The sequence below is a fragment of the Thunnus albacares genome, chromosome 2 (genome assembly GCF_914725855.1).
Source record: "Thunnus albacares chromosome 2, fThuAlb1.1, whole genome shotgun sequence".
In the NCBI taxonomy this organism is placed as follows: domain Eukaryota; kingdom Metazoa; phylum Chordata; class Actinopteri; order Scombriformes; family Scombridae; genus Thunnus; species Thunnus albacares.
In genome coordinates this window covers 157,135-218,082 of record NC_058107.1, presented here as the reverse complement: position 1 = coordinate 218,082, position 60,948 = coordinate 157,135, and the positions used below count along the sequence as shown (strand labels likewise).

At 39.4% G+C, this 60,948-nt stretch overlaps 1 protein-coding gene across 1 annotated transcript; it reads left to right on the top strand.

Annotated features, from left to right (window-relative positions):
* The first annotated feature begins 6,140 nt into the window (after positions 1 to 6,140).
* Positions 6,141 to 48,878, top strand: tacr1a (tachykinin receptor 1a). The gene is made up of 5 exons (XM_044361769.1): positions 6,141 to 6,944; positions 20,485 to 20,679; positions 33,369 to 33,519; positions 36,831 to 37,027; positions 40,918 to 48,878. Exons 1-5 carry the CDS (start codon positions 6,541 to 6,543, stop codon positions 41,261 to 41,263), a joined length of 1,293 nt encoding a protein of 430 aa, XP_044217704.1. The 5' UTR covers positions 6,141 to 6,540; the 3' UTR covers positions 41,264 to 48,878.
* The last annotated feature ends 12,070 nt before the right edge of the window (positions 48,879 to 60,948 follow it).

The following is a 60,948-nucleotide window of genomic DNA, read 5'->3' as shown; positions in this document are numbered from 1 at the left end:
TTAATGATGGTTTTGGTGTGAGCTTGTTACGACTCTGTGAACTATACACATACAGCTTCCTGATGACCAGTGCTTTTAAAACTACTTCCCATTTCTGACCTAAGCACTCCGTACATTACCTCATGATTCAGTGATGTTAGGCAAGGTGAGAGTGAGGTTCATATAAATACAAAGTGTACAATTTACAGCCTGATGTTTCTCAGTGATGAAATGCACAGTTGAGTGACTGACACCCATTTTAAAGCTCATTTTGACTTATAACCACAAAGATGTTTCTGTCATACGTTGCCTTTTTGCTGCTCCTGCAGTATTCTGCCCCTTTTACTGTGAAACAATATCACCTCTCTGATGTTATTGTATTCACTCATACGCACTCATACAATGCCCCTTTCCATCACAACAGTTGGTGGTTAGAAGGAGCCCACAGTGGAACAGAGGAAGAAGATAACTAAACAAACTGTTGTGTTGTGTTCAGGTCATGAAGGAATGCTGATACTAAATGAACAGTGCATATGACTGTCTGGTGTATTCTCATAGTCTGGTCTAGAAGAATAGTTTCAATATCTGATGACAGAAGGAACAACACGGCTTTCAATTCCAGCAACCGTGGTGCTTCCTGATTGGGCTGGATTATATCATCAGGAGAGGTGAAGTAAACAACTTTTCATCATAATCAGCCTCGTTTGCATCTCCTGAGACCAACTTGTTTTTCTGCTGATTGGATCTAGCAAACCAATTAAGAATGACTGGCAGATTTTAATGATAACTTAACACCAACAAAGCGCTTGATATACCTGCTTTTTATCAATATTATTGTATTTTCAGTGTGTGTGTATGTAAGAAAATGCTTTGTGTTGATTGAACCCATGTTGAACCACTGAATATTATTATATATGTTGGTTAGCACAGCGTCTGCAAAAGTCCATTTCATGTCATTATAAATGGAGGAGTTATACTTCAAACCACATTTTAGATTATTTGTCAGTGTTAATTTTAACCTCTTAATTGTAATGTTATTTGTGACTGCGATGTGCGTTAAAACATTTTTGAACCATTTTTAATTTCACACCAGTTTTGATATCTCAGTTTAACTGATTGAAACCAAATTACACTGAGCAGTAATAACTACGACTCTGAGAATCAATTCAACATCCTATTTCCTGCACTGACAAACTGCATAAGTCCAAGACTGACACAGTTTAATTGAAACCAGTCACACTGACCTTGTTGAAAATATGTATGTGTTTGCAGTTCATACATACAGCAGATGAAAACGTATCGTAAGAGTTATATTGATTCAGAGAGGACATCGTGTATGGCTTAATTAAAGATGAGAGGGGTCAACAAATACATCGCCTGATTCAAGTGTGACATCAGCAGATGGTCAGAAAAGAAAAAAATAAGTATGTGGGCCTTAAACTTATTTTAAAAGAAATATTATAAGCAGTGAGTGATCATTTTATTATATTTATATCTCTAAGATGTCTAAAATGAACAGAATGTCTCCTATAGTGGTTCCAGTTAGTCCCCAATGAATGAAGCCACTTTTCTTTAAAAACATTAGGAATAGCTGTTTTCTATGTTGTCAGTCATTCTGTAAGAAAAGTTTATTTTAACTAGTTGCTGTCTCATTTAGGGACAAAAGGGGTAAAACTGTTCATCCCGTAACATCTTGCAATAACAGGAAGAGTTTGCCATTTTGGGAAATGCACTTATTCGTTTTCTTGCCATGAGTTAGATGAGAAAATCGATACCACTCTCATAACTGTCCATACAATATGTTGCTGGAGCCAGCAGCCAGTTAGCATAGCTCGGCACAAAGACTGAAATGCTGGGAAACTGCTAACCTGGTTCTGGTTCCAGAAGCAATGAAATCCGTCTACCAGCACCTCTAAAGCTCATTAATAAACATGATGATATCTTGTTGTTCAATCCATTCACCATTGTGTAAAAACACTAATTTGTGGGGTTACAGATCATTATTTGTGGGACTATTCCTTTAAATCTGGGAAGGTTGTTGCACCCCCAGTTTGGTCCAGTTTGTCATGTCTCTCAGTAAAAGAGCCTTGGCCCTTTAAAAGGTCTGAACTCCTTTAATAAGTTTGACCTCTTTACTTATTAGCTGGGGAGCAACAATTGTATCATGAACAGCAAATTTACTGGACAGGAAGTCTCGCTCAGCACTGGCTCTGTAAAAATCAGGGCTTACTGGAAATGTTTAGGCAGAATACTTTGGATTGAACAACAGCTCAAACAACAATTTGCCACCAAAAGTCCACAATCATACTAACGGCTTTGTTAACATACTGATGATTAGCAGGCACAACATTTACCACATTCACCAACTGAAGTTTTGCATGTTAGCATGCTAATATTTGCTAATTAGCACTAAACAAATTATACAGTTGACGCTGGTGGAATTGTCTTTAGTTCAGCAGATATTTGGTCATTACCCAAATTACTGGACACATTTGACCTGATGATGGCGCTAGATGGAAAGTTGAGGGATCATCAAAGTTATTACAATTCATCCTGATGAGGACAAGAATGGTATTCTAGACCTTTCACTTAGAATCACAAATGCTACTACTGTACTGTATAGAAAGTCAGGTGATCACCAAACTGATTAGGATTGCTAATCATCTTGCAGTGTAGATGTAGAGGATGAGATGGAAAGTCAGGGTGGCTCCAGAGTTTTTAGGATTCTTCTTCTGGGCATCATGAATATCTGCAACAAATTTCATGGCAATCCATTGACCAGTTGTCACGACATTCCACTCTGAACCACAAATGTCAACCTGGTGGAGGTGTTAGGAGCCAGGGGATCACTACAGTCAGTAGAATTAATCTTCTGGGGACCAAGAATGTCTGTATAAAAATTTATTGGCAATCTATCCAATAGTTTTTGAGATATTTCAGTTTGGACCAAAGTGGTGAAGCAACTGACAGGCCGACATCACCATCCATAGAGTCATGGTGGCTAAAAACAGATGAAGAGATGTGCTGAGAAGGTTTATATTCTATTTTATACAATTACAAGTAATCAACAAAGTCTCATGGTACAGGGATAGCATAGAAGTCGAGGTTATTGTGACCTGGTCATGCCATGATTTAGAACTAGAGCTGTGAAGTACATCTGTGATGCAGCTGGAAATGGAGCGAAATGAGGAGGAATATGTGACCTGTGTGTGCTAGAAGCTGGAGTCATTTACTCTCTTTGGCTTTTCCTTACAAGCCGTTCAGTCTCCACCATGGTGCTCTTGACAGTTGTGATGGAGAGGACAGTCCAGAGTGGATCGAAGCTTCTCCCAAGAGAAAAGCAGTGTCCTTGTGCAGGAGGAGCAGAGCTGCCATGGCTGAACAGTGGACACCATTTATAATTGAATTATCGTTGGGGGAGATAAGGTTTTATGGTTACTACATTGCTGAAGTCAAAGGGGAACTGTTGACCTGGGAAGGACAGTGACATAAGGGGAAAAGCAGACATTTGAGGAACATTACAGGAGGATGGGATGCATCCACCAGCAAGTTCTTCACATCTACAACACAATCCCCAACATGGTGCACCGGGCAACACATATTTCTATTTTTGATTCGATTTTGTTCATTTTCCTGCTTGAATCAGCAAAAAGGGTTTTAAATCCTGTGTGCAAAATCAAAAGGAGACAAAAAGACAAAAATTATAAAGCAATCTGGCCAAAATTTGTCAAGACATCTGTCTCTGGACCAAAGTGTTGGACAGACGGGGGGGGGGGGGGGGGGCTAAACTGATGTTTAATCACAGCATTCACATGTAAGATTTCTATCTCTTTTCTCAAGTGAGCCCTCGTGAAGATGGCGAAACACAAAAGGGTCTCACAAGAGGTACATGAGGTTCTGGGAACACTTGGCATTAACTTAAGAACAAGCCTGAATGAAAGCAATAGCCTGCAGTGCAATAAATATGAGAGCTGTGAAGTAAGAGGAAGAATACTGGAGTGTCAAAAATGTGAATTGCATGATTTTCTGCGCTTTGAGAATTTGATGCAGTAAATTATGGCCTCAGTGCTTAAAAAAGAAACATCGCTCTGTTCTTTGCCCATTTTATTCCAGTAGAGGACTATAGAGTGTGTCTGTGATGCTCTGTGTGGGATTACAGTGAGGCTGTAGTGCTTCCAGTAGTCAACTTCTACTTTTTAGCATTTTTTAGCTGACATTAACTATATAAGTGATTTATATATTCATTCATTGAGGATATTGTTCTGGTGAGCCTGAGCTTTCCTGTCAGCTTAGAACTGGCATATAAAACTCTGCTTTAAATGAAGTGTGGAGGCTGGAAGGCACAAGGTGTTCAAGGAAACTGATTCAGAGAGTTTGATACAGAAATACAGTCAACGTCAGTGATTAACTATAAAAATCTGCATTGTGATTAAACAAAAACCTGTAAACTGCAGGCTCTCTGTAGAATTCTGAATTGACAGAAGTTATATGATGTATGACACTAAACTAATTTGTTTTTATGCTTCACAGACCAATGGATAAAAATAATTGAAATTCTTGTCTTCACATCCTGCACCAACAATAAAAGATTGTGTAGCCGACTCAGATAGAACGAGGATGGAAGCAAATCAGTATCTGTGGATCAAATTCTGAAAAATGATTTAGGCTACTAGCATAACATTTTTACATTTCTGATTTTCTAAAATAGAATCTGCTGTGGTGATTATGGCGTACCACATGATCAGAAGTCGATTTGGATGCACGTAGAAATATTCACACACATAGTGTGTATTTGTCATAATTAGTCAGCTTTAAAGGTGCATTTTACCTTTGACCAGAGCCAGACTAGCTGTTTCCAGTCTTTCTGCTGGATCTTCTCATCTAACTCTCCGCCAGAAAGCAAATAAGTATATTTTCCAAAATGTCAAACTAACCCAAGTGCAGCTCTGTAATTTATGATGTAATAACACGATGTTTGAGAAATGCAATGCTTTGGACCACAAATCAAGCTGCCTTTTACGCCTCTAATGAACTTATCTTACACTTTTAAAAATATGACTGTGGGTTAAAAAGATTTACTGAACCTGTGAGGTTTACAACATCAAAACTTGTGGCTAAATGAGCTCCTCTGCTCCATAATCACACAGTAAAGAGGGTTTGAGTCGAGCTTTATTCAGCTATTCACTCTCAAGACTTGCAGTGCTGTCAAGCGTTCAGTGGCAAACCTGGAAGTGGCCTTTTTAATGAACTCATTCATCCCCTCACATTGCTCTTTTGAGTAGTCCCCTGCAAAAAAATGCCCCCTGAAGCAAAGCTCTGGTGAAATATATAAAGTTACTGTATACAATAAAAGACTTCAGCTTCCAGAGGATCATATCCTGGACTGGCCTCTCTTATAAAGGACTGTAGTGGTTTTCTAGTCCTGTTTACTGTGAACATGGAGACAAAGTGTCATTAAATGTTTTCAGGTATATTATATCAGAGTCAGGACATTTTTAAGAAATTTTTAAGCATGTTATTAATTTTTTTTCTCATGAATCAAGTTATGACAATGTTATTAAGAGTATTTCAATAACACGTGGCACTGGAGACTTGATCTCTACATACACGTCCAGATACCACAAGAGGGGGGCAGTGAGTGGGAGGGCAGGGGCATTCAGACAGGGTGGCACCTCACCACATTACACACCACATTCAGGAGAGAAAATTATATCAATGATTGTATTGTATTTATTGGGACAATGTCAGTTTTAAACATAAATGTTAACATTTGATGCTATCTCTCTCTACTACCACTACACAACAACAAATATTATTACAGCTTCATATTATTATTATTATTATTATTATTATTATTATTATTATTATTATTATTATTATTATTATTATTATTGTGCCGGTCTGAAATGATTCATTCATTCTCTTGCGTCTGTGCTGTTTGTTATTGGCTACAAAGGAATTATAAGCATATTAAATCAGATGAGAGGTATTTAGGCATGATAATCCCGTTGGCTTCTCTGTGCGCTCTGAGTCAAATGGAATGAATAACGTACCTGAGCTCATCCATAATCATAATTACAGCCTGCCGATTGGACGGGTGCGCAGCGGCACGCTCCATAAACTGGTGTGCAGCGGCTCGGTTTGAGCAGAGGAGCAGAGCGGGAGGAGAGCTCAGAGCCGCTGAGGGAGAGAGGACGCAGCAGACCTCTCTGATTTATATGACCAGCTAGTGCAACACAGACTCTGGTGCTGCAATGCGCGTAAAAGGCGCGTTTGCGTTTTTACGCGCCGTGAAAAGTTTTTAAGCGGTAGATAGATTGTTACTGAAATATCCACGTAAAATATCTACATCTCCTGAATTCACTTTTTCCAAGACAGAGGGGTCTTCAAGTGGACATTTCACCGACTACAGTTATTCCCGCTGCAAAGTGAGGCTGCGGCAGTGACGCTTTCACAAACTTTCCATTGTCCACTTTGCATTTGGAACTTTCAAACTGTTGTAAATTGAATTAGTTTTTAATTGCAGTGGGTTTAGTGTGACTTTCATTCCTAGACGGCAGAATGGATCCTTTATTCGATACCACCGATGGGCCAAACTGGACCACCAGCTACAACAACACCAATAACGGTACGGTGTACTGGAACCAGTTTGTGCAGCCAGTCTGGAGAATAGTGCTCTGGGCCATTGCATACAGTTGTATAGTGATCGTGTCCGTGGTAGGTAATGTTACAGTGATCTGGATTATTATGGCGCATAAACGCATGAGGACCGTCACCAACTATTTCCTGCTGAACCTGGCGTTCGCCGAAGCCTCCATGTCCGCCTTCAACACGGTGATCAACTTCACCTACGCTGTGCACAACGAGTGGTACTTCGGACTGGTCTACTGCCGCTTCCACAACTTCTTTCCCATCGCGGCTGTGTTTGCCAGCATCTACTCAATGACTGCCATCGCTCTGGACAGGTAAGCTGCGGCTCTAACGCTCTCATGAGAGACCATCCTGTCCTGAACACCTCACATATTTGGATCATGTAGTCTAATCCATTACATTTGCCTTTCAATTAATGTGAAGGAATTTTAAGACATTTTAATTTAAAATCAGTGCAAACAGCATAAAGTGATGATTGATCACTGCTCTTAACATTTTGCCAAAATATGCAAAAGCAAAAGCTTTGAAATAATATGAAAATGTTATAGTGCTACTAAAGAAGTCAGTTAATTGGTTACTTTAAAAAAAAACTCACAGCTGAATTCCTCACTGGCTTCTCATGAGGTCTTATTGTAAATGTTTTGTTGATTTTGGTGCATTGATAAACTGCAGCTGATGGATTTCAGGCTGCAATGTTATTTTACTCGCCTGGTTAAAGATACTTGTGGCTTAAAAAGTTGTCCTAAACTCTTTAAGACATCTTAATGTTGTTCGTTAGGGTTTCATAATTTCCATAACTTAACCATAAAAGTTCAAAAATGCCCTCCCGTACATATGGTAGTGTGGAGCTCCCTCTTATTTTCATATGAATACTGTCATAGTTAATTATTCAATGGCTTCTGGATCACGTCTGAGTAAAACATAAAGCTTTCACTAAAAGCAGCCAGTGATTGTATAACACTGCAGGCTGTGTGAGGTTTTATCTTCCTGTGGCAGACTTTACACTTCTGCCTGTGAATGATTTATATATTCTTTAATATCTTTGGTTTCTCATCCTCTTAATGAACATTCATGTGTGTAGGAAGCCACTTCATTAGTTGGGCGGCTCCTTATGACAACGAGGCTGAATGGAAATTAGATGCATAAAAAGCTGCGCTCTGCTGCATGTGCATGTGCATGTGCATGTGTGGTCTGCATATTGTGCATCTGTCTGTGAATGTGTGTCTTGTTACATTTTTCTATCTCTCTACTGTGTTTGCTTCAGACAGCCTCCTCCTACTGTATCTACACATGAAGCTTTTTCTGTTCTGCCCGAAGCTTCTCATGTCTGCTTTTATATCTAATGTACATGGCAGGTGATGATGACCTGTAATTCCTCTGCAAGTCCTCCTTTCAGCGAGAAAACCATGAACTAGACCTTTTTCAAAATACAATTAAATCTTTACATCTCAGGAAAGTGAGAATGAAAAGACAGATTAAGATAGAAACAGGCCACACACACACACACACACACCATACACTCCCAGTCTGCTCATTGCTGGTTTCCCATTCAGGTAATAATTCACAGATGTAGAAATGTGGTTATATTCCTGTGACCTCCCTCCATGCAACAAAGAGATGTTATTAAAATGCTGTAGAGAAGCAGTAAATTCACACAGACAGCATCATATCTTTATGGCTGTGCTAGGAAATGTATTTCAGCATTTCTGAAAGTGTCGTGGATGATGGTGGTGGAGGTGAGAAGGAGAGTCGCCCACTGTGACCCATCACATGCAGCCATCTCCCACTGCTGTTTAGGCTCCACTTTATATTTTACTCCTTTTATTTTGATTCAGTAGTTCCTGCATGAGCTGAAGAATTTCTATTAGTTATTAGATATGAAATAATTTTTATCAAATAGAGCAAATCTGCAGGATCTCATCGGGGGGGAGGGGGGGGGGGGGGGGTCGGAACGCAGTGTTGCAGCTGATAAGACATTTTTTCATCTCCATCATTGTTTCAGTCACTCCTGTGGTGTTCTCGTACTGCACAACCCCGTAGATCACCAGTACAGCTGAACGCTGATGCCAGTGTGCTGGCTGAAGCTGATTGTGTGGAAGTAATTGAGAAAAGCCTACTTTTAGATATTTTAGATATAGAAAGCTCTACTGCATAGACTGGATGGAGCTGAGATATTTCTGGATATTGCAAATAGTCACACTATGGCACCAATAATTAAGATGATCATAACATTCAGTATTAGTGGTTAACACTTATCTCAGGAGCTGGTTGCACCGCTGCTGTTCGTAAATTCAGACTTAGCTTAATTATAAGTGTTTACGAAGTGGAGATTTACACATTACCGAACTGAAAGCTGGTTTCAACAAACAAACTAGTTCTTATATAGTCATTTCCTAATATTTACACCCGCTAACTGCCTGGTGGAACTGTTGCGTAGCTAACTGAACCAATGGACACAACTAACGTTAGCTTACTAATATATAGCCCGTTTCAATGGAGAGGAAATATGGTTGAGCTCACAAAATAACACAAAGTACTTCAAATTTCAACATTTTATACCAATAACGTTAGCTTAAATGACTTAACAGGCTAATTAACGTCTGTTAGGTTTGCATAATTGGATATTTCTCACTTGTTCTAGACTACATGAACACTACTAACTTACATACATTTAAAGGACTCGGGATTGGAAGTTCAGTTAATGTTTTGCTTTGCTCCTTTAAACTGTTATTTTTGATACTACACTGACTTCCTGTGTACATAGTTGATTACTTTTGATTAGATGGAGCTACAGATGTTTCCTGGCAAGTGATTTACACATTAATTAAGTCTTTAGTAGCAAAGACATTTATGATTCAGATTTAACTAGCCATTAGTCACTAAGAACTTCAGAAAGTCACACAAACTGGGATTTATGAGTAGCTGGTGCAACTTAGTGTTTGTATGGGTTTCCTCCAGGTGAACCACTCTCCCATGGTCCACAGACATGCAACTCGGATGACATGGAAACTTTAAATTGCATGAATATATTTGCATATATACAGAATGTAGTGGCCCTGCAATAGAGTGGTGCCTTTTCTCCAGGGATAGGCTCCAGCTCAGTCACACCTGAACGGGACCGAGGGAGTATAGAGAACGGATTGATGGATATTGTTTAATAGTTCCAATTTATCAATGTGCTCAGTGCAGAAACAGTGTGGAGGGTGTGACTGAAATTCATTATTTCATTATTGTCTCATTTAGCAAGGGTAATTTCGCCTCCATTTAGTTCCGGTCTTCTCGGCTGCCACTGATAGATACTGCTGGGTTTTTGTATGAATCACTGATGATCACTCATGTTCAGTCTTTAGCAATGCTTGAACTGATCAATTCATGGTTTGCTCTGAGAAGACAGTTTGAAATTACAGACATTGATCGTTCAGAATGAGGTGGTGGGGAGGCTTAAGTGTGCGTCTTCAAGTGGCCATTTGTGTAAAGTAATTCTTAATTAGGCATATTGGACATGATTGGTTACACATATATGTAAATTAGCATATGTCACATACAGTATATGCAGGAAAGGAAATGAGCATAACATTATCTGAAATACAGCACTAATGTTGGGTCCAGCTAATAGTTCCCCCCCCCTCCCCCCCCATATCTACCATAACCTTTAAATGCACTGCAATTTTCTATGCTGTCATTATGGAGGACCGGGAGCTAGAGTTGAATTTCCTGCTGTTGAATCGGTACTGCAGTTTGATAACTGAACACCTTATAAGGTTTTCATTAGTTTATCTCTAGTGTGATAAAGCAGCAACAATCCTGGAAAAGACACAAGCAAGACTGTGATTTTTTGTGGCCATCAAGGAGACCTAGACTCTCCTCAAATGAAAAGGGTAAAAATTTAAAAAACATCTTCTTTGAAGATATTTTGTGAAGCTTATATGTCAGCAGCATTTGTGGCACATGGTATTTAATTTTGAAGGTTCTTTGATGGAGCTCAACTCTGTGAAGAACTGCAGTTTTGACACAACATTAAACAAAAGGATATTACAAAGTTTACAACTACGGACACTTGCCTGAGTTTACATCAGCATGTTACTGGCATAATCATAGTTACAGAAACCAGCACCACACTACAGCACTAACCCTGCTCTGGAGAAACCTGCTCAACATGACAGCCTAACTAAACTTTCATTCATACCGACAGCTAAAGCTGCACTAATTAATATTTTTATATTAACAATGATTCAAAACAATTGAATGTTGGAATTTGAAAAGGTATCACTCAAAGTGACAAACCCACAGAGAATTATCACCCGACTCCCCACTGTGCATTACCTTCCCAGCACAAAATAGCAGACAGACAATGTTAGCGACTAGCTAGTGAATATAGTGGAGCGTTTAGCCAGTAGCATGTATATTTAACAAGTTTCTCAAGACTTGGAGCTAAAAGAAGAGTGAATATTGGATCTACATTCGTCTGGTGTCCAGAGACGCGAATGCTAATGTAAATAGGTAACTGTTTGCTAACACGTTATTAACTTTATTAGTTGGTAATATGTCAATATGGTGGTTACAGTTTATTGTGCTTCCCCCAAGTGGGCAAAAAAACCCCAATTAATGCACGTTGACATTAACAGGCTTTCAGGTTTACAGGATTTCATTGATACCAACTGATAACACAATCTTAGCAAAATAGACATAACAGAAAAATCAGTCCTATCATACTGAAATAGCTGCTAACAGCAGCTCTACTCCAATGGAGCCGCTGACCTGCATTTTAGGGCCCATGTTGCATGTTGTTAGGTGGTGTATTTTCTATTTCACATGAAAACCTGCCAGTTGCTTTGAAGCTCACACTGGTCTGCACATTGCTTTGTATGTGAACTCAAAGTAAGAAATATGCCAATTATACACATCAAATCAACATATTTGCAGCTACAAAGCAGCACTGAATACATTTCAATGATCTAAACCCCCTCAATGAGTGTTTGGTTTGTCCATTCTGGGCTACTGTAGAAACATGGCGGTGCAACATGGCGGCTCCGTGGAAGAGGATCTGCTCCCTATGTAGATATAAAGGCTCATTCTAAGGTAACAAAAACACAACGATTCTTATTTTCAGGTGATTATACACTAATTAAAACATACTTATGAATATTATAATCCATTTCTGCCAAGTCTGTTCTGCACCTTTAACAGTGATATGATACAACCAAGACACAAATTTAGTTACTACTTTCTAACTAAGCATCATTTATGAGGGGTTTATAAGTTGAAACTACTGACTAATTAATAAATTACTAAATTATATCATTATATAAACATTTGTAAATACTAATTATAGATCAGTTATAAGCCACTCATAGGAACAACTTATGGTGTGAAAAATCCCTCTCTCAATTTCCAACAAGCCACCATGTCTGCAGTTACAGTTGTTAATAAGTAATTCATAAAGGGCAATACATTATAAATGCTGCAGGTGATGTTAAATTGATTAATGAAGGGTCACAGGTTTCTTCTGTCTAATAAACTAACAGCAAAAGTTAGTTTTACTAATAATCTATCAGGTCTGCAGTTGCAAATGAAATGGATTTTGGTCCGGGTGCCCTGCATCTCTTTACTAGAAGGTCAAATATAGGGTCCACTTGATGAATTAAAGAGCTAAACAGACAAAATAAGTGTCATGCTGGAAAATAAACACTAGCCACAACCGTACCCATAAGGTGTTCTTATTAAGGTTTATAACCACAATCAATGACAGTGTTGGCATGGAGAGTGACAGAAGTGTAACGATTCTCAAAGAAGGCTTGGCTCAGTCACTAAAAGGCACATTAGCTGGGCTAGGAGGTTTATGTGTAGCAATGTCATCATAAAAATAATGCAGAAACCTGCTGCCATGACCCGGCCACACCTCCTCTCCGGCTTTCTCACCTCCGTCCTTCAATTTCCATTTCTTCTCCACTTCTGCCCCCCCCCTCCTCCATCTGCCATCCCCAGAGGGATCATCATCATCAGAAGTTATTCTGGCCCGTGCCACCCTTCTCTTTCTGGCTCTCTGTCTTGTGATTCATGCTCTGTGCATGAAAAGCGTGATGAAAGTGTTTTCTCACCACAAAAGAGTTATGTTTCATGACTAGAAACAATCGGGTGACATAGATTCTATTTTTTGAAAGGCAAGATGGAGATCAAAATATCAAAAAGAATATTAATATTATATATAACCATTAACAAATCTCAGTATTATTTATCAAATTTTTTTCTCTTCTTTGGAAAAAATCCATCATTGTAATTGTGGTTAAAATGCTTCAACAGCGACACTTACTTTTACTACTTACTGCTTATACTTATACTTATCTACATACGCTTCTCTGTTTACTTCTTTACTTGTTTAAACTGACGAGTGTTTTTGCTCTGTGCCATTAAATTGTATGTACATGACGCAGGAGTTTTCTACCCGGGAGTTATTGTAAACAAACATTGTGATTGGTTCTGTTGGACTGAATCAACTGGCGAATGAGAGAAACATCAGACAAATAAAGGAAATCAGGCAGCATCTTTTAGGTCAAATGTCTACTAAGTGTTTGATGAGGCTCTGATGGGGCTATTATCAGTAGTTATTGGTGGAGTTGTAGCCCCGTCTAGCTCTACTCTAGATCACCTGTCACTCATAGAGCTACACTGTGTTTTTTTGTTTGCAGTCCAAGCATTCATTTGCTGCCAGGATTATTTACTCTAATACAGCAAAATCTCTGCTGTTAATTTAACTCTCCAAATGTAAAAAGACGCATCAGTGCATTTATAAATCCACATCCATCAGAGTCAATGTCTCACATTTAGATCATTTTAAACAGCTGCCTCAGAGCAATGTCACCCCTGAGTGAATAAACAACACTGCGATCAACACTTGTCATCTGCTATCACTGTAAAGTCAACAGTGATTAGAGCTGGGCTTCATGTGCCTTTCTTCAGGGCAGTTGGCCAACTGGTGGCTGTTCATAGTATTGATGTGATTTCTGTGGAACTCCCTGCAGCTCAGATCAACGGTGTGAAGGGAAATACAACTGACTCCTTGTCCAAGGAAGGACTGGAGGAGCAAAGAAGAGCCCTTGTTGGCAGTTAAAGGATAAGTTCAGGTTTTTTTCAAATCTGTCTTAATACAATACTGATATGCAAATATGTATATGTAAATATCTTGGCCACTGTAAAAATTCCTGCTCTCCACACTGACCCTGAAGCTTGGCAGGAACATTCTGAGGAAACAAGAAGAGGGAATTTCTTTTTAGACAGACTTCAGTAGATACTGACTGAGACTGCTGACGTATCATATCAGTGTCTTCCCAACTGTGGAACGCATTTCTGCACAGAACGAGGGCTGTGGATTTCTACATGCCTCCATTTCTTTTTAAGACTTGCAATTTTTATTTTGCGACATCAGTCATATAACAGAAATATGATACATTTTATTTCAACACCCCATTCACACCTCACCCCACACAGAAACAAGAGCTGGTCAACCTGCATATAAAGTTGCTTGCATATAAATAAAGCTATTGTAAAAAAGAGTCAATAAAACTCTGAAACATAATAAAAATAAATAATAAAAACATATATATACAAAAGCATATTTCTCATATAGAAATCAAAAACAGTGTGCTTCCACCTCATCTTTACACTTATGCTTTTATAAAGGAAATATATATAAATATATATAAATATAATATAAATATTTTTCTGTCCTGTCCTGCATCCTATATGACATTTTTTCTTATGCAGCTACTTTTACTAACTCAGTCATCCAGTCCTCTCCAGGTGTCTTCCAGTTCATCCATCCAGTCATAATCACTGTTGGCCGACATTTTTTACAGTGTGGTTGTGTTGTGTGTAGGGTGAGTATGGAGCACAGCAACCAAGATCTATTTCTTTGTACAAGATGGTACATCAGTATCAGTTGTATTAAGACAGACTTGAAACTATCCGTTAATGACCGTTATAATGGACAGAACGTGATATTATGTATGTATGTATAAGAATGTTCCCTCCAGTATTGAAAGATAAACATATGATCACAAGAAAAGATAGTATTGATGTGATGTAATTTTTGTTTGATGATGATGATGATGATGATGATGATGATGATGATGATGATGATGATAATGATGTTCCTTCACCACCACATACCAACTGTACCACTAGATTAGGCTGACCTCAAAAAGCAAGCTTCTCCTCTACATCAGTGGACACACACTGACTACCAAGAGCATTTTTATGCACACACACACACACACACACACACACACACACACACACACACACACACATACAATCAGGGAGGTGATGCTCTGGTGTGCGGGTGGATATTGGTTTTGTAGAGGATACTGGGAGTGTCTGCTGGTTACTGATGAGACGGAGGTGACTGAAGGAGTCGTATGTTTGCATGTGGACAATGAAAACAACACTGAGAATCCTTCAAATTACCCACCAGCCAACACACACTAATGCAAGCACACACACACACTCACACATACCTCAGGCTCTACCACCTTCACCCACACCATTTCCTCCCAACTGTTGATGGGAGTTTTACGTAACCCTCTGCAAAACAACAACAATCCCCCCAGAGGCCAATAAACCAGAGGAAACAAACTCATGATCGAATTACCACAGCCTACTTTCAAACGCAGTTTGCAAAAAAAAAAAACCCACTGGCAGGCTCGGAGGCAGGCAATTTCATCTGTCACTTTAGCTGCTCCCTTCTTAATCACTTGCGTCTCTTCAGGAAAGCAGCGCAGCAGCCTCATGGTGTTTATATCGAACCGTTGCATTGCCATGGCAGTTTAGGTGCTATTTGTGGATAATTGGAGGTGTATGTCACCCATGCAGTCTAGCACTGGCTGCCCATGCTGCCTGCCACCTTGTGAGAAGGTATCCTATTGAGAGGAATCAGATATTGCCCACAGACAGATATTAAGATATGAAGCGCAAAGTCTCAACGGTGTGCTTTCCAAGATGTGAAATGAAAGGCAGAGGAACAGGGGGAGCCGAGCTCTCTCTCCCGACAGATCCATAAAAATGAAATAGCTCTCAGCTTTAGCGGTGGTTGCTGGGACATTAGAATGCAGAGACCGACTTTGTTAGGTGAATAAAAGGAGTGTTCATATTAGGTTAAGCTGGAAGAGTTAGAGTGTAGATTATACTCTATTTGCAGGTAGAAGACTTAATCAAGCATAACAGATGCACTCAAACTGAACCACGGTGAAAATGGATGAAACAGGATTTGAATGAGCAGATCAGACGTTGGTTACAAAGCTCTTGCAAGTAATTCTTCATATTTTTTTACAGTTAAAATGTTTCAGATTGACTTCACTGTTGCTCTGAAGGATTTGTTGCTTTTTTCACAACTTTTCATGATTCCATATGTTTTCCATAAATTCAGGTTTCTACTCCTACTGGGCAGAACACCATATAATGTAATATAATAATGACATATTAAATATAATGTAGTGTGTGAAGTCAGATAGAAAACACTCAGTAGGATTCATGTTAAATGACTCACTATCAATCAGTGATATAACCCTGTCTCCTGTAGATTCACTTCTTATGACACTAAAACAATGTTCAGTGTTAATGCAGGAATAAGTGTGAGATATATTACAGCACATTGACATCACAGTGCAGAACAGTATTTACCAGCAACCTCACTGCCTTTAGTTTGTGTCTGTCCTTTTCATTTTGGATCTTGATTCATTAAGATCCAGTGTTTATTAATCTTTTATTGAACAATTTAGTTCTCTTGGTTCTTTTGAATTGTTAAAGACTAATGTGGCAAACATCTAGGTGACATTAGCAGCATTTTATCTGTCATCGCTTTTGATGGTTAAAATGACAAACATCACTGGTGTCAGTCACGTACCGTTAACTTCATGACAGTTAAAAGCTAAAATGAAAATGTCTGTTAAAGCTGCTCTCTGTAAGTCAGTGTCTGTACTTGTCACAGTTAATGAGTGAAAAGAAACACCAATCTACAACCATGAGTGGACTTTGTATGTGTTTGTATGTGTTTGTATGTGTTTGTATGTGTTTGTATGTATTTGTATGTGTTTGTATGTGTTTGTATGTGTTTGTAGTTCATTAAGACCAACAAAGTGGTGATTCTTCTCCACAGATATGATCTAGCTGATTGCATCACATCCATTTTAGCAGAATCTCCTTCCTAAACTTATTAAAGCTTATCAACTTTAATAGTTCTGTAACAGGAACTCCAGTATTTAGAGCATGTGGCTCATGAAAAATAAGTTTCATATCTTCTGCTGCTCATCTCATTTTCAGGTTGTAGCTACAAGTTGTAAAAATTAATTAGGCTGCTATTAAAATCTGTAGTGTGTCTGTGTTGACTGTGGATCTGAATCATTGAGTTTTAGGTCTTTATAACTTTAGTTACATGTTAATATCAAAAGCTAATTAGATTAAATTAGGAATTCAAAAGGATTCAAATTTGATAAGCAGATTTGCATTCAGATTAAAATGCTATTAAATCCCAGTTTTCCATCAGAACACATGTTGCTGAATGCAAAGTAGCTGCATGTGAACACATTTTTGTAGGCAATAAAGTTCTGACAAGATATTGTATGTGAAAGCCTGTCTAGTCTGTCATCACCAGTCCTCAGTCATGACAGGTTAAATGCACATTTTAGCAACCAAACTTATACTCTGGCCTGGTGTCCAGGATGTGTTAAATGTGTACATAGTGCTTGTATGCCAGCGGGGATGATGATGATGATGATGATGATGATGATGATGATGATTCGGGCTGTGGAGCGAGCAGGCCGCTGTCCTCTGCAGGTGTGTGTTTGATTCTGACATCGACAGCCTGACTATGACTCACCTACATGAAGAAAAGCCACATGGCTGCCAGCGCTGTTTGAAGCGGAGCCAAAATAAAGCCGAGGCTGTGATCTCCCATTTTCTACAGACCGCTGGGAGCATTTAATTTCAAAGGCGTCCTCTTGTTTCTGATATAATTAGAGTGAGAGTGTGCATTTAGCATATTCATTTTGCTTATTAGTGGGATTAAGCCTTTAATTAGACCTCTTTGGCACAAGACGGCGTTCTAGAGAGCCAAAAAAATAATAACACTAATGTCAGTATAGACATTAATAGAAAGAGTATGTGATCCCAGACTTTATACAGTTTAGACTAATAATATTTTACTTCAGGGTCTTTTTTTTTAAATAACCAGTTTATAAATGGAAAATGTGTCCCTGAGTTTACTGAAATGATTTACAGCTTCTACAGCTTCCAGCTTATTGAGTTGTTTAGAAGAGAAAACAATGTTCAAGAGATTTAAGTTAAAGTAAATCAATACAAACAAATCTCTGATGATCTCAAGTCAAAAATCAATGCTGGGGATAAAAATGACTGAGATAAGATATCAATGATTTTACATGTTGTATTCACACTGAGGGGAAATGAACTCTCCTGATGAGGCTCTGTGTTCATGATGTACGAGGTCATTTTAAGTGCTCACGCACTCCATCGTCTCTCTGATTAGGGAGCATGATTATGATTATGTGAAATCATTACTCAGACGCTCATGGGAGTCATCTGACCAGAGTTCCCACAGTGTTCTTCATCGCAGACTCTTCTTCATATTGCACCACTGCTGTTGGTTTCTCTCCACTGTTTCATGATCCTGTTCCTGTTAAAAACCAGTACGGCAAATCAAAGCTTGCTGTGTTGTTTGACCTCTAAACTTTAAAGAGGTGTGTGTGTATGAATATTGTTTTCCTGCAGGTTTTGTTTCGATGTGTAGTTTGAGTTACTCTTCAAAAGTCTATTTTAAGTTTATGACTCTTATACACACGACCATTTTTTACACTTTGTTTACATCAAGGACATAAATAACTCGATCGCACACTGAACAATGAATCCTCCATCTGTGCAGCTCTATCCTCTGCTGCATGGTTACATTTAAATATGCTGACATGAAAAATCACATTTGTTGAGTTGGAGATTATTGACAATGTGCTGCAGTTTGGGCTTGTTTCTATAATATCTAGCTTTAATAGATTTCTAAGCAATGTAAGTGTTGTAATTTAATTACTGTTTTTATAGTATTGGAGTCATACTTTTAAATCAGATCACTACATCCTTGTACATTTGACACAGTTGAATGTAACACAATGCACATTTAATCTAAAGGTGAGTAAACTATGATCACTAACTAGTGACCACCATAAAAAAAACCTGTTAATTGATTAATATTTGGACAGTCAAACATTTAGTTGTGTTGGCTCTGTGCTGTAGGACTACATGCTGACTCACAGCTTTAATGTGTTTAATATGAGCACGCTTGTACCCACAGACATGAGCAGACACCCAGAAAATACATTTTATACTACTGATTTGTTTTTCCAATTACGTTTTGAGGAAAACATAATCGCACCCTTGATTGTGTTCACTGGCAAAGTGATGTTTTTGTACTTCACAGGAGTTGTATGGAGGCGGTCAAGGTGGATTTACAAAGCTGTACAAAGCGCCGGCCATTGATACTGGAGACCAGGGTTCACACCTCTGACCTCCTCTTCTCACCTCTCTAGCATGTGGTTAGGTTGCTTAAGGTTAGGAAAGGATCATAGTACATATATTGTGTTTTATGCTTCAAGTCACTGTTGACTTCAGTATTTTCCCACCGTAACCAACTGCTGTAGGTGCTTAAACATAAACATAGAAAATGTATTTATGCTTTAGTTTCTATGAGTGTCTTGAGAGCAGATATTGCAACCTGGCAGAATATGTTCATTAATAACATTTTCTCATTATGTTGATAAAAAACTGCCTTAAGCTTCACTTCTTGCTTGTTTTAGTGGTACGTCCGTCCACTCAGGTGACACACATGCTCAGTTGAACTGAGGTTGGCTCACTAACTTGGCTAGTCAATAACATTTCACTGTTTAGCCTTAAAAACTCTTCAATAGCTTTGTGTGTATGTCTATACTATTCACCCAATATGGATTAGACCACCTTCAAACACCCTTAAAGCTGAAAGTCAGCACCTTGTCCTTATAGTTACTGTTTAAAATCAAATGTTCTGGAGTACAGAGTCAAAATACTAGATGCTATAGTTCTATTTGTAAGGAATAGTTCAACATTTTGGGGAATATGCTTGTTTACTCTCTTGCTACGAGTTAAATGAGAAGATTGATTCCACTCTTGTGCTTCAACAGTAAAGATGAAGCTACTGCTAGCAACCGGTAAGCTTGGCGGTAATTATCATTTTTACATTTCAGTTTTTGTGCGGATTGAACAACAAGATATAACATGTTAATTAATGAGCTTTAAAGGTGCTGGTAGGCTTTGAACAGAGTCATGCTAGCTGTTTCCCTAGCTGTTGTAAGCTAAGCTAATCTTCTGGTTGCTCTACCTGGCTCTAGCTCCATATTTAGCACTCTCAGACTTGCAAGTGGTGTGTTTTCAAAAATGTCATACATTGTCACTTATCACTGTACTAGCCTAATACTTTCTTACTTTCTTCATTGTACTGAAATGTACAGCTGTTTAACATCCGCTACTGTTAGCTTTGCCCCCTTAATGGGATCATGTTGGTGCTTTCCAACCAGTGATGTGTTAATCAATCATACAATAAACAAGCGATCAAACAAACTCCTTCATATCAGAAGTGATGGTGACTCATCTATGTCTTGCAATAAAATGCCCAAATCAACTCAATTTTTCATCACATCCAAACATTTCACCCAAATGTGTCCAGTCAATGTAACAACATAACAACATCTAAGTTATGGTTTGATTACTCTCCAGGTTCTGCTCATCATCACTGCATCATCGTCTTTCCTTCTTTCCCCTCTGCAGGTACATGGCCATCATCCACCCTCTGCAGCAGCGCATGTCATCCACAGAGACCAAGGTGGTGGTGGCAGTGATCTGGGTCCTGGCCCTGCTCCTGGCCTTCCCTCAGTACTACTACTCCAACACGGACCAACTCCCCGGCCGGGTGGTGTGCTACATCGACTGGCCCGAATACTCCGTGTGTGACTTCAAAAAGATGTGAGTCTCTCTGTGGAACAGCTATTGAAATAGTCAACAAGCACTGTTAATTACTTTTGAATTGGCAGCAAATGTGGGAGTATGCTGTTTGTATTCAGTGTAAATGAGAGCGCGACGCGGAAAAGCACGGAAGCTTTTTGTGCTTTGTAGTGAATAAATTGAAAGCACATCATAGGGGACGTGTGTTCTTTCTCTACTGAAAATATCAGCGGTTAGACAGGAGAAAAGAACGATTAGATTTGATTGAGGCTTTACTCCACCATCCATTTTCCATTTGTAATTCTACTACAAGTACTAAGATGAAGGAAAAATGTATATGCTTTTCAAGAGTGCTTTACTGAGCAAAAATAACAAGACATAAAACCAGAACAACAACAAACAACTATGAATAATGCATAAATTTTAAAAAGCAATTTCAAAGAATAAAAAGACAGTCTGAGCAGGTTCAACCACAGCACCATACTTTCCAAATGGTTTTAGTTTTCAGCTTTTTCCCAGAAATGTGTCAATCTTAGGTTTCAGTATCATTTTCAGCATTCTAGTAAAAAATATGTTGCTAATATTTGATAAACCTTGATCCATTCAGTTCCACTTGATTGCTTGTTTATTTAGTTGTTTACAAATCAATGCTCCCCGGGTCAATACAATGATTCACACTTAGTTCAGCTTTTCATACTCATGTTAGCTCACTAGCCTGTGTCCATGGCTTTTACTCTCACCTTTAGCAAGCTGCAAAACAAAAGCCTCAAGTCTGGCAGCACTCAGGCAAACATTTTCTCCTTGTAACGTCAAAGCAGGATATGATTTATATGAAAAGCCTGATGCGAACAAGCACCTGTATCCCCACCTGTCATACTTAAGCTGTTTATCAAACCAGAATATTGAGGACGTGCTATGTATTTTGGAGGAATGACCCAGTGTTTATGAGTATTATTCATTATAACTTCTTTAAAAAGCCAGCCAGCCATCTGACTGTGCAATTTTACCTCGACTCTATAAATGAGAGAGCCTGTTCAATAACCCCTTAAGTAGCCAAATACAGAACTGATATATTGTTATGCTTTTAATTGCAACAGTTTTAGAGAGTTGAGCCAGAGGACTGCACAGAATATAGATATTTAGGCTATCACCAGCACTCAGGGGATTTTACTCCTGAGGAATACTGAGTGTGTTTCTGAGTCACAGTCAAGTCTGATCTTTTACTGTATATTCAATAGCTCATTTTCTCCCTTAGAATACAGCACTGTGCTGCGTTTTGTTTGAATTTGTTCTTGTGCAGCAAAATACTATATTTCTTCGATGCATTTTTAGCCATGCTGGGACGGCAATGTTGGTCTGTCTGCCTGAAATATCTCAACAACTATTGGTTAGGTTGGCACAAAATGTGGAACAAACAGTCATGGTGACCAGAGGATGAATCCCACTGACACTAGTGATCTCCTGACTTTACCTCTAGTGCCACCATGAGATGAAAGTTATTACTTATCTAGTTATCTCTAGATCTACTCTATGAAATGGCACAAAATGACTTTGATGATCGTCTGACTTTCCCTGTAGCTCCACCAAGAGTTTTTAATGAAATTGTCTGTACAACTACTGAAAGGATTGCCATGACAGACATTACATGTCACCCACAAGATATATTGCCTTAACTTTGTTGATCTGCTGACTTTTCCTCTAGTGCTATCATCAGGTACCTGCAAAACTAAAGACATTCCCATCAGTCTCAGCTGCACTGTGTTTAACACTAAACTAAGAAGGTGAACATGGTAAACATTATACCTGCTTAACATTAGCATATTAGCATTGTCATCGTGAGAACTTTAGCATTTAGCTCAAAGTGCAGCGTCATAGATCTGCCAGCATGGTTGTTATGATATGCCCACTCTAATGGGACATTTAGAAGAAATGTCTCAGAAAGGTGTCAGCGATGTATGAAGTACAAAATCACTCTAAAATTGTTTGTCAGATTATAAAATGTTAATGTCAAATACATTGCTCCAAAGTGGTGAACCTAGGAGAAGGAATCAGTGATCTCTAAGTAATACAACATTGAGACAGACCACTATTTTTCCCATTGGAGGGTTCAAGCACACTTTGGATATAATTTTAATCTCTGTCAGTGTCATAGAGGGTTTGCAAGAAGCTTCCCAGACACCATTTGAATTATTGTGATGCAATAGGTTAAAAAACAAGTACTAAGAATAATTTACTGACACTATCTGACCCTGGTCTGGCCACTCAGTGACAGTCTGGGTTGACAAGTCACCTTTCCTCCAGATATTATATTTCCTTTGGCTGCTAAAATAGAACCAAAGGGCTGTCATATCATACCAGTGACTAAACATTAATGTGAATCATTTTAACACTAGTATGTAGGCATTCCTTGTGCAGCAGAAATGGCAAAAGCTGTAATTGCTGCCGAGGCGCACCAATTTCATCTCCCCTCGCCCCGTGACCTACGGTGAAAGAAAAGGCAAGAAAAAGTATTGTTGTGCAAATGCTGGTGTTAATCTTCCCCTTGCATACACTGAAACCTTGCTGTGCAAGACAAACTTCTGAAGCTGCTTTAGAAAAATAGAATAAATGCAGCATGCCTGGAAGTGATTTATTCACACTTTGTGCCACCCCCATAACCTCCAATTACTTCCATTTGTCTTTTTATAATCCCATTGGTATAACTGGCCAGGACACACATGAAGGCACAAATACAGGTACACCTCCACAAATGCACACACAATACTAGTTCAGCGAACACAGAAAAACACCCACGCAATGACGCACATGTGCAGGCACTCAGACACACAGCAGCGTGGCTGCGATCACAGCTCTGCTGATGGCAACCTTTCAGCTCATCAGCAACAGTGTTTACTCTGCACTGCTGCCAGCCTGCTATCGCCTTCCCGTTTTACTGCCTCTGTCAGATTTCTCCATGGAAATATAGTTTGTTATGAACAGTGCGACAGCAATTTCATTGTTCATGATGGGATCCCTGTTGCACTTATTACTTTTTTAATGAAACTGTAATCAGTGACACATGGGAGATGAGTGTGAACACAGTAGTCATTCAGCTCTGCTGCTGAAGCTGTAAACGACATATCTGATTAAGGCTGACTCTGGGTCAGGTCCCGTATGTCTTTCTTTCCCCGGCATTGCCCCACCAGCATCGTCGCTGTCTACAACCTGTCTGATGGCCTGTCTGCTGCCTTCGCAGTCAGTGGGAATTAACAAGCAAAGTCTCATAGGAAGGTATTAATAGATGACACTGTTTGTGAATGCACGCTTACATAGTTGTTCTGCCTCACCACACAAAACACCCCTACATAACACACTCTCACCTACACTGACAGCCACACACACTTACACACAGTCAGCAGAAGATCAGAAACCCTCCCGCTGGTGTCTCTGTGCTAGAGCCTGCTGAAACTACACCTTCATTTCCACACTTAACTTGCACACACACTGACAACTAAGACTACTACAGACTTTGAAAATGGCATAATGATAAGCCAGAGCTGACTGAGGGCTTGAGAATCATTATGGCTGTAGAGTTTCTGGCCTCTTTGAAGGCAGCAAAGGAACAAACAGTGAAGACATAACACACCTCGGTAAATGTACATGTGGCCATAACATTTGTCCAAAGTAGCACATATCACATAAATTACAGTCTAATTGTTTGGACCATACAATGCACCATACAGGAGGGATAAAGTATGCGTGTCAGTATGTGCTTGTCAGATAGTCGACCAGTGTCTGAAACCCCCCACCCCCCACACACCTTTATGACGTTAGAACTGGGGGAGCTTTCCAAAACCAACAACCCACTATTCTTGCTCACTTCACACAGTGATTGAACAGAGGTGTGGAGGTGAGTAGTGAGCAGGGTTTGTGTGCACACACTACAAATGCCTTCAAGGAAAATATTGTATGTCCAAAAGTATGTATTGTTATCCCTATATTTAAATGATTATTGCTCCACACCTTTCTCCATAATGGCCGGCCTTAGACCTGGTCGGACATCACATCATACAAACTAGTTCATTTCAAGTATTATGACACCTAAACTCTCCTGTCCTGGATAAACGTGATTTGTTTTCAGGGGTGTAAGAAATATCAGAACAGGACTTAATTGAAAAATTGTTATCTATTCTAACAAATCCTGGTTCCAAGTGCCACACCACAATGGTTCTGGGGATGGCTTTCACCATGAGATGATGGACCCATCATGCATGGTTACAGCTGCACAGTGGGGGAGGTGTTAATGGTTTGGGCAGCATTGCACAAGCTCCATTAATACCTTGATGCCAGAGCCGGCCTTAACACAAAAGCACACCAGCTTCTTCCATTCATGGCCATTATGTACCCTCAAGGGATTGGGTGCTTTTAATGCTTTTTGGTGATAGTGCAAGAGTCGTCGGTTAGGGGAACATTCAGGTAGATGAGCTGACGACCACAGTCCCTTGATATCCACTTAAACCTGTCGGATGAACTTAAAGGCAGTCTCTGAAGGAAGGAGCATCCACCTATCAAGCTTGTAGTTGTAGTTTTAACACAAGACACCACAGGTACATTGTTGTGTCACTGCCATGACTTGTGGCAGCTGGTTCAATGTGGTCTTCATTGACTGACTTCATTGACTCTCCTAACCCCTAAGCAATGCTCTCCAACCTAACCTCTAACCCTTACTCTAACACAAACCTTGATCCAAGTTCTAATTTTAACCAAACCAATGACCCCATTACAGCAGTGAAAATCAATACAATTAGCTCAGTTTGGAGAGTTCTCCTCATCTTTTTATCCTTGAGAGAATATTTGTTTATTATAAGAAAAGAAATACAAGAACACGTCTTCAACATGGATGTTGAAGAAGGACACACATACACAGAGTGGATACACATATTACAGAAAATCGATACATACAGAGGAAATCACAGACTGAGCACACCTTGTCCTTTGTGGTCCCTTAACACTAAATTGGGCTTCGCACAACATGAGCCTGTTATTAGTGCCAGTAAGGCAGTGTGGAGCAAGGCATCCTGTTACCACCAGTATTCTTTTGCCTCTGCTGGCAGGCAAAGTCAAAAGAACAGCTGCCTTTCCTCCCAGTGCACACATTCATTAATTATGTATACTGATACAAACACTCATATGTTTAAATAAGCAGGCGCATGCACAGTTTAATTCTGCATATCACATGCATTTACTTCAATAAGGTGCACTTTATCTCTCATAGACTGTACTGTTGAATAGATGTTGATATAATATTGAACCGAGCGTTTATTGTCATTCATTCAATATTTGCTTGGCATGTTTGCATTGGCGTCCATGTTCACACTTGCACATTCACACACACACTCCAACAGCCAAGAAATAAAGACATGTGAAGCATGTTTGTCTGCTGGGGAAGACAAGAGGCAGCAGCACCAGAAATTAAAACAATATAAGTTACCGTGTATAATTTGTCAGTGCGTCCGTGAGTGAGGTTTTATTGATTCAGTTTGTATGACAGCAAGGCGACATAGTGCAGCTTCTATCCCCTAAAGCGTAATCCATCAGTGGGAGTAAGGGTCTGCCGGGGCCCTCTGGGGACACAGGCTCTGTCAGGGAGTTATTACAGGGTTCAGCCAGTCTTGGTTGACTGTAAATGAGGAAAAATGCATGCACAGAACTTGTGCTCTCCTGATGTGTAGTAGGACCAGTGCGATCCTGGGCCAGGGGTCACCCCCATCAATTTACTTCACTGCAACAATGCTGCTGTTCCCCTTTTACTTTAGAGTGTGTTTGGGTCTTCAGAGTTCAGCATTTAAAATGTTTTATAACACGGAACCTCATTTGTTCATTTAACTGTAGTCATTAATTCAGAAGTTCAGTTTACGCCAAGTACTTCCAAGCCAAGTTATAATTAAAAGTCCTTCTGTTTATGGTCAGGTTCACAGTATTTGCAGCCTTAAAGAGGTTTTCTTGTAAGTGTCTTTGCTGGCACGTTACTGTTGCCAAATGTCAATCAGTGAAACAGCATGAAACCAGTGACAAGAATGTGTATCAAGCACGTGCACCCTAATGTGCACACATGTGATCCAAACAAAATGAGTGTCCACTCCCAAAAACATTGCTCCATTAGACTACTAGTGGTCAAAAACTCCACAGGTACCAGTTTAAGTTTTATTAAGATGTAGTAAGGATAACTTTATAAAAATGTGACATATGATTTGGACTGTTTATGGATGAAGTTTGGTTTGCTGGAGATCTTTTCACAGATCTATTATAATGTGGATAAGCAACAATGTATTGTATATTTTTTACGTTCACCCTCAAACTGGTTTTGCAGTCACCTAATCTGATCTGAACATGTGACATTCACTACATTATTACATGTTGAAGTAACCTTCAGCTGTACCAAGATTAGGTAAGTCAAGTGCTCAGACTTGAGTCTTTTGTGCAGCATTATTCTGTTTAGTTTTATTAAAACATTTTCTCATTTACTTCAGGAGAGTGCATATAAATTACAGTCTAGACAAGTTTAATAACCTTTGTTTCAGGTCATTGCTGATATCTAAACAAAAATAACTGAACTGAAATAGCATTGGTTTCCTTCTATTATTTGTTTCCTGCAGTTGAAATGCACATGTAGAAACCTCTAACACCAGATGAAAAACACAAAAACTGGAAATATAATAACTGAAATAACAAACCACATTAAGAAGCAGCTTTGAGGTCCTGAGTTTTAAATCCTGACCTACATCTGTTTCAGCTGTCAGAGGTTCACACCATTAACCAGATGATCCCTTGTGCTCTGAATGCAGGACATATTTTCCAAACTATGAAGTGATTCTCCAAATACCATTGCACTGTCAGCAGTGCTGAACTTTATAAAGGCAAAGAGGAATAAACAGAACTGTACAACAGAACCACCATTTCAATCCTCAGAACATCAATGGTTTAGCTACCAGTCCATGCTGGGAACATTTGTTGCATGTCGTTCTCTCACCTCTAATTTCCTTTTATCTCTCCTCTGCCAACAAGCAAATAGATACATAAAATACCCTAAAAAATTATTTTAAAAGAAAAAGGGCGTTCCAAGACTAAGAAAATAGTTTGAATAAAACTGAACCGGAGAAAATAAATACAAGAGTAAAATTATTTAAAATGTTTGCTTTTTATCAACTGATTGGGGGTAAAGAAAAAACCTCTAGTATGCTATTCTAGCAGTATTATTTATTGATGTAATCAGTTTGGTCCCTTTTGGTAATCTCTCATCAATAACACATTTTAGCTGCTGGATTAATTTTGTTGTGACACCAAAATCCAAGCAAAGGCTCTTTTTATCTTTGATGGCGCAACTAGTACCAACCATCATACCACCTACAAAGCCACTTTAATCATGTAAATCAGCAGCATCAGTAAATGAATACATCATCTCTGCTTGATTTACTCCTCTACCTCATGATTCACAGTCTGGAGGAGTACAAAGGAAGGAGCACTTCAGAAAGAATACATATGCCATTCAGACGGACACTTTTATCCAAAATGACAGCTGGTGTCCTGAGTGTATGAGTGTGTCATTTTCAGCATTTTTGTTTGTCTTTAGATTCAGAGATGCAGTCTGCAGAGATTTGTGGCTGTTCAGCAGTGTTGGAACATAGTTGGTTTGTCAAAGTGCTGACCCTGACAACATCTTTATACAGCCTGTAAGATGCAACCTGATCCTGGCAAGTCACACTAACAAACCTGACGTTTTCAGGACCAGAAAGTAGGTTTGCTTATGACAGCAGCTTTGAAGAAACAAAAGCCTGATAGCTGAGAAATGACACACACTCACACACACACGCTTTAGAAAAAGCCAAGAAAGGAAATATGAGGCTTGTTGAACTCTTCTTTTTTCACACCCAGTTTGGAAAGTAACTTTCTTTTAGCTTTTAATAAGACAGAGATATATATATATATATATCCATATCTCCTCCTCCTTGACGCTGGTGTTTGAGATGAAAAAGACATTTATCTCAGGCAATGGTAATGAATTACAAATGTTGACTACCTGTTTTTCTTTAAAGTGACATGCTTCCACTCTATCCTCTCTTTTTTCAAGTGTATTAGTAAGCTGTTATAACCAATTTCACACCTCTCTGACTATAAATCCAATGAAGGATTGCACAGAGAGAGCAAAAGAAAAATTAATCTGGTAACTTCTACTTTCATCCCAAAATTTTATTCAGCAAATAACAGTTGTGATATACAGTATATTTCCCATCCTGTTTAATCTAATTTAACTCTTGAGAAACACACTTAAACACATCCACGCAAACACACATGTAGACACATAGGGATTTACCTAAGAGGTTTCCTCTAAGCTCATTGCTCCTATGGGCACTTGTATGCATACAAATCACATTTCTACTCATAAGTGGATTGCGGCAGCTTCCGTTTTCTCTGAATTGATTTTCCTCAGGCTTATGGTAAATGCTCTCTGTGGCTTGTGTGACCTGCTCCTGCTTGTGTTTGCTTTAGTTAAATAGGGTTTCATTACACCGGTGTGGCAAAAACGGTTGACTTCTCAGTTTAATTAAAGCTGAGATTAGATTTAACTGCATTCCTCCTCTGCACTCGTGTGAAAGGAGGGTGTGAAAAAGCACAGGTGTCACAAATAACATTAATAATGTTCCATTCAGTGGTGCCAGAGAACCCACGACCATAGCGCCGTCCCAATTACATTCAAATGTTAAGCACATTTTGAGTATGTGGTGGAATAGTGGCACAACTAAGTATACTTGAAAAAGTCAGTATGCATACTAAAGATGCTTGATAAGGAAATGGAGGAGCTGTGGACAGCGGTGAGACAGCAAGAAAGAAAGCTGTTGGAAATGAAACACAACAACATTAGAACAGCTTTTTCTTTGTGAAGTTTAATGGCGGAGGCATATCCGAGTGGCAGCTGCTGTTCATTAATGCATCATCTGTTGTTCGTACAAATTATTAGATTCATTTTTCTTATGTTAACTGCAAAAACAGAACAGTATGGCAATTTTACTGTAGTACATACTGTATACAATTAGTGTGTAGTATCAGTTAATGCAGTCATCATTAAGTCAAAATGTTCACAATGAAAAAGATTTACTAAGGTAATGGCAACATGCTGCATCAGATTTACTGTGTTTTGTTTTTATTGGGATCAAATCTTTACGCACTTTAGACAAATTTATCTACAAACTGGAGGAATCTCACTTTCCTGCACCGTCATGGTTCACCTACACAGGTGTTTTCACTGACCTGGTTCGAACTTTTCTCATCAGTGTATGAATGTGTATGAACTGTGACATTTCCCTCACTCTCCACTGATTAGATTTTGCTCCAACTTCAATAATTTGAGAAACAGGGTTGGATTCATCTGGTTCCAGTCACAAACTGACTCCACCAAAAGTTCAATCTGATTGAACTTTGAAATGCAAAATCTCCAGTGTTCAGCCGGTTTGAGTTTGCGGAGGAAGTGACCTCTCATTCAGGAAATATTGCTTGTTCTTACATAAGAAGCTGTATAATTTGTGGAATGCTGTTCATGTGCTTTGTGCGACACCATACAAGTTATTTTTGCCCGGCACAAACCGGCATTGTGATGGACAAGTTTATTACTGTATTACACAGACTTTTGGGACATCATATGATCCCAAACATGGCTGTACCCAACCGGTCTGATCAACCAGAGTAAAAGACTTTTCTCACAGAAAAAGCACAGGTGGATCTTAACACAGTGGAAAATAACTTTAATGATGGTTCTGTTCCATTTAGGTGTCCCAGTAAGTTACTGTACAAGGCACAATACAAGAGCCATGAAACCTGCACATGTAAATGAAATGGAGCCGAGATTCATGTTATTAATTGTATGTTAAAATGTCTGCTGTGAAAAAGATCTATTGAAAACACCTGCGTGGGCCTTTCAGACCATCCACCATCTAACATACTCAAACAGTTTTGCAGTCATGCTTTTTTATGACTCAGGATACTTTGCAGTATGGACTAAAACCTTGTTTGCAAATTCTCAGGGTCAAGTCTGTAAACCAACAGTCAACATGACATATTTAAGGTTAATGTCCAATTTGAGCTAAAACGTCTGTGTAACACACAGCTTTAAGTTTAATGAATGCAGGCTGAGGGGTTCTATAGACAACTTCCCTAAAAGCTGAAAAACAAACAAACAGACAAAAGCTTCTTAAAACACGATCTAATAAGCTCTTGAGAGCATTTTCAATTGACTTAATTGATTTCCTGTATTTTACATCCACTTAATGTTGAGGCAGCCCAGCTGTAATTATTGGATTTGGATGAAAGAGTTCAGAAGAAAGGACTGAGTCAACTACAAACATACTTACAAAGACAATAGAGTGACAACACTCCCCCGCAGAGAGGGCTTAAGAGGCATATTTATTGTCTCATTTCTCTTAAAATTTACATCCATGGCTTTACTTTGTGGAACCTTGTTTATTGCAGCCAATATATCTGAATATAGCAGGACTTCATCAGGGATTGTTTTTTAAAACTGTAGTGCTCAGTGAGGCCTATAGGGCAAACTGGTGTCTGTCTATATCTCACAAGTTTTAACTGATCCCTTCAGGCTGAAGGGATCTCATACCTTCAAAGCTCCGATATCTCCTTTGATCTCTCTGTGTATCTCTATGTGTGTGCGTGTATGTCTCAGTTTGTGGTCATTTTTTTTTTCTGATGAAAGCCCCTGTGCTCCGGGGGATTCAGTGGTATTAACATAATTGTAGTTAATTGCCAAGGAAATGGCCTGTGAGGCTCATCTGCAGGGTTTGCAGAGGGGAAAACAGATTGTCCCTCTGTGGATGCTGGAGTCATATGGTCTTTCCTCTCTGAACACGGTTAAACACAATATACACACACACACACACACACACACTACACAACTCAGAGTGATATAATATACATTTTCCACCTTTTAATGGACATTAAGGCATGCACACACAGATATACACAAATGAACTGACATAAAGATAAAGAGTTCGGTCTAGACCTGCTCTATGTGAAAAGTGCCCTGAGATGACTTTTGTTGTGATTTGGCGCTATATAAATAAAAATTGATTGATATTAACAGGCACACAGGGAGTCACAGGATCAAACACTGTGTCTGTGATAAATCACCACATCATTAGCTAAATACTGAAACTGTCATATTTAATCATTTCATAAAGGGTTTAAATTCATTGGACAGTTATTGGAACAGAGGTCTAAATGCTGCCCTTAAACTGTGTTACAAAGCTAAAGCATTTCTGAGTCCTCCGGCAAACACACTAATGATGATTGATTCAGCCTTCGACTCCAATGACTAACTTTGTTTCTTACTACTTGCTGTGTCAGTGCTTCAGGGTTAGATGGGGAGTTGGCTGGCTGGAAAATGGATTCAGAGACCTTCTATTAACTAGGAAATGCCCACAGCCAATGAAATACCTTTAAAACAAATATTAGACTGTGAAATGTGCACTGCACAGAGGGCAATCCTTTATATTTGTTATTCACCACATCACTATACCCTGACTTAAAGCTGCTACACTTTGTACCATCTATTGGCTCAGCGTTTTGATGTACACTCTGACTGCTCTTATTGGAGTTGTTTCCACAAGCAGCAAGCAGCAGTTTTAAACCGATGAACCCACTCTATGCTACCTGCGTCAAACAGCAGGCACTTAGCAATTTAGCAACTAGCTGGTGAACATAGTGGAGACAGACGTTTCCCTCAGGAGTTGTTATATATCAAATGAGAGTTAAAAGAAGACTAAATGGTGGGATTTCATTCATAATCTGGCCAGAAACACATTCCAAACACATGCTAATGTTGATCCATGTTTGCTGGAAATGCAAGTAGGCAACCATTTGCTAGTACTTTAGCCAACCTGAGGTGATTACAGCTTTTTGTGATGCACCTGAACATGAAAAAAACAATTAATGAAAGTTTAAATATTAGCTGTCAGCACAAATGTTTTACCTCATTGTCTCCTTCTGTTGGTATGTTATACAAAGCACTGAACTGCTCTTCCATCATCAGACTCTTTATGCTATTATTGTTTTGATACCTGCCAAGGCTCTTGGTGGCTGGCAAATTCAGAATCCATTTTATTGATCTGAAGAGCATTTGAGAGCTTATGATCATAGCTTACCTCATAAAGCCTTGAACAAATACACAGAAAAGCTTCAATATGTGATTCAGACTGAAGAATTATGACAAATTTACTCAGATGATGTCAAATTGTACACCAGAAATCACGTTATTTTGCATACTTACCATTTTTGTCCATATGCTCAGAATCAGAGACCTTTTTCACAGCAGACACTCTGGCTTGTCAAAGCAGGAAAAGCACAGGTGTAACTAATAGCATTAACAACGGCTCTGTTATGTTTACAGGTCCCAGTAAGTCATGGGACTGGAGCACCTCAATGACACGCAGCCATTATGCATGTTAGTTACACCTGTGCTTTTATTGCTATGACATTTCAAAGTTCTGTCTCCTTACAGTTGATTTTTTGTTTTTTGTTTTCTTTTAATATAATTTACTAGAAATGATGGTGGCTCATGATATTTATGAATCAGGTATAGGGGTCAAAACAATGCATTGTGCTGTATTTTATTCATTTATTGAGATTGATACATCATAAATAATATGAGTTTGGCTGTGTTTTTATAGGTACTATGTGTGTGTGGCCATCCTGATCTACTTTCTTCCCCTGCTGGTGATGGGTTGTGCTTATCTGGTGGTGGGACTGACCCTCTGGGCCAGTGAGATCCCCGGAGACTCCTCTGACCGCTACAAGGAACAGCTGACCGCCAAACGCAAGGTAACCCGCGTTTTAGATAGCTGGCCACAGCTTTGCTAATGTAATCAGATTACTCTAACCTTATCACACGCACTCCTGCGCAGGCCAATCCTGAATAGGATGTGGCTGATGATAAAATAATCATCACAGCACCATGAAGCTGAGTCCCTGCCCTCTCCTTTCATCCTCTCTTCCTTGGTGGTTTTCCAGCCCAACTCTACCTCTATCTTCCTTTTTGGCATCAGTTCTCCTTCCTTATATCCTCCATCTGTTTCTTTTGTTTTCCATTGCCCATGCTTGTCAGGTGTGTTCACTGTGTCAGTGTTGCAGTTCCTTAGAGAATACTCTCCTAATGAAGACACTTGCAGAGAGTCGCCTCTCTGACCCTAAAACATATATGATGCTTTACACTGCCATATTTACAAAGGTGTCTCTGCACTGATCAGTCCCTACAGGTCAGTGTGATAGACTGTGGTAACATTGGCTCCACTGACTGTATTTTATTCTGTTTGACTTTAGTTTTCTATATTTTTGAATGTTCTTTCACTTTATATCTTGTATTTATTAATTTCTTAATTACTCTGCTTTTAGGCACGCTAGTGGCATGGCTATATTAATGGCAATGTAGGTCAGTCAGTCAGTCAGTCGACCACTTTGGTCCAGACTGAAATATCTCAACATTAGCATGGTAAACACAAGCCCCCAGGAAGAGTGCTGGGCCATGAAACCAGTTTCACATAGTGGACAAACCGTGTAATTACAACTTCCAGCACACGATCATTGGAAAAGGAACAGCTGTAGAACAGTAAATACATATTTTGGAGCCCCATAATCCCTGAAAAATGACTTGTTTTATTATCAGGATTTGATCCATTTGGTCCAATAACATTTGAAAAGTCTAGAAGAGCCATACGATTAAATTAGTTTAGTTCAGTTCAGTTTCAGTTTTAGTTTTATTAATTATATGTAGGTTAACACAGGGTCAATGGGAAATGTGTTGGATGAGAAAACAGGTCAGCTCAGCAATAAGAGCACTAGTCATAAAATATAAGATTTAAAAAGATGGGATGAGATATAGATAAAATATAACACTATATACATATATGAAAATGAGGATTTATGTATAAAAGTAAAGATGACAAGTATATACAACAGTTTTGCACATCGGGTATTTACCAGTCCTGGTTCATGATGGTGCACTTTTTATGTAAGCAGTGCAGTGCAGTAAACAGCAGACAGTGCAGACAAGCAGGTAAGCTAAAATGCAATGTGGAATATTTAGATATATGAGTTGAGAAGCATGATGGCCCGCTGGAAGAACTGTCCTTAAGTCTGGTGGTATGTGCGGCCATGCTCCTGTATTGTCTGCTAGACGGTAACAAGGATAACAGTCTGTGTGCTTGGCAGCACAGTTGTAAGTGAGCAGGGATTACAGGAGGGGCTGAGCTCCCAGCCAGTGGTACACCCATGTTGAGGATCAGCAGAGTAGGTGTGGCAACTGATTCTCACCACCTGGGGCCTACCCATCAGGAAACATCCAGCTGCAGATGGAGGTCTCCAGTCCAAGATCAACAAGCTTAGAGGCGAGTTATGAGGGAATGATGGTGTTGAATGCTGAGCTGTAATCAATTAAGAGCATTCTCACGTATATATTCCCTTGTGTCCAGGTGGATAAGTGCAGTGTGTGTCCCCAAGGTGATGACATCATCCATGGCTCTGTTCGGTCTGTATGCAAACTGCAGAGGGTCCAAGGTGTCAGAAAGGGAGGAGCGGATGTGGATTTTGACTCATTGCAGGCGCTATGTTGTCCACATCAAACCTAGCCTAAAATATGTTTAGCTCGATTGGGCTAAAGTCCGTGATGCAGCATAATCCACTCCACATGTGTCTGGGATCAAAGCTGTAGTAGTTGGACTCCGCTTTGTCCCTGTGGGCCCTCTTGGCATCCCTGATGGACTTCTGGAGGTCATAACGGGCTGCTTTGTAGGTATCAGGGTCCCCTGAGTTGAAGGCTGAGTTTAGCACAGATCTCCCGGCTGACCCAGGGTTTCAGGTTGGGGTCGGTGCAGACAGTGGCCTTTGGAACATCGTCCACAACTTGACAGAGTCTGAGACTGATGCTGCCATTGGCTGCGTCCTCAAACATCTGCCAGTCAGTTGTCTCAAAGCAGTCCTGTAGACTCCCTCAGCCTCTTTCAGGACTGCTTTGTTTATCTCCATTCAAGTGAGTGGCTTGGCCAGTGAAAGTCTCTAGTGTGCATGCCCTATGGGTCTAAAAATGTGGAAGCGTGAGCAACATCTGAGTAATTTCTTTACAGCCAGAAGCCGATATTTTGCCTTCATGCGCCAATGAGCAATTTTCATAGGCATGAACAGGGTGCCATCTTTAAGTCCAGTATCCAGATCTTCTTAATATATCTGTGGGTAACCATTATATCTGCTACACATGTTAAGCATGCTAATGTTAGCAGTCAATCAAAGCATTGCTGTGCCTCAGAGCCACTAGCATGTCTGTACACTCTACTTTAAATTCCTCATTAACAGCCTATTTCAATAATTTTTTCTAAAATGCTTTCACATAAAGATGAATACAAATACATGTAATGTTCTATAGAAACTAATGAGCATACAACTATGATGGAGCCTTATACAGTACATGGGAGAAGGGACACATACAGTATTAATCTCTTAAGAATTTTATATGAACTGCAAAATCACACAAAGAGCCAGGTCATAATTGTTTTCTTTTCTTTATTTATTGATTGCACAGATGTCTTCATCATGTTACCTGTTCAGGACATCAGTCCAGCCTCTACTCTAATGAGGCAGCCTGACAGATCTGTTACATCTGTCCATGTACATTATTTTCAAATCATGCTCGTAGATGCTGCCTGTTATTGACACTGCTAATGATGTGTCTATGTGCATCAGATTTCTATTCTGATAGACAGAAAGTTCAAAGCAGCTGAGCTTTTTCACGGATGGACAGATTTGTTGCCACTTGTTTAGCCAACAGAGAGGCTTGTTAAAGGAAAGAGAAGGTGAATGATGAGTCCTCAGAGGAGACTACCAATGCAGTGCAGCATGTCTCATCATCAAAACATTACAAAAACAAGAGGGAAATTGACAATACCTGCTCTAACAATGTTGTGAATGTTGGGGTTTTTTTCTGGATCTATCATTTATGTTGCAAGCATTCTGTTATACTTAACAGGTTTTTAGCTTTGAATCTGAAAAGTACATGGACCTTGGTGAAATCCACAACGTATGAAAGTAGAGAAGCAAAGCGGTAAAAATGAAGACAAAACGGTGCTGTTGTGTGTGTGCGGCAGGTGGTGAAGATGATGATCGTGGTGGTGTGCACGTTTGCCATCTGCTGGCTGCCTTACCATGTCTACTTCCTGCTGCACCAGTTCTTCCCCGAAATGTTTGAGGAAACGTTCATCCAGCAGGTCTACCTGGCCATCATGTGGCTGGCCATGAGCTCCACCATGTACAACCCAATCATCTACTGCTGCCTCAACGACAGGTCAGTCAGCACCGTCACACACACACACAAACACACACACATACACACATTTAGATTTATGCTTTACTCTACTATTGGGAAATTCTCAAATATTTAGCTCCACTGCAGAGAGAACCAGGCCTTGAAAGTGTCTTATATTATTACTAAGACCATTTTAATTTGCTGTTACTGCTGTTTGCTGTTAATGTAAACTCCACATTTCTCCATGTTGTCCTGTTTGAGTTTTTCTTTCTAACAAAAAAAGCACAGTTCTCACCAGTTCATTCATTTTTATGTTTGGTGCCACTGTCAATGAAACTCAACACTTGGTGTTTTCACATTTAAAGAATTATAGCAACTTATAGCAACTCCATCTTTTAATTTGAAGATTTCTAACTTTGAGAACACATAATAATTAACATGCACATGTCTTAAATGCAAAGCAGTGTGAGTTTCAGTGCATCAAAATTAAAACTCTTGTACTTTAGCAGGGTTGTTCCTACAGTGCACCATCTGTCTGACGAATGCTATTGTTGTTCTCTTTGCTAACGGAAAAACAGAAAAAACTCAAGACAGAATATCTAAGAAGTAATGTGTGGATGTGTTTGGAATTCAACGACATAGATGGAAAAAGGTTGGTAATGGTTAGGCTGTTAGCTGACTGTAAAGTGAAACTGCTTTACAGTTACATTAGCTTGAAACTCAAGTGAGGGAGCAGCGGCGCCACGAATGAACGGAGACATATCAATTCAATAACATAGTTTAGAATAAATGAGGCTTCGAGTTGCATTTGAACTGATTCAGACAAATTACAAGTTAGTTTGAATTTGTTTGAACTTCTTTTTTGGAGAAGGTGACAGCCCTTGTACACCATATTATTTTGTCTACACATGATCTTCAGGGTGATGTCTTGAGGTTGTTTCCAGTTTCCTTATATAGAGTCCAGCAAACAGTCATTTCACTTGTAAATCATCATAGATATTAAGTATACAAAATAACATGACAATAATCTTTTACAATAGTTTAAACAGAATATCTAATAAGAAAACAACCATAAATACATAACATGCAGCATTAAAATACAGTATATAACTGTACTAACTATAGTAATCACTGGATGCAAACATTGAATCTCCATTCTTCAATACAAAGCAGCAAACTGCAAACTCTTAACCCAGCTTTTCAAACTACCTTTTAGAAAAACAGTATAAAATCTCCTCCATCTTTTAATACTTATGTATAATCCTAACTGTAACCAAGGCACCACTCTGATGAAGGCAAGATAAAAAAAAACATGTACTGAATAAAGCAACGTGTGTGGAGAAGAGTTGTACAAAGGCTTTTAATATGAAATGTGCAGGAATGAACAAAAGAACAGCAAAGTAGTTCAAGTAATTGAAGTCAATTAGTGAATGACAACAGTATTGTTAACTACAGTTATGCTCATTGTTTGACTACCGGCTGTTATTGTAGAATTTACTGTACTGTTAATTATGTCAGAATGTAATTATTACATTTATAATTTCCTCCTGATTCCACCTTCATGTCCATTCAAAAATCATAAAAAGACAAGTTTCTCATTCTGTGAGACTAAAATACAGCGTCCAATAGATTGTTTGTCTTGTGACAAGATGAAGTAAAGTAAAGGAATAGTCTTCTCTCTTTTTTTAACAAAAGATGACAACTCTTCAGGGGGAAAAATGTTTTTCCTTGTTTAGCAGCAATCATATTCTCACACACTCGGGTACACACATCACAGCGCACTATCACATCATCTGCCGCTCCCTCAGTGATAAGCAGCTGAAAACTACGCCACAGTAGAGAGGCTGCTTATACTCACGTTGATCAAACAACAACAACAAAACAAACTCTCCACACCTCTGAGACTGAAGTTAGAATAAACTTTAAAAATGCATCTCTGAATCACACTGTGAACATCAATAGTTCACTCTCAAACTGTGAACTAGCATCCTGCCTGTCAACAAACATGTCAACAAAAATGAATCTAAAGATCATTATTTGGCAAAATAAAGACAGATGGTCAACTCGGCTTTTTGTGTTTAATCAATCATCTCCCGCCGTCTTCCATCACGGCCACCTGTTAATTGTCTTAGTGCTGTCAGAGAAATGAGATTTCACACTTGGGTGTTTTCGCCTTTGATATTCATTAAGTCCTAAAAATGAAAATATGTGGGTTGGATGGCAGTGAGCTGAGGTTTAGTCATTATTCTGTACAGGATATCGACTGGCCTTTGTCTCTATCCAGTGATGGCTCTCTCTTCTCATTTTTTATCAATCTGTTCTCATCTTTCTCAGCGATTGACATTTCCCCTTTTCCCTCCTTCTTCTCTGCCTGCCTGAGCTTTGTTTGTGTTTGTGTGTCTGCTAACGTGAGGTGTTTCCATTCAGTTGTCAGCTGCTCGTAATTTCTTCCTCTCAAGCACAATGATTTTTTCTATCTCCTCTGTCTGTGGTTTTCACCATTTCTATGCAACAATTAAAATCTAAATTAACACCTGCAGAACACCATGTGCTGGTAAAATTAGTCTTTCAGTAAAGGTCATCAGTAATTGTCACATGCGACATTTGGTGTTAATTAACATTAGAATGCTTCAGTAACACACAGTTTGTGCTCTTTGGTTGTTTTTCATGTCTCTATCAGTCACTGTACATTTAACAGTTAACATACAGAGACTGTATCAGTCAGGCTTCTGTCCATCTGTCTGTCAGCTGAATATGTACATGTTTAAAATGATGAAACTTTGTCAGTCTGCTGTTTGGTGCTGGACATATATAGTGTGTATATAATAATCAGAGTTTTTTCAATTAAAACAGCTGAAAGATGCTAAAACATTCTGCAGAGCTGAAGGGAACTGTAGAGTTGAGTGATAATTCTCTTTGGGTTTCTCACTAAAAGTGACCCTTTTCACATTACACCCTTTAAAAAATAATAAAAATATGCTTTCAAGCAAAACTGTGCAACATTGGAAAGACAAAATAGTAGATTCTTCCTCTTATAAATGAAGAGCTGAATTCATAAGCTATAAAACAAACATTACAGCTTTACTTGATCTGATATGACCAGTAGCTTATGGTAGCTAATGTTGGCTAATTTCAGAAAACTTACAATAAATACTGATATGTTTTAACACTGACTTTTGATTACTGACACAGTAATCAAGGTAACCACTGGATCTGGTTTGTGGATCTGGTTTGTGTGGTTCAGCCTTCAGGTGTCCAGTTCAAACCAAAGATTCATAACGAGACAAGTTGAAACTCGTAGCTACTTGCAGCTACTTGCAATGCACCGGTCTGCAAAACCTGCCAGTTTACACCAATGCGACTAGACAAGGTGGTGTATCGTCTCCATAGCAACAACTCTCTCTACTTCCATTCTAACTGATGGCTTTTCAGGCTTTTTTTGGATATTATTTGTAGCATATTAAAATATGAATTAGTGATGGTGAGTTACTTGCTGCAGTTGCATTTCTAGCATAGATGAAACGAGGCTCTCTTCTCCTTCGTCCAAAACTCTGCTATTTTGATCAGCTGACAATTGCTGACTTGACCAGCTGAATTCACTACAAGCTAATGAAACTGGCTGTTGAAACAGGTACCATGTGTTCTAAAACCAGCCGCTGGAGACTTGACAAGCTGAGTTGCAGGTGACACCATCAGCCAGCTTTTCCTTGCAATGTTCTAAAACGGTTTCGTCTCACTATGAATCTTTGGTCTGAAGTGGGCTTAAAGGTAGTTAATCAATATGTAATGGAAGCCCTCACACATGTAAGCTGTTGCAGATTACTGTCATGGCAGGTATTCTTTCAGCACTAGCAGGTGAATCCAGGCTGAACCAGCTAAATATGCATAAACCAAACTAAATCAAATGAATGTGTACTTTTCCAACACAGGTTTCGTGCTGGTTTTAAACAAGCCTTCCGCTGCTGCCCCTGTGTCCCTCAAGGCTCTTACGAAGGCCTGGAACTCAAGTCCACCCGCTACCTTCAGACTCAGACCAGCGTTTACAAGGCTAGCCGGATGGAGACCACCGTGTCCACTGTTCTCCAGGGTGGGGACGACATGGAGCAGCCCAAGGTAAAGGTGACAGCTGGTCCAGGGCCTGGTGGGGCTGATGTTAGAGCCAGACCACATAGCTCCTCCCTGGACCTCACCTCGAATGGGTCATCATCCCGGAGCGTCTCCAAAACAGTTTCAGAGACGTCCAGTTTCTACTCCAGTAACAACCTGCAGGAATAGACCTCAAACACAGGCGGCATTATGTCGGACAGAGTGTGAGTTGACTGTTCTTTTCCCTGCATGTGTTCATGCAGATGAGCAGAGTGAATGTGTCAGTTTGTCTGACTGTGAATGTGTTTTTGATGAGTACACTGCCAGCGTTTCCACTGGAACATCTTGTTAGGTAATTTGCAAGTGAGACTAAGTTCCTGTTCACTGAGTGCTATCCTCACCCACAGCGCCCCTTGTATAAAGTACTCGTACTTCTTACAGTTAATGATCAGCGGCAAAAAGTGATGAACACTTCGACGACGTGAGCACATTCCAGTTCAAAAGCTAAACTGAAGCAGACGCTAGCGCTTTGAATCTTCACAGCTTCTGCTTGTCATATCAGCCTTCTCTCAGCGCAGAGCGAAGGTTCACACATCCTCAATCACACAAGCTGTGTGACTTCACACAGTCTATTTTGGCATCGAGCTTTAACATGAGACCAGCATGCTGTGAACACAGTGGCTCCTCATCTTAACAGGGATGTTCTCTGCAAAGAGAGAGCTCGGAGACCTCAGGTTTCCCGAAAATGATCAACACCTGGAGTGGAGAGGAACTCTCTCCCCAAAAGATACACTTTGAAAACAGAGGCAGATGTGTGGTTTCAGTTGAAAGGCTCTCCCAGAAGAGGTGGTGGAGGGAAGAAAAACAACAAAGCATAAACTCTGAACTTTGCATGCGTGTGCATCGTATATCAGCTGATCAGAATGCCAACTCCATCACCGAGCAGGACAAGTGCCCGTGTCTGGATGAAGGAGTGCTCCCAGGATCCCCTGCAGGCACTGCTGAAAAGTTCTGGCTGTCACCTGAACAGCTTTCAGCTGATTAAACATTGATTTTAACAGCTGGGAGCATCATCTCAACATCACAGAGATGCTTTAAATGCTACAGAGGCAACAGCGAACCTCAAGTTGTACTAAAACCTGAGTTCCAGGTTAAATCCTCCATGACACCACTGAATCCAGACGCTGGTGTGTAGCTCTCAGATCAATCTGTGAAAGTAAGCAGACAAAATGTTCCAGTTTCCTCCTTTATCAAACACATGAAACTGGGTGGTGGCACCACTTTCAAACTGTGAAACATTGATGAAACTCTCAGCTGCTCTACCTTTCCACCTGGCAGTAACATGCACTCTGTGTCTTAATGCCATTTGGCTGGATTACCTTTACACCTGACGTTAACGTGTCTTCGGTACATACTTATATAGTTTCTTGGCTGTTTAATCTGTGTGCATTTTCTTGGATTTTTTATGGTTGTTAATGTGGCTAAAGTCACCTCTGACCACGTCTTAATAAGGTAAGCTTCTTTCATATATCTGTATTTTACATGCTGTTTCTCCATCTAAATGCAATCCAGTCATTAGATGCATGTTAATATCAGGTTTAAAGGGCTTTGTAGAGGTTTCAGTGTGGAATGTGCACAGGCAGCCTGCTAGCTGTAGCTCTCTCATATACAGTGATGTGCCTTGCTGCTTAGCATAATGTCTGTAAAAGGGCAAAAGGAGCAGAGAAGCAGCTCACTCTGCTGGGGTCCAGGAAAAGGATTGTTAGATAACAGAGGCTACGGAAGCCCACTGGGACAAACTGTCTTAACCTCCTGCAGTGGTAAACACACACACACACACACACACACACACACAAACATACAGAGGAACATACAAACAAACTGCACTACAGTGGCAAATCTTATTACTTTCAACAGATTTGACCCAATAATCAAACTTATTGCAAGATATTTAATTGCCAGAGGTGAATTTCATTTGTAACCATTTGTTAAAAGAAGTTAATTAATGCAAGCCAGAATATTTGTGGTTTTAAACTAAATCTGCAATATTGACACATTTGCTATGTGCACAGAACAAACACACAGACTAAGCCACAGACATCCACCAAATAATGAAACTGTAATTTATCAGACACTGACACACACAGAAGGGGAACAAAACCCATTTCAATAAGTCTAAGTGAAGTATCTAAGCATAAAATTCATATTTTTCTTGAAACAGGGGAAACAAGTTTTGCCAAGTGGACTTGTTTTGCATTGAAAATCAATTATGTTTTGTGGAAAAAATATTATTTTTAGACCCAGTACTCGATTAAATCATGTTCCAAGATGGATACACAACACATGCACACACTTACAGAGAGAGAGCACCTGCTAATACCCGTCATTCAACAGTCACACACAGAGAAACACTCTCCACAGTCCCCCCCGCTCACTCCTGCTCTATTCTCAGCACACAAAATCTGTTGTTATAAATTCCACCGTCAGCTGATGTAAAACTGAAGAGTCGATGTGAAGCAACATGACTTAACTGGCATCACAAAGACAATCAGTTTTATATCTCTGTATTCAGATTACAAAACCTTGTCTTGGTGACATGGAAACATATCAACAACTAATGCTGAAGTAACAACAGAGGCAGGATATGTTGCAGGGACAACAGGAGGTCACATTCAGTACAAGGAGAAAATCGAAGACATACAACAGACTTTAGACCGTATTAAAAACCTTCACAGAGGCTACAATACAAACGTTATGCATCCTGCAGAGCTTTTGGGAGATTAATGTCTTGGCTGAGTCATCAGTTCACTGATGAGAGCATGAAAATCACAGATCTCTGGCTTTGATGCTGCAGGCTAACACATTAACATACACTGTGTTGAATGATAGTCAATGACTTCCTGTCGGAAGTAAGAAGATTCAGAGAAGAGGAACGTCTACTACAACTATAATACACATTTGGTAAGGTAGTGGTTTATATGATATGTCATACAGATTCATCAGTTTTAAAAATGATATAACATTAACCAAATATATTACTTTAAGTGATGTAGGTTTGTTTTTGGACATCATGAAATCATTCACAGCACAGTGATGTACACAGCTGGAAACACAAGGATTTCCTTTGGAATACAGAGAAAAAATGTCATTATGTATAAAATATTTCATTGTCAACATAATGTCAAACAGTTTAGCCTGAGGACATTCAACACGGGTCACCAGTGGCGTTTACGTGATATTAAATGTGTGAACACATGACAGACAGCCAGCAGCAATATACCAAGTTAAAGATAAATACAGTCATACTCTACTTTGAATTTATTGGTAACACTCTGTGATTAATAACATGCAGGGTGATTGTAAGAACAAACAGTTGGGATTGTACCTGCTTTCCATTATTTATACCTTGCTATGACAAGGACTCCATAAATACACTGGTAGACAGCTGACAGGCCTGCAGCACATGACGCATGGACGCAGCAGTTGTATATGTTGAACTGTTAGCAAGACCAACGCAAGACTTATTACCATACAGTGGTGTATCGTTAGTGTCACTATAACTCAACATAGTGTGTGTGCTCAGATGTTGTCTTGTAGTGTATTGTATGCTGCAGTGTTGCCAGTGATTTATTTAGTACAGATGAGTTGTAAAGTTTTAAACAGCAGTGACACAATATCTCCATTTTCTAGTGATGTTTTCCTTTCTTTTGATTTATGTAGCTGATGATTTTATTTAGCAGATGTATCATTATATTTCAACCACAGAGGCCCAAACACAGAGAACGTCATTGCGGTTGATGTTATTAAAACATTGTTATCTGATTGCATTATGAGTGCGACCTGCCCCCTCGGTGCCTCCTGCTGTGATAGGATGAGTTGAATAGGAAAATGCTGTGTGTAAATTAGCTCATAAGTATACTGGAGTGTGGATGAGTTTGTTGTTGTCCTTATGAGGATCAATAACCTCTCAAGGACAGTAAGATGGAGAATGTTTTTTATTCCTCATCTCAACAATTTACATTCAGGTTTATGACCTGCTGAAAGAAATTCATAGAACAGGATTTGAACTATTTTGTGGGACTTTTTTTTTTAATACATTATTTAAACTCTTTGACACTAGATTACTGTTTGAACAACTTTTTGACCCAATCAAAGAACATTAAATTCAGCTCGTACAAACAAATGTACATGGAGTCATAACATGTACACCGCATTATAATATCAAAACAATTGTGAATCTCTCCAGTTGTATGGATGCAGTGTAACCTCAGAGCTCTTGGTGGAGCAGCTGTAGGTAACGCAGAAGCATAAATCCAGTTTAAGTGTAAAGCAAGAGTTTCCTTTTAACCTGTAAGCAGAGGATGACTCAACCAGGCAAATATAGTTTAACCAACCCTGTCAAAGTGAAATGAATCTTGATCTGATTTTAGTCAGAGCAAGGTTAAAAATTCATATTAAATTTGAATCCCAAACAAGCCCACCAAATTAAATTTTAGGGGCAAATGGGGCCTAATTTGATACAGCATGTCCATTCATTATAATGTAGCATCAGCTGTCTGAGCCAGTGATGGGAATGTAAAAGTTGAGTGAGTACTGTGAGCGTGCTCTCCAAAAAGGACCAATCTTATCCTCTCATCTTTTTATTTATTTATTTTCTGATTTGACCGCGGTACCCTAATCATAACCAGCAAGCCATGAATAATCCACACCCTGCGTCCTGAATGCGGAGTATGTTCCCTCGTACGCCCATCACTCGGACAGGTCAAGTGGAGCGGCTGAACGAGAGGCTGGGGCTTTAATGAATGTGTAATCAACTTTGTTCAACGAGTGCTCCTTAAATGAGCGTACGGCTGGCTTTCTCTCTCTCTGCCTCTCTAACGCACACACAGCCGTCGCTGATGAGAGCTGTAGCGATGGAGACAAAAGATGCCAGCTTGTTGCTGAGGAGAGGCGCCAGGCAGGCTACACAGCAGGGTGAATAGTCTCATCAGCACCATCTCTTCCTGTGTTTCTATCCATCCTTTGCTCTCCAATCATGCTAATTACAGCAGAGAAGTGGAGAGGGCAACCCGCCGAATACACACACATAATGTGCTATCAGGTCTTATCTTTAAATAGGGTGAAAATCTGAAGATTGCTATATCAGTGACATGGGTACATGCTCAAGTGTGTGTGTGTGTGTGTGAGTGTGAGTGAGAAAGTGGGAACAGATTGGTGCACTTAGCTGCCACTGTGGCCTAAGTTGTTTGTGTTTTGAGTGTGCCAACACAACATAACTAGTCATTAATTGTCCATACATTCAGTGATACATCACCCACAGTGCACTTCATTGACAGAAACATGTTACTTATAAGAATGTGTACACATTTTGAGTTTAGAGTAAATGGCATTAGGTGTATCAGTGTATAAGTGAGACATTCTCTGTAAGGGTCAAGGTGAAGAACAGCCTTTATATTTATAATCGATGTTAAGATGTGCGTCGCTGCAGTCACTCTCAGTATTGTTGCTTTGTGAAACTGCTCTAACTACCTACTCTCCGGTTTTCTTCATCTTGTGCCAACATTTCCAGTGGTATCTTTTGTGAATCTACTTCTGATTGTGACATTTTGAAAAAAAAGAACTAACCTTGAACTATAATGTAGAAATATCTGTATCTGTGTTGTGTTGTAAATGAATAAATCCATGGAAGGATGTCCAGTATCACAGCACACGGGACTGTGGACTCTGTGTCCTTGGAGGAAAAGGCGGTTGGACTGTGGGGAAAGATGCCGACTCTGTGCCACAAAGACACATCTTACAGTACTAGTGCCTGTTATAATACATATACCTCTCCCTCATGCTGTGGGCTGTGTCTGAAAACTCACACTGGCAGACATGGATGGTAACTAAATGTCACTCATTTCACTGTGTTCCTCATACATGTGAAATGTAGTTCTAGCCATATTACATCTTTATTGTCATTTATGTCCTTAGTTCAATAAAAATGTTGAGAGGTTTGAATCTAAAGTCACAGTTGAAGTAAATATTCAGACAGTTCTGGTTTGGCTTCGTTTGGCTCTGTACTCCTGAACAGTGAATGTGAATATTGGTAATATTCTATATTTTTCTTATTGTTAACATATCCCTAATTTTACATTGATGTAGCTAGCTAGCTGGTAAACTGTGTAGGAAAATTCTTAATCCCACCTACTAAACTCTGATTGGTCCATGGAGAGCTGGATACAGTGTGTCACTCAGACTTATTGCCAGTTTGTCACGATGGCCGTTCGTACTACTGCAGCCAAAATATCCCCTCAAGACCAAAAAGCATTTTGCCCATAAACCACCATTATAAAACTGTTGACAGGACACCCAAACTGCAAGCACAGACAACTATTACTCTTTGTTTCATGAATTTTTAATCCAAGAAGGTTTATATTTGCAAAAGTTTCCCAGAGCCTAAAATAGCAGGAGAAGGTTTGATGCACATATGCAGTGGGTCGAACAACACAGAACCAAATCCAGAAGCTAGACAACTTTTTTGGTTTATGCAACAGGCATGCAATTTCAAAAAATGGGTGCCACGTTGGAGTCCTGTATCCTGCTTGAATCACTGTACAGTTTTGATATGTGGGTGGTGGCTCAGACACCTGAAACCAGGCTGAACAAAAAAAAACAACGATGGATTAAGCCTGATAACATGTAATCGTATGAGTAGCCAAAACCTGATATATCTTATTCCTCGTTGTCATAGCACTCCATTGTTGTCCAAAAACTATTAAAAACACAAAACATTCCTTCATTACCATGAACATACACTGTAGTTTATTTTTACTGCTGTAAAAACTCCCTGAATTACTAAATGTGTATTAATACACAGCTGAAAGTAGTCCCCCAACAAATGCACTATTTCCTCCTGTTAGCTGTTGTAGGGAACTTATAAGCCTTTTTTTCTTTTAAAAAATGAAACTATATATTTTGACCAGTGTTTAGTGGGAACCAGTGGGCTTGGTGCTGAGTGCTACAGGCAGGTTAGGGAAGCTTGACAGAGGAACATACTTTTGGTTTTGATGTTTTAATGGGATTTACTGACAATAAGAAAAATGTACACCATCTTTATCCTTTAAAGTGCTGACTGTCAGCTTTAATCCAACGATTACACTCTAAATAACCATGAAGAAATTGTAGCCCCAAGGATATAAGGCTACGGTTCTTACTGTTCCAGGTTTGCTTTTAAAACCCTCAATTACCCTTAAAGCTGCAAGTCAGCACTTTAACCTCATAGTCAGAGTCCAGTGGGCTGGAATATAGAGCCAAAACAATAAAAACATCCTACTTTCTAACTGCACTGTGTTATTGCTGTTATTGCACTGTATCAGTTCACGCTGTGTCTTTTATTGTGACTGAACATATAAACTGTACACGTATTGAGATATAACTCTGAAACATACACTGAGTAGTTACCATTTACAATCAGACACAGCCATGTGTGCTGGTCTGACTTCTGGATCGTATCGGTGTTTTTCTTGTGTCTATCATGCTTTTTTAATCCTCAGAGTCTAAGGTAGAGAAAGCATTTTAAATGGCTCTGCGTCTCCGAAACTTCAATCATGCTTTTGTCATTTGAAAAAAAAACAAAAACCAGTATATCTTGTGTATCTTTTCAATGCGAGTAGTGCTCTAAGGTGACTGTGTTCTCTATATCTGCCTCCATTGTTACTGTACAGTGGGTGTTTTTATCTGTGCTCTTTGCCAAAATCGGGGTGGAAATTTAATGTTTTCTATTAAAGAAAAAGAGTGATTACAGTGTTGATTTATAATTCCACATTGGGTTTGTGTTTTGTGTGTATCTGTGTGAAGGTGTGTGTGTGTGTGTGTGTGCTTTTCTCTATATCAAACAATAGTTGTAACAAAGGGATCACAAGTATCTGGCACAGAAAGTGCTGTGCAGCTTCAGTAATGTTCAGAGAGGGAATAGACAGGAAAACAATTTACTTTGTAGATGTATCTGGCACAGCTCGCTCTCTGTCTTTGTGAATCATGACCTTCAGTACGGGTGCACAGAGATGAGAGCGCGGGGGGGGAGGGAGGAGGAGGCTGAGTACGTCTGTGTGTCTCTGTAGTTCAACAGGCAACAAACAACAGAGGCTCAGTGTGTTGCTAGTGCCATAAAAACTTGTCATATGTTGCACCGGACCTTCAGCCGGAGCACACTGCACGCATAATAAACCACACCTGAGCTGTCCTCACGGCTCGCACCATCTGCTGGTGGTGATGCCAAGTGATTCCCTGTCACTTATGTGACACGTCAGATCACATTTGATCTTGTATTTGATCAAATGAGTGAAAGCAACAATTAATTACATGGAAGTTATTGCTGAAGGCCATTTATATGTGAAAACCTCGTTAGAATCAGGGCCAATGTCAATGTTACCAGCTGACATCATGTAATTTATTACACTGATAAAAATGTTTAATTTTTAAAGCGCGATACTTGGATTAAAGGGATAGTTCAACATTTTGGGAAATACACTTATTTGCTTTCTCACTGAGCGTTAGATGAGAAAATCAACACCACTCACATATTTGTACTGGCTGCAGCCCTGTTAAGCAATGCGTGTTGGTGGGGATGTGTTGTTTCAGGTACAGGTGAGACAATGAAATACAATCCAGAAAGTTGAGCTGGAGCTGCAGATCAATGCATTTAAAGGCTTACCAGATGCCAAAATACTCACAGACAAGATTTTACAACTCTTACTACTAACTATTAACTTTTGTCACGACAATCGTGACGTTACAACGTAATCCACCAGGAATGTGCACTTACATGTATGTGATTGGCCAACACAGCACTTTGCTGGATGACGTTGCATTGTAGCAAAAATTGATTTGCGCTTTTTTGTTGAGGCCTCTGCGGTGGCACCCCGCTGGTGTCAACGCACTGCAACCATTCAAATAAAAGAGAGAACATTCCTGAAGTATGAAGCGAGCCTGGCTCTGTCCAAAGTCACTTTGCCTTTGTCCAGCACATAACTCCCTTAAAACGTAATTTGCCTTTTTTAGACTTCGTTATTTTAGACAGATTAAATAAATTTTAATTAGTTGTTTTTATAAGATGCTAGTAGGCTAGCTGTTTACCCCTTCTTCCAGTCTTTATGTTAAGCTAAGCTAACTGGCTGTTGGCTGTAGCTTCATATTTAGAATACAAACATGAAAGTGGTATCGATCTTCTCATCTAATTCTTGGCAAGAGAGTGAATATTTTTATATATATATTAATATATGTTCAGCAGCTGCTGGATTCTGTTCATTTCTGAACGGAACGAAAATCAATTAACAGATTCAAATAGCTTGAGTTGTGTGATTCATCACAGTGAACATCAAGTCTGCATTAATTCATTAATTTCATTATAATTGTGTGATAATGATTGATTTACCTCCTAATTATTACATAAATTAATGTAGACTTGATGTTCACTGTGACAGATTTCACAACTCAAGCAAGATGGATCCGACAATTTATTTTTCATATCATACAGAAATGAGTGACAATCAATGGCTGTCTGGAAGACATTAAAGTTTCAAAGCAGCAGTTTACAAAATGTAAAGCAGATGTGATTTGTTGGTGATGGTGTTCATATTTGAAATGATCAAATTTGGTCATTTTAATCATCCAAAGAATTCAGTGTTTCATCTAGAATAGTGAAGAGCCTTTAAGACTGAGTTCAGACCACCTGGGGACTATAAATGTCTCATTAGGACATGGTGAGGGACGTTTTATTGCGGTTTTATGGATTGGAATGATGGTCTGACACATGACAGAGAAATAATACCCTGGCTGTGGTCAGGGAGTAACTCCAACCATACGCTATAAGAGACGGACCACAGCCGATGTATGATTCTTAATAAAAAGGTCATAATAATCTGCTGTCAGCCTTTGGGAGGCTCAGCCCTGCACTGCATCTGCTTCCTGTCATTTTCCAAACCAGCGGAGAGAGCAAACTTCTAAAGTCTGACAGAAGACCCACAATCTCTCGGTAGCACCATCTGTGCTTCTTTTCACGTCTGTTCACCTCTTTATCCTCGTTCCATATTAAACACTCGGAAGGTGGGGATTAGTATGGAAACCGTCCAGATACACAGGATGTGTTTGTGCTTGTTATCATAGTAAAGCAGAATGTGTGTGGAAGAGCTGGGCAACGGGGCACAAAGGTAACATCTCAGTCAGTTAGATTCATAACAACTACTATACTGTAAAATAGATATTTAACCCATCACTGATCTGTCTGTCAAAGTATGAATTTGGGGAAATATGTATGAAATGATGCACAAAACATAGAATATTTTCATTTGATGGAATGGTGCAGCCATAAAGAGATTAATTCACTAGCAAGGACCATGGACGGATGTAAAGGGGGGCGTGCATGGAAGGAGGATTTTGTCGGTTAGGCTGGTCTGAGAAGGATCTAATGAAGACCAGGAATCAAATCTCAGTTAACTAATTAACTTCATGTCTTGGGTTTGAATATTTCACTCAGATAGAACAAGATATACAATAAAGCTACAGCAGCATTCGATACTGTCAGAAAGTATTTACACAACTTTAAAGCTACTTAAGGTGGAGAAAGGAAAAAAAATGTATGTTACAGGACAAGGATATATATATATATATACTACTGAGGATGTAAAACTTTTAAAGATCACAAATATATATAGTTTAATTTTCTTAAAAGGCTTAGTAACTTGCTTAAATATCTGGGCACTGTAGTTTTTTTACAATCATTACTCAAACCAGAGTAAAAGATGCATTTGTTGGGAACAATAATATATATATTTTCAGCTGTGGTGTATGTTGGACTGACTCTAAAGGAAAGTTCATGATAATGAAGGAACACATCACCTGATGCAACACTGTGACTCATAAAATTGTTTTTAAACTATGGAGCTCTGCAGCACAGAGGAATAAGAACATCAGACCTTGGATACACACAATACCTTTTAGTCATGGAATCAGTCAATCTGAAGATAATGGCTTTTTATTTGACTTACCTTACAAACACTATACAATTTCAGTAATTGGAATTACAGACATTAAACTATTAATCAGCATCTAGACAGTAATTAGATGTCTGTGTCTGGCTATCAGTCAAGGCTGCATAACAAATGCACCGGGGGACAGTTAAAGCAGACAGAATATAAAACCGAGAGAAGTGCAGTGAAACAAGATGAGGGCAGCAGAATGAAAGGAGATCCAAACTATTAGTGACAACATGAAACTATAACGGATAAAAGAGATTGAAGAACTGAGAGGACGAAGAGGATGAGAGGGAGGAAAGTGGAAGTGGACATGAGTGACAAATACAATTCATCTTAACTCTTATTGCTGTTTTCTTTATGTTGTGTGTTCTATGTTATTAATACTGTAGCACTTTGAGTTTCACTATGAATGAAAAATGCAGTACAAATTTAATGTATTATTATTTATTATTATTAAATACTGTGGGGAGCTGGAGAAATAAGAGATAGAATGAGAGTGAGAAGAGGTACAAAGAGAGAGAAATGTGTTGAGAAAACAAGGGAGGAGGAAAGAAGGGGATAGGAAATGAGCCAGGGGAGTTTTCAGCGAGGCTGATTATCACATCTGAGGTGCTCCATCACTCCCTGGGTAGCACCTGCAGCTCTGCAGCTCATGATAATACATCCTGAGTCTCCTGAACTATCCCTCCTCCAAATTTGGTGAAGTGTGTCAGAGTGAGGGTGGATTTGGCAGAAACAAGCAAGAGACTGCTGCCTGATCACATGGAAGATGGATGAGTTTTGCCTCAAATCCCGTTAAGTGTGTGTGAGATTAGCTGCACGTCTGTAAGGACCATAAGGATGGAAACACAAGGAAACTCTTCAAGCTAACAAGCCTGATAACTGACAGATACACTTAACTTACCAATGCAACAGCTTTCCAGTCACTCCCTCATCCAATCATTCTTTAATCTCCATACAATAGACGCTCAATAGTTTATTCTATAGTGAGCAGTAAATTCAGTTTGTACATGCCATGAACAACACTTTTTTCATTTTATTGTTGTTATTATTATTGTTGGCACTATATAGTCCCTAAAGTTCACAGACAGTAACTATAATGCATGATATGGTAAATAGGCAGTGATTTCAAACACAGTCAATGACTCAATCAATGACATTGAGTTTGCTAACTGCCAGTTAGCAAGACAGTTAGTGAACATATTTGCACCATTGAGTCCTGTCGTATAATTGTCAGTAAACCATTCATCATTTGTGAAACAGTATAAACTGAGTAGAATTGGACAAAGCTCAATAACAGTATTGTTCCTCTTTTATTTTACATTTACATGCTTCCATTAGAGCAAATTATACACAACAATAACAACAGCTATTATAATTATGCAGATGACACCCATAGAGTCTCTCTGCAAGGGTTTTTATAACAAATCAGTGATTGGATTTGTCTGAACTTTCTTCAGCTAAATGCAGGAAAAACTGAGATACTGTGTCTGTCTGATGCACAAAAGAAGAGAGGATGAGAGTTAGCGCTCATCTTGACTCTTAGACTCAGAGTAAACTTTAACATCAGTTACAAAGACTGCATCTGCAAACAGTCAACAGCACAAATTCATATGTCAAAGTTCACCAAAGTTGAACTTGTGGTGAGAAATACAAGCAGATTTACTTCAACCTCACAATCAATCCTTTGATTGCAGCAAATCTGTTGAAATAATTTGAAATGTTGCAGTTTTAAATTCTGCCCAAAAAATGGCAAACAGTAAATGAAGTTCATCTCAAGACTGATTTTACAATTGTGTGTTGTTGTGTCTCTGCATATGTCTGTGCATGAATGCTGCATGTAAGCGTGATAATATCCGTGAGGAAGTGAATGTGTCCTCTCTCTGTCTGCTAAACAGTGTGTGTGATTGGATTGTGTGTGTGTGAGAGCTTAGACAGGTGGTGGAGAGCTGATCGTCAGGCTTGAATCCTGGGAGGCGTCTCTCCAGAGACAAACTGAAGGACTATAATTTCACTTCAGTGTCAGCAGCATTGCTGTCTCGTACATAGAGAACATAATCACATACCAGCCAGGAGCACCGCCCACCCCCACTTTCCTTTACACACACACACACACACACACACAATGGATCCACTGTGGAGGGTTACAACAATATATATTCAGATTTTCTGATGGCTCAGGCTGATATTGATATTTTTATTAAATATCAGTCATCAGTCAGCCAGTGCTGTCCACCTCTGACATGATGGTGGCTCCTCCCTGAATAGTGAGCAGATCTCTTCAGCCTGGTGAGGGAGGATTGCACTTTAAAACCTGAAGAAGCTACAGTGTAAACCGCTCACCTTCATTAAGTACTGGTATTATTCTCCTGGCTTCCTTTAGTTATGATTATTAATAAGCACACAACAATTTATCAATGGAATTAACATTTCAATATCAATTAAAAAGGAAAATGTTTAATTCCATTAACTATTATTACTCCATGATGGTTTAGAAGCAATTCAATGGATTTGTTTATTGTTATCTTTTTATTATTAGCATGTTTTCCTGTTCATTGTGACACACGTAACTTACTGCCTGCTGCTTTACCAGTTTTTTTTCTGGGCTCTGACTCATGTTGTTACCAATCAACCAATCATGAGTCAGATACAGCCACCAAGGGTTTGACTCATCTTTATTAGCATGTGCTGAAGGTACAGTAAATCCTACTGCTGAATCCATGTGTCAATGTATGAATAAATCAATGAAAAATAAGTTATTAGTTATTTTTAGTGCAGGAATATAAAATATTTTTTCAAACAATGTTTTTATGTCAGTATTTCTCCCTGCATGTATTCATCAGGTTTTAAGACTTGTCCATAAACAGGTTTGACAGTTTGTTAAAAGGCTTCAACTGTAAATAAATAAATAAATAAATAAATAAATAAATCATCTATGACTTTTCTGTCTGTTTTTCCCTGCAGCAAGACTGAAAAAGCAGAACCATCCATGAACTGTCTATCCTTAAATTCATAATCATTCATTTGAATACACTCTACAGTTCTCTGAGGTTGTGTATTGAGCTAAATGCTAATGCCAGCATGTCAACTGGCGTCTCTCCAGACACAATGACAATGCTAACATGCTGATGTATCATTTTACCGTAGCGGCATCTTAGTTTAGCATGTTAGCATGCTAACATTTGCCTATTTGCACTAAACACAAATGACAGTTGAGGCTGGTGGGAATAGATTTGCAGGTATTGTCATGAGCCAAAGTAATGGACAAAGTAAAAATTTGACTTGATGATGTCGGTAGAATATAAATCAGGGGATCGCCGAAGGGACGTGACTTTCAATACATGTCACTCAAAATCACAAATATTAACCTCATGGTGGAGCAAGTGGAAAAGTCAGAGGATCATCAAAGTCAGTAGGTTTCCTCCTCTGGGAATTGTGGATGTCTGCACACAGTTTCAGAATGCATCCAATAGTTGTCGTTGATGGACAATAGTTTGATTTTAGCATGGTCAACGGCTCAAAATACTACAATACCCATGAACCCCGGGGGTCATCACTATGGAGAAGAAAGCAGTCAGAGGCATGTATCAAAGTTAAGACAAAAACATATCAACATAGTTTCTGAGTGTAAAGTTGCAGATTGTGTTTTCAGTTTTCTAAACATCATAATCTTTAGTTTCCACTCACCGTTACCGGCGCACGTAACAGGCTTAAGCTTGGTGATTTGATTTTTCTTGCCAAAATATACCTTAAGAGTCATAGTTAACTTCTACATTGAAATTTTTATGCACACAGTCTTGTACCTTCAACTTTTTATCAAAGAACCAGATATTTTAAACACAGTTGTTCATCTTTTGTTCTGATGATTTGAGAGTTTCATGCTGGTCCAAGCTGTAGAGGCGTGAGTCATGTGACGCAGTCTATGGGAAAACTAAATGGGATTTTTAGTTCTGCAATGAATGGTGCCTGAAATATCTCGTCCCAGTAAGCAGGTCTATTTCATAGGTTTTAACTGTAGCTGTAACTGTACCTCTACTCCTCCAAAACAGTAATTTAATATTGATTTGGGATTTGGGTGTTATATGTTATGTAATGTATGTTTTATCATTTTAGAAATGAATCCCAACTGAATGCATTTTGTTCCGTCCAGCATTAAAGGTTCTATATGTAGAATTGTGAAGCAATTTACATGTATTAATGTTTTTTTTATTGCCAATGAGTGAACAGTTGTCTGTATCAGCCTGTGGACTGATTTCTATGTGAAAGACGAGGGTCGGATTTTCCACAAAAATCCAACGGAAGTGATGTTTTTGTACACTCCCGAGTGCCTTGCCTGTCTCACACTAACGTCAACAAACGACCAGCATAACCACACAACACAACAAAAACAGTGCTATCTGACTAGAAACAGCCTGCAGATATTAGCTCTCCAGCTAATGAAACAGCTAGCTGCCTCCATCAACCGCTGCACATTTCACAACAAAGCACCCCCACAATGACAAGTCACCCACTCCCAAGCACACACAGCTAAAACAACATTATTTCCTCAACAAAGGAACAGAAAACAAACTGCAGAGCGATAGCAGAACATAGCTTACCCCTCTTGCTTTTCCTGCTGGTAGTCCAAAGGTTGTAATAAGCACACATTTCACAACAAAACTGCAAGGTTTTGCTCCCGAGCCACAGCTCGTTGCTGCCAGGACACAGTTCACTGAGCCTACTGATGTTTAGTAAACACGGTTGGTAAAAAAAAAAAAAAAAAGTTGGTGGTTTGGATGGTTGATTAACGCATATTTGTGTGAGTTGGGTGGTGCAGATTGGCTCTCACCTGTCAGAGGCCACAGTGCAGCAGGAGCCTCGCACATGTACATACTGCAAGGTGGGGGGTTAACTAACTGGGAGTGAGAGATGCTTTGCTTAAACACAGTGCAAAACACAACGTTAGAGATCGTTCATGTAATTATGAGACGTGTAAGCGAGGAGAAAGACATCACCTGCAATAGTCTCATGCCACGAGCATGTGCACAAGCACCAGGATGTTGACTGCACCTCATTTAATAGCAACGGATGTCACTAATGAGAGGAATTTCTGATTCCTACATACACAACCTTTAATCTTTGTGGCAAATGGGAACAAAAATATTTCTGAGACACTCAGACCAGCATCAGCATGAGCATCACTGCATCAGTCCAGACCTTCATCTGCCACAATAGAGGCTCCTGAGTCAAAAGTACCAGATGGGCAGCATGTAAACATAGCACAAAAAGTAAGGACATTTGTGTTTGGTAGATTATTTCTTTGTTGTAACGATGCTTCTTGGCAATAAATCTTATACCGTTGGAAAGCCTGTTTATTTCCCTTTTAAATGGAGCCACATTTGTAAGGAACATGCATTTGTGGGATGAGCAGCAGAGCTGAGTATGTGGGTTGCGCCCATGAAAAATATGCCAAATCTTCTCTGCCGATGCCAAACAGCTTATTCTGCCATTGACTCTTGTTTGGTGTTTGGTAGATTGGATGATTCAACCAGCATTTGTTGGTTTGTGGGGTTTATCAGAGACTACCTCCAGAGTGGAGAGGATGGGACGGCCTGCCAGCAGTCCTGACCTCAACCCCATTGAACACTTGTGGGATCAGCTTGGGCATGCTGTTCGTGCCAGAGTGACCACCACAACCATGTCGGTTGACTTGGGACAAATGCTGGTTGAAGAATGGGACGCCATCCCACAGCAGAGTGTGACCAGGCTGGTGACCAGCATGAGGAGGAGGTGCCAGGCTGTTGTGGCTGTGTATGGTTCTTCCACATGCTACTGAGGCTCCTGTTTGTTAAATTAATAAATTGTTAAATTGCCAATATGTCTTGTTTCTTCAAACTTCAGTCATCCAATCCACCCACCCCCCCCCCCCCCCCACCCCCCCCCACCCACCCACCTCTTTCTCCCTTTGAACCCATATAACACAAACCCAGTGTGTTTTCATGCTATGAAGGTAAACAGCATACTGCTACTGATAACTGTTTGAGAAAATTTAAGGAAAAAAAATTCTGTTTGACAATGACTGAAAACTTTACTGGCAGAAGTTTTGGCATTGATTTCTGCTCAGTGTACATAGTAGTGACAAATAACAGAGGGGGTGGCGGAGCTGAGAGAGAACAGAGCTAAATGTCAGGGAGACAAACTGCCACATGCTCAGTGAAACTGCTGAAGCATCTATATGATTAACATGGTGGCATCTCAAATGTCGTTGCTGTTGGGCAAAAAAAATTGTATCTCCAGTTTATTTATTTATTTATTTTATTTGTTGGTTTATTTAACAAGGGCAGTGCACATTAATAAACATTGCTGTAAAAAAGGCTATTTTTCATCTGTAGTCCCTGGACAGATGTTACAGAGTCACCCTAAAAACAGACTATATGACTGAAATAACAAAGTTATTGAGATCATTTATAAACATGTAGAACAATAATAAAAAGAAAAGAGAATATTAACGTTAATAGAAATATCATTCAGGACACCCTTATACTACATTGTGAGGTGCTATTTAAAATATGCAACACAGAGGCTCATAATACAAGAAATGCAAGACAATAAAATGAAGGATATTAATGTTAATAGAAATACTGTCTAAATAAGACCACATTGTGCTGCATTGTTAGACACTAACTGGAACATGCAAAGCAGAAGCACTGACATAAAAAGCATGCACAGTATATAAAATACATAAATCAGTCTGACACAGTAAAAGCAAAACCACAATAAGACATGCACGCAGCTACATGAGGACAGACTGACAATAGCAAGATAGCAACAGGTGACAGCAGACAGCGAGGGAAGCTCAGCACACACCGACTGAGGACAGAAAGGTGCAATTGAATTTTTGAATTGAGTTTTTTTTTTTTTACCCTGATGACAATATGTTGAAATTGCTTTGAAACCTTAAGGCGTCACAAATATTTTTCAAGCCACAGAAGTGCATTTAATCTCTCAGTTGAAGCAAAAGATGTGTTTCACAACAGCAGGCTGAGGTTCATTCCTTATATCTGTGGTCTCCTTGTTTTACATCTCTTAATCTGTATTTTCATGTCCCATCTTACTGTATTTCAAAATGATCAATTGTTTATTACACTGGAAAACCATTAAATATCTAATTACAGAGAACATACTGTATACATTAAATCACCCACGATAAAGGCGGTTAAAGGAATTAGGCAAACAGCAGCTGTCCCCTTCACACAATTATAAATTCATAAAAGTGCAGTGACTGAAGCAAAGCTAATTATATTAATCAAAAGCTTTCAGTGGATTTATGAAAATGCATCATGCCTGCTGACAGTTAGCACTGTGACTGATGTAACACAGCACTTAACTCTGCAGAAGCTGCCTGAGAGGAGGCCATCTCCTGCTGCTGTCAGATGAAGCCTGCTGGTCTCATCTATTTCGGTGGTTCTTTTGTTCATTTGCATTGTAATTCGAGGGATTACATGGTGCTCGATAGGACGAGAAAAATGCACAGGCCTGGGTTTTATGAAGCCGTTGTAGATATTAGGTGCTCAGCAGAAGCACCTCTTAAAGAGTCAGGCTCTCTGGCCTTATTTTTTTGTTCATTTGTGTGTAATGCTTTTTACTATTCAGAGTGCTTGTTGAAATAAGGGAAAGACTGTGTGCTGCTGCAGCACGGTCAAATCTGGTGCATCATTTGGGAGAAGTAAATGAGAAGAAACTCTGTGACTTACTAACAGCACAAAGCATAAATTAAAGATTCTGTCTGGACTTTCAGTGGTGGAAGAAGTACTCAGATCCTTTACTGAAAATAACAGTACAACACTGTAAAGTTACTACATTAAAACTTAAAGTCCTTCATTCAAAATTCTACTTAAAGGTACCTTGTGGAGCCTTTGACCACTAGTAGTGCAATGGAGCAATGTTTTTATGAGTTGGTCCCCATTTTGTTTACATCATGCACGTGCATGAGGACACACACACGTGCAAGACGACGTAGATGAGGCGAGTTTCACACTATTCCACTGATTGACAGTAGCTGTGGGGAACATAAAGAAGCATGACAATGTGCCAACAAAGGAAAAAGAAGACTGTAAATTTGTGGGTTTTGGCCTGAAAGGCAGACTGTTCATGACTTATGTACCTCTAATTCTCAGGTACTCATATTTGTCACTTAAAAAGGAATCTGTACGAGTGGTACTCCATAGGGTACCTTTGAAAGTCCAGAAGTATTATCAGAAAAATGTCCTTCATTCTACTTACTGTGCAGTTACGTTCCACCACAGAAGATTTTCTCAGTAACAACAATGATTAACAAGAGATGGCACTCAAGTAATTGACTTGAGTCAAGTACAAGTCAGGTACAAAATGGATGGTAAATGGTAAAAGGACTCCATTTATAAAGCATTTCTCTAACTGATAATTCACCCATTCACACACAGACTCACACAATGCTGGCAGCTGCCATTCCCACTGGGACCAACTGCCATTCCCACTGGGACCAGCTGCCAACCCTGCAGTTAGTGGACGACTTATAGTCACATTGTAACCTCAGACTTGATCAAGTCTTGTTGATCTTGATTTATAAATAACGAGACTGTAAGGCTTCGCTGTTATCATTTTCACTTGAAATAAACTGGTTTGATTTTTTAACACATCACAGTCAGCACAGGTAGCCTGCAGGTGTGTGATGTCGAATCAATACACACAATATGTCGTGTTGGTCTCAGCATGGTTTCCATGAGAAATCCTCTTTACACTGTAGACAGAGATTACAGAGATTACAGCACCTTCAGGCTGAATTAATGTGCAGAATGTGGAAAATAAGTTCAGCTTTTTACCTATGAAATCATTCAGATT

Bases quoted from the DNA above. Each gene is read 5' to 3' on its own strand.
- tacr1a (XM_044361769.1), top strand. From the start codon at position 6,541: ATGGATCCTTTATTCGATACCACCGATGGGCCAAACTGGACCACCAGC. The intron at 20,680-33,368 runs GTGAGTCTCTCT...GTGTTTTTATAG, and splicing joins GTGTGTGACTTCAAAAAGAT to GTACTATGTGTGTGTGGCCA. The intron at 33,520-36,830 runs GTAACCCGCGTT...TGTGTGCGGCAG, and splicing joins AGCTGACCGCCAAACGCAAG to GTGGTGAAGATGATGATCGT.